This window comes from Hyposmocoma kahamanoa, unplaced genomic scaffold (assembly GCF_003589595.1).
Source record: "Hyposmocoma kahamanoa isolate Upper Pololo Valley unplaced genomic scaffold, ASM358959v1 180, whole genome shotgun sequence".
NCBI classification, from domain to species: Eukaryota; Metazoa; Arthropoda; class Insecta; order Lepidoptera; family Cosmopterigidae; genus Hyposmocoma; species Hyposmocoma kahamanoa.
The window spans coordinates 2,459,580-2,531,668 of NW_020653711.1; the positions used below are offsets into that span (position 1 = coordinate 2,459,580).

Here is a 72,089-nt window from a genome sequence, read left to right on the forward strand (position 1 = left end):
TGGCACTATTTGTAAATCCAAGATGGCGGGCACGATTTTTCAAATAATGGCAAGTTGGGTATCATTTTCGAGGTATTTGGGGGTGCTCATTACGAATATTGATTTTGTTTGAACTGTCGTGTTTGCCATCTTGGATTTAGAAATGAGTGCCATATTTGTATTGAACATTCCCAAACATCTCGAAAACGATACCCAACTTGCCATTATTCGAAAAATGGCGCCCGCCATCTTGGATTTAGAAATAAGTTCCATATTCGAAACCTAAAGCCGAAAATGCCATAAGCAAACATTAAAGAAAATAACTGTTAAAATAGATTAAAAAATCGCTTAAGAATGCTCCCCTTTTAAGAAAATAAAATATTTCAATACAAAATATTTCGCTTGAGTTACGAAAAGAAAGACATATAATAAGCTATCAAAGTTGTACTGGTGGTGCCAACACTATAGTAGAAACAAATATATACTGTAAATTTGTTGCAATATGTGCTCCTATTCAAATAAAATTAAAAGAAATAATTATTCAATAAAGCATGAACGCAGAGGCGTTAAAAGTATTATAAAATAATTAAGTGTCCCAATCACTTTCATCACAAGTTAACGAAAACATTTAATGTTTATTCAAGTAAATATTATTGTTCAAGATGCGCAAATAAATCGAAATTACAGGCACCACTAAAATTTACGTAATATAATTATTTTGAACCAGAATAGCAAAATGGGGAGAAAAAAATTCGTTACTTTGCAACACTTTCGTATCTTGTTGCCGCGAAATTATTTTTCTGTTTTAGTGAATATTTACATAAAAATATGAGTTGAAACGCATTACTTACTTGTGGAATGCGATGTTAGTGTCTATTTTATGTTTGTCTGTTGTATTTTTACACCCATTTACAGCACATTTCGTCATTTTTAGCAAAAAATTTTGGAGCTGTTCGCGGTGCAATATGACCTTGAGCACTAACAGCCCGCGCGCTCCTGGGAGCGCGTTTGGAAGCCTCTAACTTGCCTCACTTAGTGTGTGCGGGCTAGGTTTCTATGCGTTATTATTCTAAGGTCGCATCCATTTCCCGCCAGCAACCTGCGAAATGGTTAGCCTGGCCGGAGGGCGTCCTACACTACTTTTGGACGTGCCGAGTCGCGCTCTCCACTCTAGAACTCGTTTTCCCCATCAGTTATCGGTTCTTCGATACATATGGCCAGCCCACTGCCACTTCAGTTTGCTTATTGCAAGAGCTATGTCGGTGACTTTGGTTCTCTGTCGGATAACCTCATTACGAATTTTATCTTATTATTTATCAAGTTCTTACTCACTGATAGAAATAGAACGCATACTTCCCGATACGGTGGAAAAAAGATATTTATACCGTTGTACGCGGATAGATTCCAAAACAAAGAATCAAATATGAGAAGACCTAAATGTGGAAAATATGAAAGAGTGATCAACGGCCTGCAAAAACTATAATATATGGGGGGAATATTTGTGCACTTTTATGAGGTACACCCTTGTCAATTTCCGCCGGAAGTAAAAAATGATCGAAATTCAAATAAATAAGATGGCCGCCATACAAATTTCAGTCTCCTATCACGGAAACTATTAGAGATAGGTAGGAGGTGCTCGAAGGAATGTCATAGAGATTAATAGTGGTCAACTGCCTGGGTTAAAAAAAACAAGATGGCGAATTCAAAATGGCGGCCGAAGAAAAACTTACTTCGATCCGGCTGTAAATTGGGGTCTTTAGGAGTCCTTAACCATAATTTGGGGTCAAAAGTTTCTTTTCGCCATTTTTTAATATGGCTGTCATATAAGCGTTTTTTTCGTCAAAGTGGCTGCCGAAACGGACTTGCTCTTATTCGGCTGAAAATTGGCATGCGAAGGCCTCTAGATAGAGAGATAATAATTTGTGGTCAAAATTGGTTTATCGCCATTATCAGATATGGCCGCCACAGAAGCGTTCGTTGGCGGCAAAAAAAATATGCTCTGATCCCTTTGAAAATTGGTATGTGTGGGTCTCTAGGAATACTTGATAATAATTTGTGATCAAAAATGGTTTTACGCCATTTTTTAATATGGCCGCCATTCAACAACTAATAAAAATTAGCTCTAATTCAACTGAAAATCGATATGTGGGAATTTCTATAGGTGTTTGATAATAATTTGCGGTCGAAATTAATTTTTCGCCTTTTTTCAATATGGCTGCCATACAAACTTTTTTAGCGCCAGATAAAAATTTGCTCTAACTCGATTGAAAGTGGACATGTCGGGGTCTCTATGAGTGTAAAATAATAATTAACGGTCAAAATTTATTTTTCGCCATTTTTCAATATAGCTGCCATATAACTTTTTTGACGGTAGATAAAAATTTCTTCTAATTCGACTGAAAATGGCATGACTTCAATCACAATTTGGGGTAAAATTTTTGTTTCTGCCGTTTTTCGATATAGCCGTAATTTTTTATGTAAATGGCTATTGAAAAAACTTGCTTTGCTCGGACTGAAAATTGGCACGAAAAGATTTCTAAGATTGTTTGATAATAATTAGTGGTCAAATTATATTTTTGCAATTTTTAAATATGGCCGCCATTAAAGAGCTATTTAATTTTTTTTGAAACAAAGCCAAAAGTGCCGAGGCCGGAGGCCGAGGTCCGCGAAGGGTGAAGTCCGAATCGTCCGAACACCATCAAATGGAGATAATATACAAAGGCGCAATAGATTACGAGTACAAGATCTCACAATTGTAAAAATGTAAAGCATAGTTCCCGATGTAGTGGAAATGAGATACTTATTATAGCGTTGTTGTATCTCAACCGTCTCTATGTTACATTTCATTTTCTTGAAAGCTATGCCAAAGAGAAGTATTTAGGGGGATAAAATGCCAAACTACTGCCGAATTTCCTGTACTATGTAGGTGCTGTGAATACCAAATCAACGATAACCCAGAATACTCAGACCAAAACCAACTTAGAAATGTTCGTTTCTTAAATTAGCATAAATCGGGAATCGACCGCCTCATCAAGCGCCCATAGTACTAACTGCTGTGTCACCGAAGAGTACACCCCGTAAACTGAAACCGACCACGCGCCGCAGGCCGAGCCCGATCCCACGACCGTAGGTACAGGGCTCGTTTATTATATAGCCCGTTCCATAGCTCGCTGAGCGACTTTAAATTGGTGGACTAGACGTACCGTGAGTGTCCGCGTCTCGGCTCCGTAAATCATAACAAGCAGGGCGCACTGGTTGAAAACCTTTGTTTTCAGATTTTGTGGTATAGGCGACGAGAAGATTCGACGTAGCTTCCCAAACGCTGCCCATCCAAGCTGAATCCTCCTCCTGACTTCCTTCTCGAAATTGTTTCTACCTAACTGCAGAATCTGCCCGAGGTAAATGTATTCGGAAACAACTTCAAGAAGGTGGCCATTTACGACTATGGCCTCGGGTCAATGTGATCATTGATCATGACTTTGGTCTTGTCCAAGTTCATGCCGACGCCAATACGTCGCAAGGCGGACGCTAGGCCGTCCAGTATCTGATGTAGTTCCTCCCGCGACTCCGCCATTAGGACTATGTCATCTGCAAATCGCAGTGTGAGATGTACTCGCCGTTTATGTTAATGCCCATACTTTTCCATTCCCGCATCTTAAACATATCCTCCAATGCGGCTGTGAAGAGTTTCGGCGATATGACATCCCCCTATCTCACTCCCATGCGTAATTGGATGGGTTTAGACTGCTGGCCCTGTACTTGGACACTCATAGTGGTGGCGCAGTACAGACATCTCAGCACTTCAATGTAACGATAGTCCACTTGGCATCGCTGCAAGGATTCCAAGACAGCCCAGGTTTCAACGTAATCAAATCTCATAGTCCACAAAGGCTAGACACAAGGGCCGATTATGACTTCTGTATAATCTGCCTCACAGTATGTATGCGGTCTATGGTGCTGTATCCCCGTCGAAACCCGACCTACTCCGGTAGCTGAAAGTCGTCTAGTCTTCTGGCGAGATGATTCGTAATGACTTAAGACAACAGCGTATACACGTAGCTCAGGAGTGAGATGGATCTGTAATTTTTAAGTAAAGTTTGTCTCCTTTTTTGAAAAAAGAGAACTACTATACTCCTGGTCCACATTTTAGGAGTTCTCCTACATTGAATGACGGAGTTAAATAGGTTCTGTAGTTCCTTGATGACTGGAACTCCTCCGGACTTCAGAAGTTCTGAAGTAACTCCGTCTTCACCAGGGGCTTTTCCATTTTCGAGCTGTTTTATAACCAATACGATCTCGTCTTGGCTCATATCTGGCAGGTCGACGGTATAGTGGCGCATCAGGGCGGCTCTGGGATCATGGTTGTCGTGTATGGTACGAGGAACATGTGCAGCGTATAACCGGCCAAAGAAGTTTTCTATCTCGGTGAGCATCTCCGGCTTCGTCGTTATGGTTCAACCATCGTGTGTTGTAATTTTTTTCATGTGGCTCATTCCAGGCTGCTGAGTGAACACTTTGGACCCTCGGTTTCGGACTATTGCCTCCTCAATGAGGCGTGTACTAGAGGTAGGTCTCGCCGTACCATCTTCGCAATCTTCTTGTTGAGGTCTGACCGCTCTGACGAAGTGGCCCGAGTGTCTTTTCGTCGTTTAGTCATTAGCCGAAGAGTCTCATCCGAGAGTTTGCACTTCGTATCTGTACGCTGAAATCCGCAAAATTTGATGCCCTCTGTCGTCAAGGTTTCAACCACGTTTTGCAGGGCCTCGTCGACGTCATCAGTGGGTTCCAATTCAACGAATCTTTGCTCGAGAATATCGCGGATGCCATAGACACACACATAGATAACTACAAATTACACCCAAACTCATGAGAGAATTAAATATAAGCCATACAAATATTTCTCCCGGCCCGGGAATCGAACACGGGACCACTGTTCCGTTCGGCTACCGAGGCAGTTAAAAAAGTGCTACATGCGTTGGGCATTCAGATACTTAACTTTAAAATATAAAAAAGCATTGATGGTGCTGTCTGAATGATAACCGTTCGGCCACAGAGGCAGTTTTCTCTGTTTCTTACTGATCTTTTGTGTTTAGTTTTTTAGGCTTTCATCGGCGTAAGCGACACCTGTGAGAGATCTATAATGCTTTTCACTCAGCAAGTACCTTTATAGCTACCAGACTCTGAAGTTTCTTTTTTATTTCTCACCTTTTCTCAATGACTTGATTACTCGAACTATAATCTCATAAGGTGATAGAAGTCGTTATGCCATATCTTAGGATCAAAACGGTAACGTATAAAATAAATTACCGACTAGGTATTTTAAATTATTTTAATATTTCCTACTTATCTACTATACATATCTAAATGGAAGTTGCCTTCATCAATGCTACTTGCATTGATGAATGCAACTTGAAATGAAATTGAAATCTGAATAATTCGACGTATAACGAGATTGCCCTACATTATGACCTTTTGCACCACACCCAAGACCATTAGCTACTGAGTTATTTCGCTCAGTCCAACCAAATTATGACGAAACTTACCCAAAAGCTTTTTATTGAGGTTTAGCGTTTTTATTGCATCCATCAAACAACAATTTGCTATTGAAGATAGCAACGAAAAAATATTTATTGTTATTAAAATAGCATTTGTTTTTCAATAATATTTCTAACCATCTTCAAAAAGTAGGAGGTTCTCAATTCGAGTGTACTTTTTTGCATGTTCCGCAATTACTACGACATTTGTCAACCGATTTCGATGATTCTATTTTTGTTGGAAAGGGGGTTTCTCGATAGTGGTCCCATTCAAATTTGAAGAATATATTTCTTCTCTAAGGGTAGGAAATAGGGGATGAATCCGGTTTATCGGATTTCGCCCACTTCCCGTTATCTGATAAAACTTGACAAATTGATGTAGCGAACACAGTAAAAACGGATATTTACGCAAACATGAGAGGTCGGTTTTTTTAATAAAAAAGTTATAATTATTTATTATTAGTCTAATGTTACAAAGACTGACATAGATTATAAGCCAATAAAGTAATAGTAAATACTTTAACTGGAGTTAGATTGAAAAGGTGAAATTGGATCCTCGCCGCAAAATGCCCAAAATGCTGACCGCGTTCCCGCTTTGTGTGAGTTACGGTATAATGGTACAATACAAACAAAAAAGTGGAATGTAGTCCGAAATAAGCTTATAAATTGTTGATGAATACGTCTATAAGCATGTGATTCTGTGATGAATACGCAAGATTTTTTTTATACTTAAACACACGTATAAATGCTCGTAAGTTTTCGAAATAATCCTATTTGAATCAAAATTCTAACGTTGTCCTTTTAAGCGCATTTAATTAATTATTTACGATGTTTACTTACACTTATATATTATTTTACATTATGTATTCTAATTACGATTACATTTCCATTACGCAGTTATTAAAAAACACATTTTTTCTTCTTCGCTTGTACCGACCATAAGACACGAAAGTTTTTCATTATTTTTATCAAAGTTATTTGGTTTGCCAGTTATAAAAACATGCATGAGAAACAAAACTTAGGTTGTGTTTTATTTAAATATCGACATCCATAAATTTAACGTCTATATAGAAGAACATCACTACGATCTTTTCATTCACTCGCTTTTCAGCGAATGAACGGAAATGTTCTATGGTGACGAAGGTTTGATGCCATTTGAAGGTGATTCATCGGTTCATTCCACAAATTAGTTCATACATATAAAACTTATTGTCATTCATAATTTCGGCAGAAGTTGGTGGGACGTGTTTTGGGAGATAAAAATTGTAAGTAATTATTACTACCTACTTGAATGTTTTATCACCTTTTGATAATTCGATTGTATGTACAACGAGCACTTAGCCAGGTATCTTAACTACATTTATAAAAATAATCATTGTGAATGTGTAGATTAGATACCGCCCACTCACTTTTCATATATTCTATTTTGTTTATTAGGTCTCTTAGCCGTCTGTAAAGCTGAAAAGTTGGAGAAAAACGGACAAGCAGCTCTTCAAAGGTTGTTAATATCATTTCCTGTTTTTTATCGGATCTAGTGATTCCTAATATTGTGCAATTTGCGTCCTTCACTGCATGACATCATCCACCCGGCATTCTTTTTTACCTATCATTGTCATCCTATGTCCAATTGTTGTGAATAAAATATAAAAATGGTAGAAATAAAAATGAATCAAAATAGTTTTTCATAAACTGATTTAATAATTTAAATTTTAATATAATAATTTTTTCATAAATATTATCACGTACCTAATACAATTATATACATAAAGATAGAACGTTAACGGCATGCCCTTAATAGAGTTCCGTAGCCGTTAGCGTGATTTCTGGTAATTACATTTTGTTTCAACTGTATACGCAGCAAGATACACGTATACTGTAAGTTAAGAAAATTTTGTAAGATTTATTAAAATACTATAATTAGTATTACAAAGATCGAACACAAATGAAAGTTCCTTTGACCTGACGGCACGAACGTGCGTCTGTGCCAAACCAGGGTCATCGCTACTTATTTTATAACTGAACACCTACAACAGAGGCTTGTCGAGTTAGGAACCAGTCTCTTAAATTTTTTTTGTTCATTTCGTTTTATACCCACACTTATAAATTTTGTTTTGCTGTACTATTCACCTCAAATGGCTTTGGTTGATTCCGCATAACATTCAAAGTGTTGAATCAATCACTTTGGAAAAAATATATAGTAAAATTGAGGATAAACACTGAATATACGGCGTGAAAACACGATTCCTAAAAATTTTCACAATTTGTATTAATAATTATAACTAATATAGAATGTAACAAATGCTGAACATACTTTATCCGGTGATCGTTATACCTTCTTTATCCGGTGACTGATACCGATAATAACAAATACTTATATATACTTGATATACTTGAGCAAAAATATTAATTTTAATTCGAAGTACTGCCTTCTTTATATCGTAACGTACTGTAAACTTTTAGTAGCCATTTTTGTCGTAGACGGAATTTAGTTTTTTTTTTCAAATCACTTCGTGTGGGAAGCAGGCTTTGACAATGTTTTTTCAAAACGACAATCGCTGGACCTGATCGATATAACTTATTGCGTAGAACGTACTATGGAGTCTAGTCTAGATGCACTATAGGAGTCGTGGTCTCCATGGACAAGTGCTCTCCGAAAGTATCAGAGTCGGATTGATTACTCTAAAACAAATATTATCAAGAACCAAAAAAGTAGGGATAGATGAATAAATGAAACATTCTTTGTAAACAGAAAGAAATATCGATAAGAAATAGTTACGATGAGTTTTCCTTCTCCCTGTATTTGCTGTAGATTACGCAACTTGAGAAGTTTTATTTTACTCCTTACTTCGCCATTGATCGCAATAGAGAAGTCATCGCTGAACACGTCGTGTGAACTTGTGGTTAGATTTATCGATTACAATTATCCTATGTAGTTTGAAGGTTGTTGAGTTTTCCTTTTTGAACCTAAATAAGTACCTACATAAAATACATTATTGTTACAAGAGTATTGATTGTTAGTCTTTACATTTAGCCTTCGTAAAATCGTATCTATGTGATTAGATAGTTATCGAAGATTTGCTGTTTGTATGACATTTTAATGTAGAGTTTTATATATTATTACAATAGATACATAGCTATTTTTATGACGTACGTAGGAGGTATTTCGTTACAGTCGGGTTGAACAACGTACGGGTACAAATACGATATTTCTAATGTACGCTTTAAATAAGTGAAAGTACCTATATTTATAGATATTTTATCACATGGGACTTGTCAACTTATATCTCAGGGTGACGTGCGCAGTGGCAGTGCCCCTCAAATCTTTGCGAATTAAAGCTCTGAGTGGCACTGCAACTGTTATGGATAGGCGTGTAGCTTACCATCAGGCGCACGACTTGTTCTTTCCGCCACTCACACACACACTTGGTACTTGGTGTAACGGGCTAGTGTCCGCAACTCGACGTCAAGGCGCCTATTTTGCGTGTCACACACACACACAATAATATTAATTATTTAAAAAATACGTAATTGTTTTTTTGCATAATTTTCTTAAAATTTTATGAATATCTTCTTCAAAGCACGATTACTACATTAATCTATTTATTTTGTTTGGGCGAAACAGATGTTTCTAATAAATGTGATTTATTTCCTGCCTTGTATCATCTATCACTTCATAGCACATAGTTTCGGAACGTTTATTAATATTTTATTGTATAACATTAGCAATGCGCGTGTAAAAAATTGTCATGTCCCCCATCAGATCAATGCACATTATACATACGTATAGTTCACACTATGTAATAGTAAGAACTCTATCATATCATAGTATAATTTTTCATTCTTCCTTTCCAGCGCGCCAAAATGGCGCCACTATCACTAGAAGGAGATACGCTGGGATCAAAACATCGCAATCATAATAAACTTTTGGAAAAAGCAATTGCAGATGGAGTTAAACCGGAAAAACTTAATCCGGAAGATAGTGACTTAGAGAACTTGCTTAAAATTGATATAGCTAGTAGGCAAATGAATGTAGAATACATACTTGAAGTGCTGAAAAGCGAAGACATGCTGTATGTATCTCGAGCGATCAAGCAAAGCTTGTGGCTTGTGACTGAACAGCAGTTTGCAGACATAATTAATCCAGACTATCTGCACACGCAACTGTTTCCGCAGATGACTACCAAAGCAAGTCACAAACTGATGCTGCACATTAGACTCAATCTTAAAAACGCAGCTAGAATCGATGAATTCTACAAATATTACAAGAAAACAGATCTAAAAAAAGCTCAAAAATGGTTGTCGCAGTGCTCACCAGCCTTAATTGAAGAAGAGCTTAAGGCACGCACTCACGATATTGGAAATCACCAATTCAAAAGACTTAGTGAAAGGGGTTTTACTGTGTTCAAACAAGCTTTGGATGCTATCTCATACTGGAAAAAGGACAAAATAGAACGCGCTATGTTTTTATTAAAAACGGATACAGAATTGTTTTTAAATACGGTAGAAAATTTAGAAATACATCAAATGCCTAAATTTGGGCCTAAGGCGACACAAATAATTATGGCGAAATGTCCTCAAAAAATTCAAGATAAATTCGAAATATACGCACACAATATTCACTTGCCAACTTTTGTGAAACATATGAAGAAAGAGCAAATTAAAGGTTTTATGTTAAAGCATATGGAAAATGACAAATTACGATATTGGTTTAATTATGACAACGTCAAAATTTTCATCAAACATATGCCAAACGAAGGAAAATTTGAATTCGTCAAGGAATTCTTCATAGAAAGGCCATTCAAAGATCCACCTATTGCTATTCCTTATCATAAAGCAAGTGTTTTTGACAACAGTAACTGCAGCAGTAACATTTATAGATGGTATCGTTTTGCTCCATTCGATGTAGCATTTTCGGAAATTAAAAAACTCATTCGAATCGAATCTTCACCCGATGAGAGGAACTCCATGTTTTCCGTAGTTTTGTTTTGTGCTAAACGAAATCCACAGCACGTGCATGAACTACTGCAGTACTATCATGATAAACACATGAACGAACCATTCAAGTTCAAGCTCACATTTGTAAATAAAATTCTTTCAATGACCGACACTCACAATTACGATAAAAAAACATGGACACTGTTGAATACTATTTTTTACAGCATGGAAGTTTACAGTGAAAATAGTGATAACTTTGTCCAGCCATACATTGAAGCCATAATTGCTTATAATATTCTCCACGGCGAAGAAGTTCCGGAAATAGTTGCAAAGAAATTCAGTTTCAATTCGATGAATAAATTGCAAAGTAAATTGAAGGTAGAAGAAAAACCAAAGATTTTCAACTATTTATACAACATCCAAATGACAAAATTAAGAAACAAAACTGTGGCGAATGAGACCCACTTCAGTGAAGCCCGTGAACTGATTGAAAATATAATGTATGTCTTAATAGATTGGAAGCGAGACCTCGTAGAATTCCCAGAAATACTAGATAAAATTAGGGAGTTAATTAAAATCAAGCAAGAAAATGATTGGAAAATTTCGTTGTCATCGTTATATACTAAAAACAACAAGTGGCGCAAAGCAATGTTTGAAGAATCTCTTGCGCTGTATACATGTGAACAATCCCTAATCAATGCTATCAAACATGACCCAAAGCTGCTACTTCGCAACAAAGCTGAGGTTGACTCAGTACGGTACAATGATAACGCGACTCTAACACATCTACTCCGCAAGCTGCGAATATATTTCCCGCAATCCGTAACTAGCGAGTGGACAACTGATTATCTTGCAAAACTTAACGAAACAAATGGCCACAAAGCCTTGACACGAGCTATATGTACTCTGTTGCCCCAGAAGCCTTTAACGGAAATACTACAGAAATATGCTCCTACCGAAACTAAAATAAATTGGAGCGAAGACGATGAACTTCTTCTAAGTTTGCGTAAATATTTTGCCAAATACATGCACCTAGCCAGACCACTCGTGTCTCCAAACATAGTATTATGCTATGCACGAGGCGATTATTTACAATTTGCTCTACCCTCTTTAACTGCAGTCGCGTACAACATAAGTTCCCAACGCAGCCGCGAAATGCTCTCAAAGTTGTTAGAATCACCTGTATCCGTACAGAAGCATGGTCTCACTCTAGCTTTTAACAAACTGCAACCTAGAGAAATTAAACAAGTGTTTGCTGATCTATGGAAAAGAAATAATAACGCAAGTATACGTTCTGCACTATTCAAGCGCACTTTTGAACTTTTATGTAAACAAAAAGATGATAAAGAAGCAGAAAACATTTGGGATCTACTTAGCACGTTTATTGACAATCTCTCGTCTGAGGAAGACAAGACTATATACCTTATCTTGAGTAATAATAAACGCTCAGTAGATTTGGTGCCGTTTTGTGTTAGAGGAAAATTCTGTATGAAGAGCTACAAATGTTTGAGTTCTTTACCACCCAAAGCTGATTACGTGGGTCTTGTAGATAGTATAAAATCCTATTTCAAAAAAGTTATGGAATATTTGGATTACGATTTCATTACTGATGTGGTACAGAAGGATCTCGAAAATTTTACAAAAACATTATATGCTGGTGACATTCTGTCATCGTATATGCTCTGTGTGAAAGATGAAGAAGCACAGACACTAAGATATAACAAAGTTTTTCTTCCGTTGTTAGAACGTTGTTTGCCACTTTGGGAAGAACCGGACAAAGATGGCTGCTGTATTGTCAAAATAAACATGACCAATGTGTTAGAGGAACTTCGTAAAGGACTTTTCGTTTATGTTTTTATGGAAAAAATGGTACTTCCCATTAAATTGTTTGCCGATATAGCGAACAAACTTGAAGAAAAATTGCCGACTAAAACTACTTACGTTCTGTTACGTACTTGGAAATTGACAGCTACCTTGATGAAACTCCTGGATAGTCACAAAGACATATTAGATGCTATCGAGGTAAATAAAACACAACGAGACCATTACTACATGGCTGACAATGACAGTCAATGGAATCCGTTCTTCTTGAACGTGACTAAGGATTTTGCCCAAGCTTGCATAAATTATTTAAAAGCGGACCTTGAAGAATATTTTCCTTCCATCAACTTACTATTCGGCAACGCATTATTAGGTATTGGTTCAAATGTGCATGGTATGGTTTACTTTGACATTTTAAACAATATACTTGACAATTGTGATAAATGTCCAAAATGCTTCCTAATGGTTTTGAAAAGTTTTCCTTCATATTGGGGTTGCGAAGCTAACGACATAGTCAAGCAAATTCGCGATAAAATAGAATCCCACCCGTCACTGGAAGTGAAAATGCATTTTTATAGAGAGAAAGTTGCACAAAATTTTTAGAACGTTATTTTTAGAATATTAAGAAATATTTATGTTGTACACATCGGTTGAGTATGAGGTATGAACTATTAAATAAAAAATTAAGAGATATGAAATAAAAAATTAAAAGCTCTTTTATTTAAACTACCTAATAAAATTCAATTTAAGTTAAAATAAAACAGAAGGTTACTGTACTATCTATAGCTCCAATTAAGCGTCTAGGTAATAATTATGTTTTCTTTTATTTTTCTTTCTCCTTATAGAAAGAAAAACAAAACTTAAAAAAATAAACAATAAGCTTTTTTTGGTTATTTAAGTGGAGTAAAGTAATTAAAAGAAATTGTTTGCGGCAATAATGGCAGCCTCTAGTATGTCCTAACAAATGCAGTTATTTCATACATTCAATTCATGAATTGTTAGTAATATTCCTATTTGGTTTTAGTTACTGTTAATCTTCTGTTAACTATCATTAGTATTTTCGTGCCATCTCCATATTTCTGCCATCATCAGCAGTCGAGCTGTGATATAATATGCCGAGTTGGATTCGTTTCAGGTTATAATTTGTTAATCATTAATTTCTTTTCTATAATTATAATAAGCTAATGTGTTAATGTAATAAAATAGTTAATGTTTTTGAAATTGAATAAATTAAAAAAAAAAAAAAGCTGAATAAAATTGTTTCTTTCTTTTCTTTAAAAATAAAAATATGTGTAAAAAGAACAAATAAATGGGCTGAATGATGGCGAAACAGGAATTAGGCAATAAAAAGTATAATTTGGCGGGAATATTCTCTTACAGGGAGCGAGCAATTTGTTGAAGAACACTTTAAATTGATGTTTGATTACAATAACTATTATTCATTATGAACAAGTCGACTAAAAATTTTAAACAAGTGGATGAGCTCACACCATACAAAGTGGAAAGTGACGACCTGTTATCTGCTTACGTGACTCCAAAAGAGTCCGTCACGTTGGACGACGTCGCGCAAAAATCTTCAATTGAAATAGAACCTTTCTTCAAAAAGATTGAAAATAACATATGTGATTTAAGGACTGTTGTCGACAATTTGAATAAATTGAGAGGTAAGTTTTGAAATAGTACTAGAATAACTAACCTAACCTACCTAACATTTAAAATTAGAATTGCTGTACAATGGTTATATCCTCGATGGCCTCATATCAATTTAAATACTCGATGTGTACCACATACCGTACAGTTTATTATGCTATGTACAATATCGTTACCAAAATTCACTCGCATTCCGTTCCGCCGCAAAATAAGTTGAGCCTTTAAGTGGTGCCTTCTTTTATATTAAAATTTTTCAGAAGAAGCTGCAAAACTGGAGTTTGATTTGATGAGTTTAACAGACTGCTCGACCTGGCAAAACATCTCCGAATTTATCGGTATGTCTTCAACGAACATTATAGAAGAATGTATGAAAACTTTCGATGAAGACAATGACTCCGAGTGGAATTCTGTCATGTGAAATTAAATACTCTTATGGGATATAATATAATAAAACATAAAAATATGATGGCAACATCTTTATTGCCTATCTTAAATCTAGTCTTACGACTAAATCTGATAAAGTAGTCATATTGGCAGATACTTCATGAAACTTCAGAAAGATTGGTGGTGGTAGATTATAATTAAATGTATATACAGCGAAATTACAACCAAATATCATCTGTTACCGTTTTTAAATTATTTTAATATTTTACCCATGATGGAATTGAAATCGACATGAATGTTTATGATTCGAATGAACTTCATATCGAAATCGAGTTTTAATTTCGCTACGTATATACATTTCATAAGCAACAACAGCTATGCTTACGTGGTATGTTATTTTCGCGAGACCTACATGGTACATGTACTGGTTACGTAAAATCAATTTAAAATTAAAGATACGATAGCGTAAAAGTCGATCACACTGCGCAGTTACTAAATTTTAGGTATTGGGCCAAAACTACCATACTCATCTAATTTTTGGCCCAATTTTTAGGTTTTTATATTGTATTTTTTTGGCGTTGTGCTCCAATGTGACAACTGCTTAGAATGTCCGCTACATCATCAAGTGTAACTATAATATAATAAAGCGTTCACTCACATAATATAGAAAAACCACTTACATCGTCATTGAAAAATCCACTTATGAGCTCAGATAAGTTTAAGAAACTACTATGTAACTGGTTTTGACCATTTGAACAAAATCATATTTGAGGCATATTTAATGATGTCACACGACTCGGTGTAACTAGCAAATAAACTTCCTAGTCTGTGTTAGTCATCAATGTGAAACCATCAAATGTCTTACATTGTCCTGTTAAGATTTTTCATTATTCAAATTTCCTAAATATTATTTGGAGCAAAAGTCAAACAGACATTAATATAAAAGTGTAATGCATTCTAATAAGTGATAATGTAGAATAATTTTTTGTAATACAATTACATACTTATTTTTGTTGATTTTGTATGAACTGTTTCAAACATTTTCAACTTCCGAATTATGCCTTTTATACATTTAAATTTTAAGACTTACATTAACCTTATCGCTTATCGTACTTACAAAGTACTCGTACCCAGGTATCAAATACAAAGAAATTGATTCATTCAATCACTTTTTACAAGATTTCAACGAAAATTAGGAAATATACCTATACAAGAATGTTAAAACTAGTAAAAACCGAGACGTTACACACAACTTATCCATAACACAGAGCCTATTAACAATATGAAACTAAAATGTTCCGAACTTATAAAAAAAAATCACATAGTGGCCGTAGTTAGTGGAGGACCTGTAAACAAATTATTTATTAATAGTAAATTTGGAAACAAAGCAAATAACACAATAAAGAGGCAAATCTTCAAGACAAAAAAGAATTTGTCATAATATATAAAAGCGAGTCATCAGAGTTTGTGATATTGTTACAATATCTATTACGGCATTAAGACAGGAAAGTTTTTTTTATATATAATAATACCAAGAGACGGGACGATCAAGCCGTGCTCTTGGTGGTAAGCTACATGCCTATCTATAGCAGTTGCAGTACCACTCGAGCTTTAAATCGCAAAGATCTTATGGGCACTACTACTGCGCCCGTCACCCTGAGACATAAGTTGACAAGTCACATGTGCCTGTAATTTCACCAGTACCCTTACCCTTCTAAACCGGAACACAATAATGCTAACATTACTGCTACGCGAAATAGGTAGATAGGTGGCAGTTTATACTTCCCATAGACGAACTCTTTCACAAGGAGTTCTACTGCTACTAAAGATTAAGAGTAGCTTTTGCGAGCATGTTTATATAGACATTATATTAGTTATATAGTAAGTAATGAAATTTCAAATACTTGATGAATAATAATAATTACATAATAATTATAGCTTTTTTACAATCCTCAACAAGTTAGCACTACATTTTCAAAGCCTTCAATGGTATTCAAACCAGTGAACATACTGCTTGTTCTCTCTACCTTTAATACCAAAATACAGCAGTGCTCGATTGGGATCTGCATTTAATACCAAAATACAGCAGTGCTCGATTGGGATCTGCACTTACAGAACCTTGCGGCTTATTGACACACTTTAAAAATTGAAAAAAAAAACCTTATTCATCATTGTTGCCTTCATCTGGTGCCGGCGTATGCCACGTGAGTCGCTCCTCGTAGAACTGTATGACAACCTGCGGGCAACGCACGTTCGCCTGTTTCGCGGGCACCAAGTCCGCCTCATCAGTCCCTTGCCATTTCATGAGGAACATTAATTCCCCGCTGCTGTCAGTAGCACCTGTAACAGAGAAAAATCATTACAAATAATGTTTAATTACAAAAGGTGTTTTTCACATAGGGGATTGGCGAAATTAGTCTAATTACCTACTTAGCAATACGTACTACTTTCTCAATCTTGGCTGCAAGGTCTGCACAAGTAGTAAGCGATAAAGTAAAAGAATGATATTCAGTGAGTTTCCCAAGTTCAATGATTGAGCGACACTAACTTGCCACTTACTATTAACTTGTGTAATCTGTCCGTAAAGCAGTGTTTTAATACACATTAAATGAAATAGGTGGGTAATTTTCAGGTTAGTTTCCTCCACCTAATATCGGTGTACATTTTATTATTCAACTATTCTATATTACCATGAAGTTTTTTTATTATTTGAATGTAGTAACCTGAAATATTATTTAATATTTCAAGATAATATACTCGAATATTTCAATAAAATAATAAAAATTGCCAGTTATGTAGAGAAAATTAACCTGAAATTCACCCAGGTGTGTGTGTGTGACAAATATTACTACCATTGAAACCAGGAAAGCTATTAGTTTTTACCTACGTAGTCAGGTTTATGTCACCAATTACTTTTATTCAAACTCTATTCAAAATAAGTTCAAATGCAACACATGGTGACTATTTATTTACATGCTCGATGCCCCTGACAGAAAAGTGCAGACTACAATTTCATTATATTAGAACAACTAGTACTTCTAATCATCGATATAAGTACTTTTAATGACCGAGAACTTTTCTGTGAATAATGTCCATTATTGTGTAAAATTTGAACACTGGAACAGCTTGCAGTCGCCCAGTATCACAATACAAAACTTTTCGAAGTTCTTAATAGTTAAAAGTACTTATAATAAATTGTGTACATTATTACATTACGTATTTGTATGAAGAGTACGAGACGTTTTTGTTTTAAATAGATAGATAAGTAAATATTGGACAACCATCACATATGTTGCTCTGGGGCCTACCACAACCTCTTAAAACAATACTACTTTAACCTTACATTGACTTTTCGTACCATAACGCGCTTAAAGTGAGCTTATTATAATATTAAAACCACAGACATATTACCGCAGTACCACTACACCACAGAGGTCGTCAAAAGTTATTTACTTACCAATGATCTTTTCAGGTTCAAGACCACGGTCGAAACCTGACGCTTTTTTGTCATCGCTTTTCGACTTTTTGGCTCCTTTTAAATCAGGTGTTGCAGCGTTTGATTTGCGTTTCTTTGCATCCTTCTCTTTAGCACCTTTACCCTCTGAAAATTATATTTTACAAGTTATATACTAGCCACAATTTTTATATTTATGTAGTTTCTAATTTATATATATAAATGAAGAAGACATGTTACTTTTTGTTCAGAGGCATTTTATTTTGCAAGACCAGCGTTATTTTCGCCGATGGTAAAACACCGACACTTTGCGTTAGGAAATAATTATCATATTATTATTATTTATAGGATTTTATTTTAATATTACAAGGTTTTAGTTAAATAAAAAATCGTGTAAGAACATACAGAAACCAAATGTTAAGGTGTTAGTCACCTAATTAAAAATATTTAACATCTATTTAAGATCAATTAGTTATTTCGAAGAATGCTGTCGCTAATTGTACTTTAATTTACTCTAAATTTATATCTAATACTCTCATTTTGTGACAAGAGCGCACTATTTCATTCTATTACTAACAAGGGAAAATGGTACAATCTGCAGTATGTTCATCGGCGTCCCTACTCATTCCTCACCCTACGCGTTCAGTACATTAAATGGGGGACAAAAAAAACACATTTTACATCACTGTATTAATACTTACCCGCTTCTTTCTTTTTCCTTGCTTCTTCAAAGGCTTGGATTAAGTCAGGGCAGTCAAGATTCTCTTCTGGCTCCCAAGTGTTGTCCTCATCATCATAACCCTTCCATTTTAGGTAATATTCTACCTGCAATTTCATTATTGGCATTTATTAACCTAAGTCTCACCACTGGAAGGGTGTACCACACCTAATGCAAATTATGAACATCTCATATCCTAAAAAGCTTTGAAATCTTTCGGAAATGCGTTTTTCTTGGTGATATATTTATTTACCTACCAATCCTACGCATTGTTAAGGCCCATTTAGATGGGGAGAGTTTCTCGCACGCTTCGAGACGAAAACTCGTAGGCGATTCTCGTAAGCAATAATCGCCATAAGATTATCGTATCATAATGTTTACATTCAGGCAAGAACTAAAATCTCGCCTACGATTATGTCATACGAGACTCGTAAGCAACTTAATCGCCTCCTCGACTGTTTACACGGAGAAATATGTAGTAAGGAGATTCTTGCTTACGAGTTTTCGACTTGTCTAAACACGATCTCGTATGACATTTTTTCAAGTTCATACGATTATCGTACAAATCGGTTCGAACCGTTTTGAGTGCGAGAATTGCCATTCGAGTTCAGTGATTACTGCGGTATTGACTATGGATATATCGAAATGACGCAAAAATCATTCAAATTTGGAACTGCTGATAATATTAAGTTCATTGCAATGTATAGAAATATAATTAATTATAATTTTGATTTATCATTTTTTTTAAATTATATAACTACTGACACAAACAAAACTGACAATTATGATAAATTTATAGGGCGAGTGAGTGCGTGTGTGAGTGCGTGAGTGACTGAGTGAGTGAGTGAGTGCGTGCGTGCGTGCGTGCGCGCGAGCGTGCGTGCGTGCGTGAGTGAGTGGTGAGTGAGTGAGTGAGTGAGTGGTGAGTGAGTGAGTGAGTGAGTGAGTGAGTGATGAGTGAGTGAGTGAGGGGTGAGTGAGTCAGTGAGTGGTGAGTGAGTGAGTGGTGAGTGAGTGGCTGAGTGAGTGGTTAGTGAGTGAGTTGTGAGTGAGTGGGTGAGTGAGTGAGTGAGTGAGTGCGTGAGTGAGTGAGTGGTGAGTGAGTGAGTGAGTGGTGAGTGAGTGAGTGAGTGAATAGGGAGTGAGTAGGGAGTGAGTGGGGAGTTAGTGAGGAGTGTTTATTGAAAAGTACATTTACTTGAAAAGTCGTGTCGGCCATCTTGGATTTAGAAATAAATGCTATGTTCGTAATGAGCACCCCCAAATACCTCAAAAACGATACCCAACTTGCCATTATTTGAAAAGTGCGGGCACGACTTTTCATCCTGGATTTAGAAAGGAGTGCCATATTCGTTACGAGAGCACCCTAAATACTATATTGCCCACGCTATATTCGACCACAGAGGCACTCACTCACCGTTATTTGAAATTTTTTTTTCGCTCTTGTTCCATTAATTCTTGTCTTAGAAAAGCAGTGATAATGAAAAACTCCCTCGCGCGCTGCACTCGTGGTAGAAACGGCTGGCACAGAAACTCGAAATACGATTTTTGCTTTCGAGTTCTGTTTACACGGAGACGTTATATTGAAAGGCGAGGAGATTATCGCTCACGTGGACGGTCGATAATCGCAAATGTTTAGACGAGGAAAGTTTTTTTATATTCTTTCGATAATCGTATCTTCGAGACGAGAAACTCTCTCCATCTAAATGGGCCTTTATTGTAAATAATTTTTACAACCACAACTTTGAATGACAATTGTGGCACAAAAGTAAGCAAACCGCATAGTAAGCTATAATTTCATACAACTACTTCAATTTCTCATTGGTAATGTGTCCTGATTACCGCAACTCAACGTCGCAGCGCCGTAGTGCGTGAAGCGGGTATAGAGTGTTACTACTACTATCCAAGCTACCTAAATGGCAATGGACAATATCTATTTAGCATAAAACTGTTAACATTAAGAATTTTAGTTTTAAAAACAATAAATGACATATATAAGTTCTTGTCAAAATTAGGATATATTTTTTGAAATGCCAACTAGCCTGCTAACGTAAAACTGGTTTGTATAGTTAAAAATGCAGACCATTTTCTTAAACAAAGAAAAGATATTTGTGACAAAAATATATATTTCAAGTCTGATTTAATACAAAAAGCAATATCAGTAACAAAAAATGTCATTATATTCAAACTTTAAGGAAAGAACATAAAATATGCAAACTTTTTTTAATAAGTTGTAGACTCAAAAAAGAGTAAAATTGCTATCAGAAAATGTTGATCACAATATTTTTTGCATTTTCTAACAGCCAATGAAAAGCAATGTTCGGCTCAAATTTAAAAAGCAAACAACTTCGCTTCATAGCTAAAATACACTTAGTTGATGTTGTTTTTGTGCCACATACATACCTTTCCATTTCTTACACGTCGGTCAAGGACCTTCTCCACAGAGAATTCTTCTTCTCCTTCAGGTTCCTTCTTGTCAGCCATTATACTTCTGTAATAAAACACAAATCATGCAATATTAATGCTTAAGTATAGTCAAGAGCTAAATAATGTAAACACACCCATGCACACACTTTAAAGTACGTAATTCTTCTACTTTCTAAAAAATTGTATATAATTGATAACATTACATACAGATAATAAAAACAAAGTTTTTTTTATCAAACAACATTATTTGTTAATTGACAGATGTATTTCACTTCTTTTCTGGATTTTTTTTATTGTCAAAATTTTCCCAATAAGTCTAGCATATGGATTACACAAAATATGGAATACTAATATTGTATACGCAACAAAGCTTACCCCGATGCCCGGGGAGCGGATAGGCGAAGATCAAAGCGTATCACCACTTGGAGAGTGCTTGGCCTAATACCCTGGAAGTGAATGCATGTGGGACTTGTCGTTCCGTTTATGCATGTTACAAATCTTGAGTACTATGAGATGATTTGTATATACATCAAAGGTGGTGACAGTCTTTATGAAGCTCAAACACTGTAAGATGAAGAGCATCCATCACCTACCAATCCAAAGCTTAGTGAATCCAATGATTTCTCACCGATTTTTTTGTTGTGTAGCAAAATTGATTGCCATGTTTATTTCAATAAAACTCGTAAAGCGCGACAACTAAAAGCAAACATTACAAATGAATATGATGCTGTACTGCGGGCTCCATGTACAGCTCAATCAACAACATTATTAAACAGTTGCATGTACCCAGCGAATTGGTTTTTTTTTTGTTGTACACATAAAAGTTGATTGCAATTTCCTAAATGTATGTACCTGAATACATTAAACCCATTTTTAAGATAACAATTTCTTTGTTTTTGACAAAAAAATGTATACTTTGACAGTTTTAATACTGTGAAAGTATGCAGGAAAAAAAAATGTAATTCAACTTATTATAAATACATAAAAATTTTGGTATGGAATTTTAATTAAACTTACACAGTATTTACAAAGGCTAATGCCACAGCCGTGTCACATCACAGCTGTGTGGCCGCCACCGTGGTGCGGAGTCAAGTACATTCAGTATTTTTGGGAAAAGTTTTAAATATAATTATATACCATGGAAATCTGAGTACATTTCCATGGTTAAATTCTCAATATTACTCTACTGTTTAAGAGGTTCTTAGATAATAAAGTAATACTGAGAATTTAATTTTTTCATAAATATACAAATACTTAGATTAACAACTGTTTAGAATCAAATGGCTAGTTAATGTGATAGCAAATTTATATTTATCTGTCACACAGGTTAACACCTAGTATGGACTTCAGTCTCATAATCAGGTTTTTCTTTTCTTAGTAAAAATTCAAATTAGCTGTTTATAAGTTTATTTATGTAAGGACCTTGATAAGAGACAATATATATTATTATTATTTATATACCAAACAAAGTATACACATTTACATACACTTGACGACCTTTTCCCGTCGGGGTAGGCAGAGACCAGTCTTAAACTTGTTACTATCCTGACACACATCTTACTTTTATTGGGTATATTTAGGCGTTTCTGAATCTATGGCAACAATGAATTAATGCACTCATTGCATACATATGTATTTACTGAACAATGTGTACACATTTGCGAAATTATTGATGTAACTATATCCACGATAAGAACAAGAGAAATAGTAATTTTATTACATTGTTGTGGTATACACATATTCCAGCTCTTGACTGTACCTTCACAATTTACATTTGTGTATTTAACAGATATATTCATAAAGTTGTAGCTAAACATAATTCAAACGTTACATATTTTCTAGAACTTGGATAAAGATAGAACTCATGCAGAAAGACAAACGTTCACAAATATTTAAAACAACTTGTGGTTATAACCTAAAACTTATTGTGAAAGAAATGCACATTTATTTCAACGAGATCTATGATTAACATTCTGATTTCATATCAAGCCATGTACCACGGACGAAATACACTCACTTGAGATAGTCGAAAGAGAATCACGAATTGCAATCAATTCATTCCTATATCCCGCCATTTTGATTGTAACAACGCCAAGCCATTGTTTTTACGAATTATTACTTTCGCTCATAACACAAAGTCAATTTACTCGTAAATGTTTTTTTAAATATATTTTATCACACTAATTTCTAACATTAATTACAATCTCACCTGTGTTTTTATCCACAATTATTCAGAAAAATTACAAAACCGGCGTCACCACAGACGTCACTTTATTTTTTTATTTATTGACGTGAGTGCTGCACCACGCTTATGACTTTTTGAATGAGAATGAATGAAAATATTAAAAAAGTAACTTAGCAGTAGGGCTAGCACGATAAAGGAGTATCCACGTACATCAGGGACGTGCCCGGGACGTGGACGGGGCGTGCTAGTTTGTATGAACAGCGGGCCCGTCCCGGCGCCGGCCCGGACACGGACATGTGTGAACGAGTTCATACAAAATATATGTAACGATATTTTTTTGAGCCCCTGACGGAGCACGGCCGGTCCACAACCCAGGCACAGCCCGTCCACGTCCCAGGCATGGCCCGGAAACGTGTGGATAGACCTTAAGGCGTTACTTACACGAGAGCGACATAAACCACGAGATTCCTATGCCAGAAGAGCAGTATCTCGCGCTTTATGTCGCTCTCGCACTAGTCGCGCCCTATCGTGCTAGCCCTACGAGTTATCACATTAGTCTATCAATTATTATGCAGTGTAGAACATATTTATAACTTAAAATCATTAATTTAAGTTATTGTAAATACTTGCAGCTGAAGTTCCAATACAATAAGCTAAGCTACATTTTTTTCATGGTAGACCATAACTTAATCGATTATGAAAATCAATAACAACAATTTTTATAAAATTGCAACAAAATTAAAAACAAAACAGGATCTTACTAATCTCGTTAGAGGGCGCTCTGCGTTCTGAAAGTTGAAGTTGTCTGTTCCTGTGTATGGGAAAGTTGTAAATAATTTTCGTTAGATTTTCGACAAAACGCATAAATTACAAGCCCAGGATAAATAAAAAATGATCCAATGGTTATAAAGTGAAATGTGAGTGTAATGGGCAACCACAATCGACGTGCCTTATGAAACAAAAAACTATCATTGCGCACGATACCCCAACGCCATTTTGAGGCGAAATTTTGTATTGTAAGTGCCAAGTATTTTGCAATATTTCCGATTTTTGCCCTCGTCAAAGGGTTGATAGAGTTAATTAAGTGTGGCAGTGGATGTGAAAAGCGTTGCCGGAAGCATTGGATGCAAATGGAACGCAGTGCGAGTGTTGAAGAGCTGGATGGATGCACCGTGGAGGGCGAGTGCGGTGTTGTGCTGGTGTTCACACTAATTAGATTACAGTGATATTTAGGGGTTTACACTCGCAGAGCTGTGACCAAGGGCTAGATAGACACGGGAAAGTATTGTTGTGGCGCAGTACGCACCGTGGGAGCGAATGTGATGCGGCGTGGCTGGTTATCGGTTATTTCCGACTGTTGCAGATATCGGGAGCGGAGGATGGCCCGGGGAGGGAGCGCTCTAGTTAACTGACGGACGTCGCCGGCTCACAGCTGGCGCAAGCAGTACGTACCTTTTGTTAACTTTATTAAACAGTAAACTAATCCCCTCAATGTGACTATGTCACACTCTAAATAGTGCTGAGATTTGAAGATCTAATTGATTGCAGTTAGATACTTCAAATTACATCTAAGCAATAGTTTAGTTGCATTAATATTAGCTTTTCGATTATGGCATATTGAATAAAACTTTATCCTGTAGTGTTATTAATTACTAAAAATAATTAATGACACTGCAATCTAAGACTCATCATATCAGCATTGAAATAGTCATAGAAAAACAGCAAATAATTATTTTGTATGTATGTCTGTAAAGACATGGTTATCTAATATTCCTGTAATTTTTCATGTAAGAAAAAATCCTGTAACACACTTTTCATATCATCTTTTATAGAATATGCCTATTTCTTGTATGGAAAGGGCTTACCAGAGACTGTAAGAAATTTTATTAAAAACAAAGAATTGCAATTGGATTTGAAATCAATATATATCTACTACAAAACTCAAGTATGACTATACTACAATACTTGTCTTGTTACAATGAATAAGTTTCTTGATTAACCATTGAGTGGTGAATTTTTTTAATAAGTGATATAATTGTATAACAGCTGATACAAACTTAAAGTTGAAAAAAATAATGTGATAGGGAAAAAAATTTTGTTTATGAATATAACTTCAAATGTTTATGTTGTTTACAAATATAAAATACAAAATGAACAACAAAAAAAATTGTGTCAAAAAGAATTTTCAACTTGTTTGCGTTGATAAATAGACTGCTTACATTTTAATTTGTGTATTAAAAAATTTATATATTGATTTTCAGTGCTCTTATGATAAATATCAAAATTTTCATAATTTAATATAGCAACAAGATCTCATTTGGGTCAGAGTTTCCTACTCTAGCAGAGAATGTCTAGAAAGTTACACAGGAGTACATTTCTCTATAAAAGTTTCATTCTAAGCACCCTGCTAAAATTGAGAAAAAAAATCCACAATTGCATATTTGTAGTTAAGTATCTATGATATTGTGTAACATCCTGCTGGTATCCGCTACTTGATGTGCAGGTGCCTATTTTGCGCATTTACTATAGAAATAAAATAATTTCACCATTTATAATTCATGTGTGTCAAAAATATGGTCAGTGATAATCATTTGTTGACTATAAACAACAGTTTGATTTACAAAACCAAAACATGACCAGTCAAGCATGCAAGCATTAGAGTGTGTAAGGGTATGTATCATAGATACAAACACAAAGTCGAAGGTTAAGATTGTACACACCCATAATCTGTGGAGCACAACAATCCATCAATACCTAATCAAATCTCAAGATTGTCATCATTAAATGCAGGAAAACACTGTCATTGTTTTAGATCACATGTCCTATCAGGCATTATGATCAATTACAGCATATAATTGATAAGCAATGCAAGGTCAGTGACAAATAAAGTCACTATTGTTAGATTATAAGTATGACCAGTGTAAAATAGGCTCTGCGTTACAAATCCATGAATTAAATTGTATCATCAACATTATCTGTTATGTATTATGAAGAAGATGTCTTGTGATATTGGAATGCAATTTGTAATCAGTTTATTATAGCATTTTTTGTAAACCTTAGCACCACACACTAAAAATATAAACATTTTATAAGTCTCTTAGCTGTAGCATGCAAAGATTCTCAATAGTACTTGCTGCATTTACCACTTAAAGCATAACATTATATTAGAGAAATTAGATCTGGCAATCAGTGGGCTCAATGGTCCACCTCACTTCCATCATCTGACAAAATTATAGTTGTCATTGCCAGCATAGTGTATTTCTGCAATACATGCAACATGTCGTGTATTGGTATTGGGAAACATATTTAGATAGTCATTCAATAGATTTACAATATGTAAAAGTGTTGGGCGCTACAATTGTAGTATATGTGTAATGCACTTAATGGTGCTAATAATAATAATAATAATAATACAAACACTCAAAATATCCCTGTACTAGGGAAACCCTGTGTCGCTGATGCCATGTACACACCCATAGACAGCTACAAGTTACACCCAATCTCACAAGAGAAATAAATGTAGGCCATTAAATATTTATCCCGGCCCGGGAATTGAACCTGGGACCCCTCTGCATGGTAACCGTTGGGCCACAGAGGCAGTTTAAAGTAGCAAGAGAGTTATTATCAACTGCAAATAAATAGTCAATAATTTGTCACTCAATCTGTTGGTTTAAGGAAAAAATATTTTTTAATTTAGGGAATGTTGTGAGGAAAATACAGTTTTCCTGCATTCTGTAATACAACAATGTTTTTAAACATTTGTATGTATGTATATTGTATTAACTTTTGTAAGCTTTCTTTTCTTTAGTTAATTGAACAATTTGTGTTATGGGATTTAAGTACTAGTCACAATGGATTTTATTTCACATGACTGTACTCATCTGCAAAGGGAAATACACTGCCGTCCTTATAAGCAATGTAATTGACATTTTTAACGAAATTGAGTTATAAATGTATCTCGTATCAGCGAAATTACATCTACAACCCTCTCTAATCGAGTTTTTAATTTTTATTTAGTTTCAGCTTTATTGTTAAGCAAAATTGGCATAATTGATATTTTTCAAACTAGAAAAAAAAAACTAGGTGCCAATATCTCGATAGATACCAAAATGCAAATGCGTTGTTTATGACAAAGAGGGTAATGTAAGATTCGGAATATACTGGAGCATTCACAATGAATTATCAATTTTGAAGACAATATCTTAAAACCGTTAAAGTGAAATGTATCTGTTTTCGTGCTTAATTCTCAGTATGATTGTTTGTCACGTACCTGTAGATAGATAAATAAAGCTATAAGGAAAGTATAAGAAATTCATTCCAATTTAACTGCCTTCGTGGCCGAAACGGTTACCGTGCCGGACTGCCACATAGATGTCCTAGGTTCGATTCCCGGGCCGGGAGAAGTATTTTATGGCCTACATTTATTTCTCTCGTGAGTTTGGGTGTAATTTGTGGTTGTCTAATTGTGTGTGCATGGCACCCGCGACATGGGGTTTCCCTAGTGCTGGGCTATGTTGAATGTGTGCGTTATTATTATTATTAATCAGTCAAAAATATTTTCGTATGTAGTAGGTAGTACAATTTACAAAATTCTTGTTTTAAACCGAAAATTGAGGTGTGGACTGAAAATGAGTCCAGCTATCACTACAATCCTAAACATTTTAATGACAAAAACTAAATGTTTTTTTAATTCTTGATTATTAGTCACGAATATAGCTGGTTACTGCTTTCTTATAAAAACACCGGAAGAAGAGTAAAAACGTCATAAAAAACCTGGTCTGGTGATAATTTACTTTACTAACCTAATTACAATGAGCAACATACATTAAATTTACAACAAACAAATTACGTACTAAAATTTCTACGCGTTTGTAATAAGTTAAATTGCAATTTTCCGTTTATTCTTTCATGGACTACAGACATGTTTTAGAAGAAATTGTTATTTCAAAAAAGGCACCAATAAAGGTACAAATTTTATAAATATATATATATATATTTAATAATGGGAAAATAGACATGAATATGCTATAGGCGAAAAACATGACTCGTCGCGACGTTTCGACTCTGCGCCAGATTGAGTTTAGCCATACAAAATTGTTCATGATAAAAACTAGAATTATATTTCAGAAAAAAATGCCCCGCCCTGGGAGTCTAAAAGACCCAGATATAGCGGAACTTTTCTCCAAACATGACCCTGAGAAGATCTTCGAAGACCTTCGCGAAATTGGCCATGGCTCCTTCGGCGCAGTGTACTACGCGAGATGTAATCTTACCAAGGAGATTGTCGCCATCAAGAAGATGTCGTACCTTGGGAAACAGAGTGAAGAAAAGTGGCAGGATATCTTGAAGGAAATCAAGTAAGTTATTCATTATAAAGATACGATTTATAAATTGTAATGTATGTTGTATGTAATAAATATATTAATGCGCCATAAAATCCACTACAGTTGAAAATAAATCACTGTTCTAAAATCTTAGTATTTAAAATATAAAAATCGTAACATGTCTGTCACACTATTTTCGAGATCTTAAAAAAGAGAAAATATATTATACAAAAAGTGAACTTAAGGTATAAAAGCATCCGAATATCCGACCACTAATCATAAAGGTGCCTAAAGATTTGCTCCATTTTTTGACGTCATCTGTGTTCAGACAAAATTAAATAAATCTGTAATAACAGACGATCGTTATCGAATTTTTTTTTTGTGAATCGACAAAAAACGTGTTGATCGACAAAAAATTTATCAAATCTTCAGGCACCTTAACACAAGTCGAACGCTGCACATACATTCTTATTATTAGTGTTGTTTACCCACTTGCCAATTAGAAACCAAATATCATCCTATTGATATCATAGAAAGTAGGTGGGCAGCATCTCCGTGATTAATGTGCTCACAATGGCGATAACGACAAATCTTGCTTCTTTTGGAGAGGTCTATGCGTAGTGACGACATGCGGTCACTGCCTACCCTATTAGGAGACACGATAATGTAGTATGTAGATTTCTATAGTAGGCAAAACAGATAAACAATTGTGAGCTCACTCACAAATACCTATATAAAAAATAACGACGTCAAATAACTTCATATTATACTAAAGAATTAAAAATAAAATTTACATTGTAAGTCTTGGAGCCGGTCCACATGATAAGTGTTAGTCGCACGTTTTACTAAAGCGCGCTTACAACTACTTTTCACGTGAACCGGCTCTAGATGAATTACACAAGTATAATCTCGGTGTTCAAATAGTGAGGACGGCATATTATTGAAAAAAAGTTCATTTATCGACTTCTTAGGTTTTCGCGATTGTTACACATAGGAAATGAAACTAATTTCTTAATTTATTCTAATTTTCATTATGAATTAATAATAAATTTAACTTAATAAAAATTCATATACTTGAAATAAAATAATTTGTAAAACATAATGTACCGTAAATTGGAATGTTTCTTTGTAAAATTAAAAATAAGATATTTAATTAATAACTTTCATGACTATAGTAAAAAAAATAGGGAGGTTTGCATTAATATTAGACATAACTGGTTGATGACTGTACCTCCTCAGTCAACCGTAACCATGGGATCTGTACAGGGCCCGGAACGTGTTTTTTTTTTTGAAAAACAAATATACGCGATTTAAACACGGAAAACTTCATTTGTTTAACATTTTCTTCTTTAAAAAATATACCACATTTATACCTATGTTCAGCATTGTACTAATCCAGTCTGATATAATAATTGCTTACTACTCGTACGCATAACCTAACCCGGTCGACAGGAAAAATGGTTTTCAATATCCGTATGTGTTATGCAGGTTCCTGAAACAGCTGGATCACCCGAACACAATAGAGTACAAGGGATGCTACAAGCGTGAACACACAGCGTGGCTCGTGATGGAATATTGCGTTGGCTCTGCCTCTGATATTATCGAGGTAAGTCACCTTAGATTTATGATTCACTTATGTGGCCACGATAGGACGTATGCACACCGCACTCGATCGGTATCCGTTCTGAATCCGAAAAAATACAGATCTAGAAACTTGGACCAGCTGAACTGCGTTCTATTCGAATCCTAGAAAATACGGATATCGCTAGTACACATGAACATTCCCAATTCTAGGCACTATGGTGCTCTGTTGCATGCAGCGTTAAAGTCGTTCGTTAACTATGTGTCCTTTGCTAACAAGCTACACATTGACGTATCTTATTCCGTTGCAATGGAGGCGATTTTCGAACAAAAATGTCTAGCCGTTGTCCGTACATACAAAGGCATAGAAGAAATAAAGAGCTGTGGGTGCACCCACAGTTCTTTATTTCTCCTTCTCCTGATGAAGCTATCTTTCAGGGAAATGTTTTATAAGAATCACGATGAGCTAAGGCAAGGTAGCATGAAATTTTGTAGTTATTACTTAAGGGCGCATTGCTACTATGTTGTGACGACAGAATGTCGTGCAGTTTACAGTGTCCTGGCTTGTATATTTAAATGAAGTTGTTCACATATAACACGACACGATTAACTGTCGTTCACGATTTTTTATCGTTACAACGACAAACTGTCGTCACAGTGGGAACAACAGAAAGACAGTCGTCGAACGATAAAAAAATTCACGATAAAAACGTGACGACAGATTGTCGCAGCTCCTATTGTCATCACGTTTTATTTATCGCTGTCTGCACGTATTCTGCTCCCTGCCCTCCCCTCTTGTACCCCGCGCCGTCTGCTCGCTTTGCAGTAGCGTTGGGTCGTAGCCAGAGATGGGTAAGGAGACTGTCGTGAAACGATAAATTGTCGTCACGACCTAGTGGGAACAGGCTAGACACGACAGTCGTCCAACGATAATAAAACGTGACGACATAGTGGGAACGCGCCCTAATTCTAGTTGGATTTAATTTTATATCCTCCGCGCCGCTACCGCCGCAGATTCGAACTGAGAAAGGTCGCAGTGTGCAGCCATTAATACAAATAATATTGTTATTACTTCGACCCGCGAACATAATGATCTGAATTGAAGGTTTAACTGCCTCTGTGGCCGAACGGTTACCATGCCGGACTGCCACGCAGAGGCCCCAGGTTCGATTCCCGGGCCGAGAGAAATAGTTGTATGGCCTACAATTATTTCTCTCGTGAGTTTGGGTGTAATTTGTGGTTGTCTATGTGTGTGTCCATGGCACCCGCGACACAGGGTTTCCCTAGTGCGGGGCTATGTTGAGTGTGTGCGTTATTTATTTATTTATTTATTTATTTCTCTCGTGAGTTTGGGTGTAATTTGTCGTTGTCTATGTGTGTGTCCATGGCACCTGCGACACAGGGTTTCTCTAGTGCGGGGCTATGTTGAGTGTGTGCGTTATTATTATTATATTACAGGTATTCTCGACTTCAGAAAAGTCGGATTTAGTGCACAAACCCTCAATTTTTATCTTAAATTGTACCACGATTACTTCGGACCGCCATTTCTCGGATTTGAAACTGCGTTCTCCGTCCGAGAGCCATTCGAAACAATTACTCTCAAATAAGTAATACTCGACCAAATTTAAAAAGACGCATGATGCGGATCAGGCTCCCATACTTGATATTATCTTTTAATTTGATCGACTACTATTTATTTTAGAGAGTAGACCCCCTGACACGGATCGAACGCAGTGCGCAAAAGTCCCATCTTTACCGCAACTCTACGTGATGAACTTTTATAATAAAATAAATGTCACCACAACCGTCATCGTGTGGCACCGTACTAATTCTGCTGTGTAAAATAAAAGACATTGCGGCTACATCAGGGTTGGTTTCACGAACACGAGAACCAAAAATTGTATTAAAAATTAACAGTTATGAACAAAGCAAGGATTGAATCTAAAGTTTGTTGAACTTAGTCCATCATCACGACACCAGTATTGTGCCAAAACAAAAAGCGCAAGTTTGTAAATTTTCAATATTTAATACTTCAATCTGTAATAAATAAATACTTAAATCTTTGAAGTATACGATCGTCACATGCGGGCTTTCTCGTCGGTTTGTTACAGCAGAATGCTATTATATTATCATATATCGAGTAATTATTAATTTTTATGATGTCTTTATCAAGATAGACGATGTTGTTAATTATTATTCATTCGTTTTATATTATTCAACGTAACTTTGCGTAATTGTCAGCGAAATTTGAGCTAAATGAAATAAACAAAACCTGTTTAATAGATAAAAGTTGTTTGTAGCAACTATGGTACTGCTCTAAGTATTAGATGAAAGTAAGAGTATTAGTAATAATAATACCTTCCACTGAAATCACAGGATTATTGTATTTATTTTGTTCTACATTTATAGTATGACTAAGAATTACTTTACTGCGGTCGTGTATTTAGAAGAAAAAAGTTTTGTAATTATATGTAAACATATATGACTAATAGTAGAGCTCCTTGTGAAAGAATTTGTCCAGGGAAGTACTGCCATTTTCCCTATTTCTGCCGCCAAGCAGTAATATGAGCATTACTGCGTTCCGATTTTGAAGTCTATGTATGTACTGACGAAACTACAGGCACATACATGGGATTTGTCAATTTGTCTCAGGTTGCTTTGTGATTTAAAGCTCTTAAGTGGCACAGCAATTGCTACGGACAGGCGTGTCGCTTACCACCAGGCGCACGACTTTTTTGTTCCGTCATTTGATATTATAACAAAAAGAAAAACTAACGGTATAAACATTTTCACTGCGGTCACAATAAACCGGTAATTACACTAGTTCGGCACATTCGCCATTTTGCTTTTTCCACTTTTCATGACGTTATTAAATTTGTGAAAATGGAAAGATTACAATGATTTTCCTATATATCTGTCTATTTTAGAAACATTACAAAATTGTTGACACAAAAGCGCATTTGGACGAGAAACAGCATATATATTCTGTATGTCGTTTTTATAGTTCATTTCACATAGCATGGGTACGGTGACGTTTGAGATTTGAAGTTTATAGAGATGTAGTGATGTAAAATCGAATGAAGAAAAATCGATTTAAATACTATCTTATCGAGATAATTTAGAAACAACAATTTATGCGAGATACATAACAGTCAATTCGATGTGTCGATTGTATGGTGTAAATCTCTAAGGATAAATATTTCATTTTGTTTCTACTTAAAATACTGTAATCAGCAACTATTTTTTTTTTGCTTAAGTTTGTTTTTTGTAACATAGCTGCTATTTCTTTTTGTAACCTGGCTGAAAGATTAAGTCAAAAATAGCATGCGTGCAGCATAAAAATTGGTAATCTCACAGCACCCATCCTATGTGAAATGGACTATAGTTGAAACCTGTTGAAAACGGTAAATTCAAACCGACCGATTCACGTAATGTTTATTAATAATAGTATGATGACTACCTAAGTCGCCAATGACCAGATAAGAGCGACACATTTCCGGTGAACACAATTCAAAAACTGAAAGAACAACCACGACAAACATCCTGTCTTCTGGATGGAGAGTGGCAGTAATACTCTTAGCCAATAATTGTCATAAATAATGTACAAAATTTGGCCGCCATTCATATGGATCTAGAGAAATTCTATTCTATTCTAGTCTTGTAATGCTCATGCTTGCAGTTGTTGAGGTGGTTCATAGTGACATCATTTTCTAGAGAAAATTGACAGTTCGGAGAAGAGATAAGTTTTGTCTGTGGGCTAAGCATTCAAGTTCCTATTTAATTAAATCGGCTTAAAAAAAATTAAGAATAATTACAGGAATTGAAACTATGTTTGTTTTTGTCAATCAGCCGCGATCATGTGACCTGTAAAGGGTCCGAAATGTTGGTTTGTTTAAAACAAAAAACAAATACGCGAATTACATATGAAAAAAAAACATAGTTTTATTTCGTATGTGTAGCAATCACGAACACACTCAACCAAGCACAAAATATTCACAAATATGATACTAAATGACTAACTAAACACACATAGAATGAAATACACTTCCACTCAAAAGGAAGAGTAGTATTAATAATTTACACAAATTTCGAATACACAATTCATATTATCATTAGGTATTCAAATTTCATTGAAATCGGCTGCAATCAAAATTGACGTCAAGAAGGTGACGTGTTGAATCATCGTTAGAGATCGTATTAGTCGGAATTTATTTACCTAAACTTCAAGGAGATAATATACCCATGCACTAGATAATACCTTCCACTGAAATCACAGGATTATTGTATTTATTTTGTTCTACATTTCTAGTATGACTAAGACTTACTTTCCTGCGGTTGTGTATTTAGAAGAGAAAAGTTTTGTAATTATTTGTAAACATATACATATGACTAGGTATTTCTATTATTTCGGGATTTTTGAATTAGGTCTTATCCACTCTATGTGCATTACTTGAAGTTTAGTTAAAAATACTATGCCAATTTCGAACTCTGAATATGTTTAATCTTGATTGTTGCAATATTTATGAAACTTGTGCCTTGTTAAAAAATGTGTTCAAAATTATAAACTTGCTCAGTAACGATCAGTAAAAAAAACATTCGAAGAATAAAGTAAAATATTATCATATCATATATGTGGGGTAATGGCCATGAAAAGCCTCCTCTTTTGAATCGAACCCAATGACGTGACGAAATTTTTGACTTATCAATGTTTATCCACGCAATTTATATCATTCAAGTCTATCGGCCAATACCTACCACTTATCGATGTACTCGATATTTTCAGACTGTTGATCTTCTTTGGAACATTGTGTGCTCTGGAAATGAATGAACATAAGTGAAGATTTGAAACTTAATGGCAGGGTCGACTGCCACCTTCGGCTGACTACTACACGTTATCGAAAGAGGCTCAGTCGACATGCTGTTTACACAGAGTCGAGTGCCGCTTCTTCGGCAAGCGAATTCAAATGACGAAGGCGGCATTGTCGACGCGCTGTTTACACCGAACTGCCGCCGTCGCTGAAATCATCACGTCTTTATAAATACAAGTTTAGACACAACAAATTAATCAGTTATGTAGTTATTCTCCGGCCCACTTCACGCGCAACGTTGTGGAGAACGGCCACCGACACGTTCAAACTTGTTTGATCGACCATCGCTTGCCGAAGGCGACCGAATCGCCTAAAAGTAACTTCGGCAACTAGACATGGGGAATAGCGTTACATTTCTATCGCCGTGACCGTCGTTCCGGTTCCAAAAAAATCACAGTGATAAATTGTCGTGATTTTGTCACGACTGTTACTTCCGTGACCTTGTCACGCCTATAACTTACATCACGATATACGGTTTTAGCCAGCGGCTTCTTTCTAATACTTCTAGCCATTTTTTATACAATGATTTAAGTTTTTACTCCCTTTTAAGTTTAAATTCCATTCAAAAAGTTAATTTTGTATTTAATGTAATTTTGTTTGTTACTTATTTAATGCGAATCTTAGGATTATTAAAAATAGCAATAAAGTGTAATGTAATTATATTTCTAGTAGAATACACAAAATAGATTATACGTAAATATAAAATACCAGCTCTTCCTATAATAAAACAAATATTCAAAAATATTTTACTTTGTTCATAAATAGGTTTATAATAACTGCTGCAGATTTTTTTCATCCGCCCTTTCTAGTAGTAATAAGCACCAACGAACCTTGTGAGTGAGCAAAGAAAGTCATCCTATTTCATTCACTCCCATCGCCGAAATGGCTCGATTTGAAGAGAACTACAACGAGTGGCGCGCTCAGTCACCACGGAACGGAGATCGCGCATTGTATCAAATACGTATGTCGTGATGTGAGTGACGGGGATAGCTATTGGAACGGAGGAACACCTATGTGACTTTGGAACGTCGTTCTTTCGGAACGAGTCACGGTGATACTATTTGACGGCGGATCATCGTGATTTTTTCATCGTGACGTTATTTATCACCCACCTCTAGTATTTACACCGTCGTCGTCCTCAATGGATAAGCGTAGGTGACCGATCGACCTAGTGTAAACAAACCATTACACATACAGCATTATCTCTTATGCTAAGTCCTTTAACACTACTGCTATAATTTTGAAGACAATTCTAAATCGATTGCCATCACATGGCATATTTTATCTACATTGGTTGTTGGTCGAATGTCTTTTTTTAACACGTCCTAAACACGCAGTGTACACGTGAGATGTTCAATTGAACAGCTTTAATATTTACAGTAATATTTTTGTCCACACCGTAGGAAATGTGAGAGGAATTTTTTGAGTACCATATGGTTTAAAAATCAAAATATCCTACCGCAAATTAGACGACACGTGGTAAGCATCGTTGCATTATAAATGGACTTCGACAAAGGCTAGCACGTGATGAATTAAAAGGAAATAACAAGGTGAAAGTATGTGTTTCCCATATGAAGTTTTATATATGAAACATAACAAAGATGTAAGAAGTAGTTCCCACGAGCTCTCTCCAAGTAATTCATTCATGAGTTGCCACCGCACGCTCTAGATGCAAATTAATATGATCTAGCCTCTTGATTTAGCTTCTTGTTTTTCAAGTTTACATAACTAATAAAAAGTTATATTTGAGGCTATCGGCGCAAAATTGGTGTAACCCACATATTATTTCTATATTTTGCGAATTTTGGAAGTGGGTTATGACCCTATATATGCGTCTAGGACAGTGCAGAAAACTACTGTTGATTATATGAGAAATCATTGCAATATACCATTACGTCAATAAACCAAAATAAACCTAATTTTAAACCATACGTAAACACCGTTTCACTGCTCGATTATTCCGGTTATTTGGTACAAAGATAAATCTTATAAAAATATCGTATATTTTTAAGTAAAAGAAGTGTGGTGGATGTAAAGTCTCCTTGAAAGCAACTAAATCAGAAACAAAGCATATTTTTTATCGTCAGGAAAGTAGGAGGTTCTCAGTTGAACTGTATATTTTTTTCATGTTTATGGTACGCAATTAATCCGACATTTTGTGAATCGATTTCGAAGTTTCTTTTTTTGTTGGAAAAGAGGTGGTACCTCAGTAGTGGTCCCATTTAAATTTGAAGAAAATATTCCATCTCTAACAGCGGAAATATAGATGAATCCGGTTTATTGGATTACACCCCCTTGCCGTTAACCGATTTCAATAAAATTTACCAAATAGACCACAAACTATGGAGGTCGTTTTATTTTTTTATAAAAAAGTTGTAATTATTTTTCTCAGGTCCATAAACGCCCTTTACGAGAAGAAGAAATAGCAGCAATATGCGAAGGCGTAGTCTGCGGACTATCATACCTTCACAGCCTGGGGCGAATCCATAGAGACATAAAAGCGGGGAATATTCTTCTCACGGAGAACGGCACGGTAAAACTCGCGGATTTCGGCAGTGCAAGCATAAAGTGCCCGGCTAACAGTTTTGTTGGTACGCCGTATTGGATGGCTCCTGAAGTTATACTGGCTATGGACGAAGGACAATACGACGGAAAGGTTCGTATTATTAATTTTTAACTAGCACGACAGACAACGTATCTATGCTAATAATACGGTAATATACCGAATAAGGGAATATACCGTTACGACAAAATATCTCTTAGGACATTTCAAATTTCCACCGTATAATATATAACCCTTATATCGTTACCTGCAATTATTAAATTTCTTCTAATAATTTCGTCGATGCATCGAATTTTGAAAAGTCGTAGGCGACATTTTGTAGTGAGGAACATTTTCCATTACGACAAAATATTCCTTACGACATTTGAAATTTCGCGCTTAGAGGAAACAGATTACCGGAAATGTCTAAACGGAACAGAATGAATTTTCGAACTCGTTGTTTAATCAACTAATATTCAATTTATTCCCTTATGAGAGGCGAAAGCATCAAATTTATTGCTATATTGTAGTAAATAATGAATTAAAATTATATGTATGATGATTACATTACTTCAGGTGGACGTGTGGTCTCTGGGTATAACGTGTGTTGAGCTGGCGGAGCGAAAGCCTCCTTATTTTAACATGAACGCCATGTCCGCTTTGTACCACATTGCGCAGAACGAATCGCCTACGTTACAAGTAAGTTAAACCTTTGTTAACACGTTTACAGTACCCCATATAAACCGGAATATGTGTGAAATAGTGTTAGTTTTGTCTTTTCTGCCGTTCTCTAACTAAACGGCTAAGTGGCAAAATAATTTTTCGAGACATCATTGAAAACCATAACCCAGTTTTAGAATATTGAAATTGTTTAATGATATTTCAGCTATGCATTGTTAGGGTAAGGTCCGATAAATCGAACACGTTAACTAATTTTAACTGTTTTTAAAAGGGAATATTGTGCTCTATCTTTTGCTATTTAAAACGGATATTTGACCATTTTTCACTTGGCTGTGTTTTAGTTAGTGGACGGCAGTCTTACTCTCATATTATATATTTATATAATCTCATATTATTATTCATATATTTTGTTATTTTTGAAAAATTATACCTATAAAAGACTACCCAGTTCACAAGTTTAGGAAAATCAGGACTGATCTACAAGTCCAATCAACATATTTGACATTGAAGTAGTGTGTTCTTGCGACTCCATAGGTATGCGTGGACTTTGAAGTCAGTTTGCAACTCCAGGTAAAGTCATGTACTGTGAACGTGTTAAGTTATTCTGTTACTGGGACTTCTGAGCTTTGCCTTGCAGAAGTTCTGTAACAAGACTTGCATTGATCCTCCTGGAAATTTTACCGTTATCGAAACTCAATGAATATTATAATTTCACTTGGATTAAAATTGATTACTGATTTATATAATTCTTTTTTTTTTCAATCTGATTTGTTTACCGAGTTCAGTTTGGAATTTGAAACTATCAATAGACGCGAATGAACGTCGCGAAGAAGCGAATCTCGAACAAGATTCCAGAGCATATATTGTCATTTCCTAAGGTTAAAACTTACCTTCATCGTATATTGAAAAGTTATATTACAAAATTGAAATCTACGTGTTGGATAAAGATACATGAAAAGACGTCATGGCTCTAGATTCCACGCAAATTTGATTCAAAGTGTATTCCGTTTAAGTTAATAAATATATAATAAAGTATAATAAAGCTTAAGTTTATTTAAAAAGAGCAACCCCTAAAATTTCTGGCTCGTTCTTCTCAGGGAAGTTAGCATAGTGAATGAGCAGTAGGTTAATGACATTTTCAATTGTAAATTTATTTTATTTCGTTTAATTTGTTGACTTTGATTTGAAAGTCATTATAGATTAGCTCAGGTTTTACATCAATGTGTATTTCTCTCTACAGGCGCCAGAATGGTCGGCCGTATTTCGTTATTTCGTAGAAGCGTGTCTCCAAAAAAACCCTTCAGACCGCCCAACGTCGACAAAGCTCCTATCACACCCTTTCATCACGAACCAGCGCTCGTCCACCGTGCTAGTCGATCTCATTCAGAGGACAAAAGCAGCAGTACGGGATCTCGATAACTTGAATTATAGGAAGATGAAGAAGATACTTATGGTCGACGGTGATAATGAAAGTGCTATTGGTGAGTTTTATAACTATAATAATATAAATAGGTTTTAAGTCAAATACACTTCTGCTGCACTTTTGAAAATATTAACATATATGAGTAACACCCATGCTTCTTCAAAAGCGGTGATGTATGTTTGACCGATTTTGGGTAATTTTCAGTTAAGTTTTCTTTATCTAATTTTGGTAGCAATATTGATTAATTAAGTATTCCAGTGTATATTATCGTGAAATATTAAATAATATTTTAAGATAATACCACTCAAATATAATAATAGTGCGACGAAACCTATCTCTTATTACTTATATATTCCGTCTAATGCGCGGAGCCTCTTATAATAATCTCCTTATTACCAATTATAGGTTTCTACGTTCCGCGGTCATGCGCGGTGTGATCGTACTTACACAACGGTTATTTGCCCTGCTCGCCTTGCTACTTTGCCTAATTATAGGTTTCTACGTTCCGCGGTCATGCGCGGTGTGATCGTACTTACACAACGGTTATTTGCCCTGCTCGCCTTGCTACTTTGCCTATTACTCGGTGTAAATCCAGTAGGTCGGCTCCCTTGCCTTGGGCGAAACTAATTAATCAGTTGCTTATCTTCGACTCCTCGATAAATCTATACAATTGTTCAGAGTCTAAATTTATATTCTCCTTGGACTCTACCTCTAATCATTGACCAGACCAAGCAGTGTCTAAGTTCAGCTTTACTATAATTTTAATTTTTAATCAGACATTTTATTACGTTTTACTTGATGACATTTTACTTTATTAATTTTTGTGTTCCCTATAACCTTAGCGTGAATTTTTGTTACTAATTATGAATAATGTATTATTGCATGTACTATAACTTTACTATATTTATTTTATGTAATTCGACTTCAGCAACTATTGCGCCTAGATATATTCTGAAATAAATTAATTATAATAACGCACACACTCCACTAGGGAAACGTTGTATCGGGGGTGCCATGGACACACACACATAAACAATCACAAATTACACCCAAACTCACGAGAGAAATAAATCTAGGCCATACAAATTTACTCCCGGTCCAGGAATCCAACCTCGGACCACTGTGTGGTATACCAGTATGGTGACCGTTCGGCCACAGAGCAGCTAATATTAAATAATACTTCATGATAATATTCTGTAATATTTAAATAAAAAACATGTTATAATTAGGTACTTTCGTTATCACGTTTCAGTTAAATATTTAGTCGTATTATATGTTGTGCAGGAGACAGCGAAGAAACAGCGGAGGAGCGGTCGGGTGGCGATAGTAGTAAGTCGAACTCTGCCACGTCCGAGCACAGCGCCGCCGGTGCCTCCAGCCAAAGCTCTTCCTCCGGCAGTCTGCGAAGACGACCGAGGCCTGTGAGTACACTTCGTACCTTTGGTATAATAATGCCACATGTGATCATATACGTCGTATGTACTTTTATCACATAAAAGTCTTAATAATAACACTCACTACATGAAACAAATCGACACCAGCAATGAACACTATGCTGAATTGAATTTTGACAATTTTTTTCGTTTTTAATGACAAATTATTCAACTAATTTCAAATTAAGAAAAAACAAAAAGTAATAATCATATATTTTATAATCTATGATGAAAAACTTGTAGTAAAAGAATCCATGTTTGAAAATTAAATAGTTATCATTAGTTTACCTTTTATAGGCTCTGATGAAAAAATTGCAATATTTACGTTCGCATAGTGTTAATTGTTGATATCGAAATTATCTATATCGACTGTGAACTGGCAACCGGTGTTATCTCAATTTTCTAAAGATTTCACTTTTTAATTATTTATTTATACATAATTGAACTAACATTACAGGTAAAACCTAGTTCGTTAGACAGGCACATAAATAAAATAGTTTAAGAAACATAATATGTTATTATATGTTATGTTTCTTAATATATAATAACATAATATATAATAACATATTAATACCATATTATACTATTTCATACTCCGCAGCGTTGCAAGAAATTCCATCTCAGATACATTTAATTTTGGCCCCAGAATCAACTTCATTCAACTTGTCCTCATTTTTAACCAGATGCTGTATAAATGACGCAAACAATTATTTTCTTCATCCTGTAAAATTTTCAAAATTGAGATATTACTGGTTGCCAGTTCACAGTCGATATGTGAAATTTTATAACTCCCCTATATAAACGTATAAAGTAAGCGACTAATTTCGTTCGTAGAACCCTTAAATCTCTCTTGAAAAGTTGTAATTCTGCAGAGGTAGCCTTATTTGTAAACCAGCGTACATTTAGTAGCAGTAGAGCTCCTTGTGAAAGAATTCTTCCAGGGAAGTACTGCCATCTTACCTATTTCTGCTGCCAAGCAGTGATGTGAGCATTATTGCGTTCCGGTTTGAAATGGCGCAGTGGCAGTACCCCTAAGATCATTGCGATTAAAACTGTCATGGATAGGCGTGTCGCTTACCACCAGGCAACACCAAACAAACAACAAACAAGTCGTGCTTGTTCGTACCGTCATTTGGTATTTAAAAAAAAAACATTAACGAAATTAAACACCATATTGATTTATATCGCAGGTGAACGCCAACCACCACGTGCCACACCCAGTGCAGCAGCCCTATGCTCATCTCAATCATCAACACTCGCCACACCCTCCCAGGTTTGTTAATCATTACCACATTGCTTGCTTACATTTGGTTTAGGAATTATTCATACATTCCGCAAGAAAATAGTAGAATAAAACGATATAATTTGGTGTTGGTTTGCATGAAAAAACGGTAGTGTTATTGTGGTGGCTATAAGGTTCAGATTCATTTATAAATAATGATCTTGTTAGTTGGTAGTCAAGTCATAACACTTAATAAATGTTCACAATATGTATTACGTTGTGTACTCATTGTCTGGTATATGCGTGGCCAATGTCCACATACTATATGAATATCACCAGTGTATGTGAGTAATAGCTGACAATTAAGTTTTGAGCCCTAAATTCGTGATATCGTCAGTGGTCGAAATTAGTTTTACTGAATCCAACAGCATGACGAGAATCCAAATCACAATTGGCAGCTGGTAGGTAAGGTATTGTAGTTTTGATCAGAATCATTATTATAGAGAATTCGTAATGAGAAAATCAGCAATATCTAGTAATTACAACTTGATTATGCAAAAGTAGATTATAGTGTATTAGTCAACTAAGTAATGAGTATTATAATGCTTTATAGTATAGTAGTAGTAGTAGTAGAGCTCCTTCTGAAAGACCATTGTGTTCGCCCATGGAAGTACTAACTGCCACCTTAACTATTTCTGCCGCCAAGCAGTAATGTGAACATTACTGCATTCCGGTTCGAAAGGGTCTGGTGCTGGTGAAATTACAAGCACCTGAGACCTTGTGAACTTATGTCTCAGGTTAATGGGCACAGTGGCAGTGCCCCTAAGATCTTTGCGATTAAAATCTCTGAGTGGCACTGCAACTGTTCTAGATGGCGTGTCGCTTGCCACCAGGCGCACGACTTCTTTGTCCCGTCACTTGGTTAATATGAGCTTTGAGTAATCTGTACGTCATACCCTTAGTATAATAAAGCCATGTGTGATCATGTGTCAAAAGTGTTTTTATCACATGAAAGTCATGAAAATATCACGAAATACATGAAACCAGTTACGTTTATATGAAATTGTAAAAGTCTCCTATTTAAACAAAAAATTTGCGAACTAATTTCGTTCGTAGAATCTTGAAACTTGTCCAAACAAACTTTAAACTCCTAAAAAGGTGTAATTTTGAAGATAAGGGTATTTTTACTCCGCACTCAAAAAAGGGCGGGTCATATGTAATTAAACTAGAAACTACCTTTAATTGTAGTAGTACTTTTTGACCATTATGTGCATGATGTATACAATGCATTCGTATCACAATTATTTCACAGTGTATATGTTTTATGTACAGTGTATATGCTTTATGTAAATAGTAGCTTTGCACGTGGCACTAGTGGTAGATTTGTCGCACCTTTCAGACGCAAGTGGCTTTACTCATGTTGCTGTTTCGTACGCAGAGAGAGCGAGAGCCCTATTCCCGCTCCGCACGACGACTACGTCAATCGCGACGCATTGAGAGAGTACGCCAATAGAGATTCCCTCGGCGACGACTACGGTGACGACTACGCGAATAGAGAGGCGATTAGGGAGGCACAACTGGAAAGAGAAAGAGATAGGGAAAGAGTGGCGAATGAATACAGAGAGTACGTTAATGCGCCCTCGACGTGGCAGCAGGATAGTGGAGATGATAATAGGAATACGCAACGGCGGCCAAATAGAGAACGTGAGTGTTTTTTGTTCGGTTAAATACTCCTCATACTTTAGCCAATACTCTCACCTCTTAATATTACCGGAGGTTTTCTACCGCCATCCCATCTTGCCTATTATTACTCCAAACAGGATATTATGTATTTATTTTATTGCAATATTTTTTTACGATCTTTTAACTACCACGATGTAACCCAAATACTTAAATGAAACCAAAATACTGTCGGGACTCAAATTATTATTAGTATTATTGAGAATTGATATGAAAATTAAAAAAAAATACTCAATGCAACCAATATAAATGATGATTAAGTATTATGTATAAATAAAAATCATTGACATTATTCTATTTATTACTATATTTTGTTTTTATTTTTCAAATTGTGTTTTCTCAATTCCACAATTTTGAGTTACTACAATATATGGTTTCATATGCGTTATGTTATTATTGGTAAGAGGTAAGAGCGGTGGTAACGGTAACAGACGCTGACTCGATTCCAGTCAGTTCGATGGAATTTTTCTTTTCGTTTGTTCGATTTTTATATCAGTAACGACTATGGTGTTTTTGATAGTCATTTTAGTTTTGTGGTGTATAATCGCCAGGCCACTAGAAACTCGATTAACTCAAGATAATATTTTGTTAGTATTATTTAAATGGTCTTCTAGTACTTAGAGGGTAACGTAGAAAATTCCTTTGAATACCATTTATTGTATCCTTTGTATATGTAGACATAAGCAACAACGTGTCTGCGGCGCTGTCACTGGTGTCGGAACATGGTGCAAACAACTTCGCCACCATCCGCACCACCAGCATCGTCACCAAACAGCAGAAGGAGCACAACCAGGCTAGTTACATTTTCATTATCTTTGGGAACTTTAGCTTGTTTGTCCTAAATTCAAAACCTCCTAAAGATGAACAAAAACCGGAAGTGAATGCTCTCGTGTTACCCTTAAATACATTGTAATATCAACGTGAAAGTAAACTTGCACGTCAACAACAATTGGACGTAATTAAGCAAAAAGGATCCCACCCACAAATTATCAAAAAGTTAGTTGCATGCACCAAACGGTTCCTAAAGTCTAACCTCTTAGATCAACAAAAAAAATGCAACATACATATAAACATAAATAAATTTCTCTGGAGTTACATGACATTACAAGTTTTGAAAGTGAAACAAGGTGAGAGACACTTTTAAACTTCAAACTGCCATATCTCGAAAGTGACTGGATGTGCATTGGATCCTTTTTGTGTAACTACGTCCAATTAACAAAAACAAAAATGAACCTTCAAGACAAGAAATTTCAAGATCAACATGTTGCCCTACAATGTAATGTAAAAAGACCCTTGCTACTATTCATAATACATTTAGTTGTGAAAACACGGATTATATAGGAGCTGACATGTACAAAGAAATATAGTTTCACTGAGAACGGAATTTCTCGCGCATTCCGCGGAAGATTTTGGGCTCGTATCTAGTTTGTACTGTACACGATTGACCATATAGCTCATTATGCTATGTTACATATGTGTAAAAACTCGCTTCCACGCCGTTCCGCCGCAATGTAAATTGAGCTTTAGGGATTTATTATTTAACAATTCGAACACTGTATAGTATATTTTATTAGTCAATAACTTGTTTAATTATTTTTAAATAGCATAACGTACTCAGACCTTAGTAAAATCGATAAATTATTTCAAATTACTGTAACTAATATATGAACCATTCACAGGAGATGCACGAACAAATGTCAGGCTACAAACGAATGCGGCGCGAGCACCAAGCAGCATTACTGAAACTGGAAGAACGTTGTAAAGCCGACGTAGACGCGCACAAAGCACAGCTCGACCGCGAGTACGATGCACTACTGCAACAGCTTAGCAGAGATCTAGAACGGCTGCAGGTATTTATATTCATATATGGGTATTTCTCCGTTTACTTTATAATAATAATAATGTTCCAGCACAAATACAGAAGGCGGTCCTGCTCGATGCGGCACGTATTGTTCGCCGGTTTTTGAGTCCTGACCCCGGTCGCCTATTCCATTATAGTATACAATACAAAATGCATTGCCGGGAAATACCGCCTCTCTCATTTAAAAATACAAAATTAATCTTAATAAGAGAGGCGAGATTCTAAAATAAATTGTTAGATAATAATAATGTGCCAATCATTGACTTACAAATAAATGGACGACGGGTCTAATACAAAAACCACGAAAAATATGTCCCAAGTCAACCTATTCGAAATTTAAATTGTTATGTCATCGCAGTATCGCACTGTCCGTAGAACAAATGAAGACTAAAGCGGAGTGTCGCGCTCTGTATACGATTTTAGCGCCTTACAAGTGCGGACACTTTTTAGCGCGGACCCGACGTCCATATAATTGTAAGTCAATGGTGCCAATCAACCACACCAATTACCAGGTCTCAAATTAAGGAATTCCCTGTACCAAAGCAATGGTATTCACTCTGGGGCACTACTCAGAACACCCAGACCAGAACCAATTTATGAAAATTCGTTTCCCAAATTTGCTCTACCGGGACCTCCACAACTAACGCCCACGGCGCAAATCATTGAGACACCGAGATCATCAAATGTACAACAAAACGTTTGAAAAAATCACGCTTCAGTTGCAACGATCCATTCTAGTTGCACGTGATAATTAAATTGGACACAAAGTCGGGTATAAAATTGTTATTTTGTGAAATTAAGTTTTTTGTATCATTTCAAACTTTTTTTTTTATCGAAAAATATCGCCCCAGCTTTTATGGATAGTGAATATAAAAAGAACTTAACAGATGGGTGAATGTTTCAAGCATTTTTATATTGAATTACAGACGAAACACGCGCAAGAGTTGGAACGCAAACAAAAACAGAACGCAGCGGCAGAAAAGAAGCTGATAAAGGATATAACAGCTCGGCAGGAGCAGGAGAGGAAGGCGTTCGACACGCAACGCAAGCGCGAGTACAAGGCTAACAAAGAACGCTGGAAAAAGGAGCTCAGTATGGATGACGCCACGCCTAAGAGACAGAGAGACGCTACGCTACAGTAAGTCATGTTTCTTTTCATCGAAATTGGCAATAATTACCCTTTGTCGACCAATTTCATTAGTTTCTTTAAATAAATGAAATCAAGGTAAATTTTCGCGTGTTGACATAAATGAATTCGATCTTTGTATTAATAATTATAACAAAGTAGTGGAATAATTTCACAAAAAATAATTGAATATCAATTCAACAAAAATTTAACATATGAATATAATTTTATATTTTTATACAATTTAATAATCATAATAAATACGATTTCAGATTAATGATTCATAATAGTAACTGCATAAGAATTAATAGTTGTTAAATGTTGAAGTCAAATAGAATTCTTTTTACGGATTAAATAGTTAAACTTGTTTAATACTTTTAGTATGTATAATCATTAATAACCATTTGCTTTAATTAAGTTTGAGCTCTCTGATGATTGGTTGTTAGCTTTGTTTTGTCATATCGCCCACTCAATCCTAATGCTTGTAGGTCGCAAAAGGATAACCTAAAGCAGGCCGAGGCGGCGGAAGAGGTGCGGCTATTACGCACACAGCGCGAGTACCTCGAACTAGAGCTGCGCCGCTTCCGCCGGCGCCGCATGCTCGCTATGCACCACAAGGAACAGGAGTTACTCAGAGAGGTAAGAGTGACCACAATGACTACATGAAGATAAGATAAATTATTTCAATATAACTTAGTCTAATACAATATACAAGCAAAACAAATATCGTCACCTTACTTTTTCAAACTCGTATCTTAAAAGCACAAGTTACTGAAATGCAAAAAAAAGAATTGTATATACAACTTTTGCAGGCTGATGTCTTCTTAAAGTAATGCATCCAAATTAACACCCTTGATAAAAAATTTAAAATAAGTAAAAAGTTTTGCCATCTCCTGAACAATCATTCTTTTATTTTTATTTATTTATTTATTGATACACCATCAACTTAACACAAAACAATATTTTTTTTAAAATACACACAAGTTCACTATACAAGGTGCCAAGTCACTACAGGTGTATACATCACTAAAAATCTAATGTTAACCAATGAGGTACTAAAGAAAATATATAATTAGAAATATAAAATTACAGTAATAATTAGTTATCTATAATAGATATTTACAGCTTTCATAAGTTCAAACAAATTGCTTGCACATACGAAGAAACTGCTTAGTATTTTTTATATTAAAGATATCTATGTCGCCGTCTCCAGTCGTAAGTAAGTCATTGTATGACTGCATGAGTCTGTTCAAGGGGGCATACTTTCCAAGATTAGTCCTGCCACTAGACAAAACAAATGTTCTGACTATGGGGTACCTAGGCACTTTACGGGGAACGTTAAAATTAGTGAGGGCAAGAGCCTCTGGCGACGACATACCTCCATGCACTATCTTATGCAAAACTCCAATATCGATGATTCTGCGTCTGGTCTCAAGAGACAGCATTTTGAAATTGTGTAGGCGAGTATTATATTCAGCACGATGGGGACTTCAGTCGGGGTCTTTATATGCCAGAAAACGAGTAAAGTTACGTTGTATCCTTTCAATTCGTTCACAATGAATTCTATAATGTGGATTCCAAATTGGGGATGCATATTTCTAGGCACTACGTATCAAAGTGTTATATAAAGCGAAGCGAGTATGGCAGCCGGACTCCTGAAGTCCCTGCAAGAGCGTTTCACGAAACCCACCAGCTTCCAAGCCTTTAATATGATACTATTAATATGGTCCGTGAAATTTAACTTGCTGTCAAACATGACCCCTTTATAAAGATGCGAGTTCGTGAAGTAAGGCATCGATATGTAAATAAAGCTATTATAGTACTAAAATAAGCATAAAGAAGGGAACCTAAATTATACAATCGTCATAGTAAAGCTATGCATTTTAATATTAGAACCATATGTGTAATTGCGATGCCTAAACAAAGTAAATGTGTACCTGTATTTTAGGTATCTTTTTGGGGCAAATTTCTTTATGACACAGATTAAACATTCGAGGGATACCGCACATTAGTGCCTTTGCTGGGTATAATAATAATAATAATGTGTCAGGCAACCACACCAGGACTCCGATTCAGAACGATATCTTAACCGAATATTTCGATTGGATATCAGTCTAGAATCGAAGGGCGTTTTTCGACCTATTCAGAACATTCGATTCGGATTCGGATACGATATCGTTATCCAACAACGTTTATGGAGATAGTCGGCGAATAAAGAGTACAAGAAAAATCAAATCCTTTTATATACATTTTGAAGACTTCAACTTTAAAGGCTTCAAATATAGGAATGCACTAGTCTCGCATTAAAATAAGTTAATAAAAATTGAACAAAATCCAGATTTAATTTAAAATAATAAAGTATTTTTGTACTCTACATTCTTGCTATGTGAACAATAGGACGATCGGTAACCTTCATTCAATAACTGTGTTTTGAATAACGTTTGTAGCCTTTGCCGGTCGAGAAGTACGAGTAATCGTACGGGTAAGACGTCCTTTCGGTTCGGTTTCGAATACGACAGTTTGACGTTCGATTCGGTTATTGTGAATAAAAATTAAAAGAAATCGTACGATATCTAATCGAATCGATTGACAACAGAGTTATCGTAAGGTTCTGAATCGACATGCTGGTCATTGTAATCCGTTGAAACTTTACATTTACACTTTATAACTTTTTAAAGAAGAGGGTACAAATATATGTACATACTAATTATGTGGTTAACATTTCAGGAGCTCAACAAGCGACAATTGCAGCTGGAGCAAGCGCACACGATGTTACTAAGACACCACGAAAAGACGCAAGAGCTTGAGTACCGACAGCAGAAAGGCGTGCACGCACTTAGGTATTATTTTGTTTTTAATTGTTTGAATAAGTGTAACGCCAGACTAGTTTGGGTTATACTTTAACACTATAGATTCCTTAGAGTCGAAACACAAAACTGCAGAAATCTAAAAGCTCGCTCGGCGCATTGCAAGAATTTGCGAATTGCTCTGCATCGCGCATTCCTGCCACGTGGGCATTTTCAAGGAGAGAGTGAATTAGACATTGTGTAGGTGTCTATGCTCTAACTTTCCGATAGGTAACATATGATCAAATGGGCATTTGTTATTTAACAAAAATGTAAATTAACTTGTTTCTTTACATCTAAAGTGTATTAAACTGTCATTTGAAAATATAAAATACTTTATATCAAAATATTATGGCCAACAACTAACAAACGCCGCCATTTTCCTTTAGAGCTTTACTGTATTCTACTAGCGTCGTCTCAAATTAAATAAGTTTAAGAAACAACTAACGCGATGTGGTAATTGCAGAGAAGAGCAGTTAGCTCAGCAGCACGCAACGGAGCTTGCCAACCAACGCGAGTACATGCAGCGGGCGGAACATGAGCTGCGCAAAAAGCACGCGCTGCAACTCAAGCAGCAGCCCAAGAGCCTCAAGGTATACCAGTATATAGCTTACACTCTACACGTAACGGTGTATAAAACTGGATAAGGCCCGTCTGCATGATCTAGTTTTACTGTGATTGAACTTTCCGATTTTGTGCTTTTGCAGTATGGTTAAATGCACGGAAGAATAAAAACAATGGAAGTGCCTTATATTTCGATTATATTATATTTATGCACACATTCTTAATTTGAAACATTACAAAAACTTGATATTGATTGGTCGTAGTTTCAAATTTAAAACAATGACAAATTCTGGATTGTTAATATAATTTAAACTTTACCCTGTTGGCATATCGTTGAAAGTTCAATATCATCAATACCTATTATTGCAAGTTACGACGTATTGATATTATATTGAAATTTCAATCAATGTGCTGCCGTCTAGCGCTTAATTGCTGAACTACGAATTGAGTTATTAATTTAGTCCTCCAAAAAAGAAGCGATAAGTATAAGTATAAGCCTTACTTTCGCTTCTTGTAACATAAAAATTATTTCGATAAACAGGAAATTGAAAATTTATTAAAATAAGACGGCTATCATTTTTGCACTCCAAAACAGCACAATAATACATTTTTCTAGCGTTTTAGAGCATTTGCGCGAAAGAATGACACAACCATACCATACAAATCGAAAATGGCGGATTGAGCTCACATAGATCTCGATAGTTGGCGCGCATCAGACGCTAACTAACCATTTCTACTGTATTTATTGTTCTGTGGTTAAATGCACGCGTCTTACAGTTTATCCGCGACCGTATACACCACACTAAACTTATTCTTAGTGCTAGGTCACGTAACTTGACTACAATCTCTATTATCAGTGCCCATGTCATTTGCAGTATGTGTCATGTGTGCCAGACAAACATACCAAATATCTGGTCTCAAAGTAGATAATTCCCTGTACTATGAATACCAGAGCAACGGAATTCGGCCAGAATCAGTTTAGAAATGTGCATTTCCCACATCGGTTTTACCTCCAATCGAACCTGGGATCTCTACAGCTAGCACCCCACTGTACGAACCATTCGACCACTGAAAAATATAAAGATTATGAGGTAATTATGTGTTTTTGTGAACAGCAAAAGGAAATGCAGATCCGGAAGCAGTTCCGAGAGACGTGCAAAATCCAAACGCGTCAGTACAAGGCACTCAAAGCGCATATACTTGCCACCACAGCAAAGGTACGTACGCATTCTTGTTTACTTACACGTTTTACGTATTCATTCAAGAGAAAACTTCAAAAAACTATGCAACTGTATTTTGACTTTTATAAGTGAAAAAAATTTTTTTGACTTCATTTTTTAACTTGGTAGGAGCAACAAAAGGAAGTGATAAAAACGCTAAAGGATGAGAAGCGGCGCAAGCTGGTGCTACTGGGCGAGCAGTACGACCAGAGCATCACTGAAATGCTGCAGAAGCAGACAGTACGCCTTGATGAAAGCCAAATGGTAAACAACACACGATCATTTGTTTATAATATTAGATGTAAAATGACAGAAGATATAATGAGGAAACCTGCACTTCAAGGATCGAATAGGATGTCTCCGACTCCTGATAACCTCATACTTCCATAGACGAGTTGGTACTTATTTTGGTAGCAGTAGAGCTCTTTGTGAGAGTTCGTCCAGGGAAGTACTGTCACCATACCTATATCTGCCGCCAAGCAGTAATGTGAACATTACTGTGTTCCGGTTTTGAAGGGAAAGGGTGCTAGTGAAATTCCCGGCACATGGGACTTATCAACTTATATCTCAGGGTGACAGGCGCAGTGGCAGCGTCCATAAGATCTTTGTGATTTAAATCTCTGAATGGTACTGCATCTGGATGGACGGAGATGTAGCTTACCATCAGGCGCACGATAGTTCGTCCCGTCACTTGATATTATTAAAAAAATCAGCTTTATAATTAAGCTTCTCAAAAAAACCATTTAATACATATTACTATAATAAAAAGTGAAAATTTGTTCATTCTCACAGATGGAGTGCCAGCAACTGAAGATGCAACTGGAGCACGAGTTAGATATGCTGACGGCGTACCAGAGCAAGAGCAAAATGCAGGCTGAGGCACAGCGCAACCGCGAGCGCCGTGAACTCGAAGACCGCGTGGCTGTCAGGAGGGCGTTGCTCGAACAAAAGGTACCTGATTTATCTAGAAAAGTTAACACTTGGGAGGAAGAAATCCAAGTCACTCAGATATTGCACCAGACTGCTCTACCTTGTCAAACCAAAACACTGCAAGTCCCAGTACAGTGTTCAGTAATTTCCTTACATCAAGAATCTGCCTGTTGTTATCATGCAAAACCAATTTATTAGTTTCCAAAAGATGTAGCTTATTTTGCAAAGTACAATTTATGGTAGCTAAATAGAATTCTTTAATATCTTATGTCCAAAGTAAGTTAAATGTATATTTTTTCGTTATTAACCCAAAAATTACACAATACCGAAAAATTATTGTACCAGCCTTTTCTCAAAATACCGTTGTTTGATATTACAGTGTATTGCCTGGAGTACTGATGGTTTGATACGGTAGTCCAGTGCACATAGGTTGGCAATATATAAAACGTTGTGTCGTTGCAGATGGACACGGAGTGCGGACAGTTCGTGGCGGAGCGCGCTGAACGCACGCGTATGCTGCACGAGAGGCACGAGCGCGAGCTCGACCGCTTCGACAGCGAGAGCACGCGTCTCGGTTTCAGGTAAATTACAATAAACCCATTGAACTAAAGTGTGTTCTATGAACGTTGAACTGAACTGCAATTAAGGTCGGGGGACACAGACGCGGTACAGCTGAAAAAGCAGTCCGGGGCTAACCAGAGTTTGCAGCGGGAAAGCGGCGCGAAGGCGGTCGGCGTGATACCAAAAGGAGCCACGTTTCATTCTCTACACAGATTTTCATTAGCAACAAAAATTTCTTTTATCAAATTCATATCGGACCTTAATAAAAACCTCAAGAGTTGTAAAAAAATACAACATGCAATCCCGGCAAAGCCCCGCTCCGGGGACCGCGGTTACATAGAACTCAATGGTATATACCTTGGCGTCCGCACTCGCCCCGCGTTCACTCCAGACTCGGCCTGCGCCTGTTTGTCATAGCTTTGTATTGCCTCTATGTGGCCAAAGCATTACACACATTAGAAGTTAATGTAAGCCAAAAATTCCCAAACTTTGTCCTGTAGACCACGTGCCAATTTTTTTCTGTTTTGCGTTCTTTCTAATACGGATTTTTTTTACAAATTCATCAAAGTTTTTGACAGCTGACAAGTGTCACTTAATAAGTTCCATAGAAAGTGACAAACTTTATGAAAACACGTGTTAAGTTTATACAGTTATTTAAGTGAATATTTTAATTGTGAAAATATGTTTACTTCATAGGTTAATTATAATATGTCTATTATATGATAGTATTATATATATACTTTGGTACGATCTGGTATATTTCCATAGATTACTCCATTTATTGAAAGAAAAAAATTTAATCTCGTCCTGCCTAAATGAGCTCCACTATCATGGACCCTAATTATATTCTCATGCACCTGCTTTTTTTTTCGCTTTTTCTTCTGGGCGTCAATATAGACAGATATAAGGCACCATTTTGGGAACCATTGGTGAAAGCACAAAAGAATAATGTTGATATGAATACACACGTACATCTTGCCTTGAGGCAGATATGGAGACAGTGCCGTAATACACGTGATGCTGTATAAACCATGTATTGAATTCATAACTTAAATGTTTGTTTTCTAGCGCAATGGCGATCGCAGAGGGTGGTCGAGAAGGCTTTGGTGACGAAGAGCAATCTCTCTCCGGGTCAATGCTATCCCTCGCGCACTCTAACTCGTCCGCTTCGTTCCCCGCCGGTAGCCTTTAATGCCGACCACACCACACCCTCCCCTCCCCGTCTTGTGCCTACACCAGCACCAGTAAGTAATGCTGTTGCCATGAGTTCATCATTATCCTTGTATGCTTTGATTAGACGTGAAGTCTTGAACAGACATAAGGTACCATATTCATTAATTGTTGATGGGTGACAATAGGATCTGTTTGGATGTGAAGTGTGGTATGCATTTTGTTTTAGTATTAATACCTAAATAAAGTCATGCAACACTTCAGATATGCTATGTGGCTATTTCCACCTTTTGATGGATATTATACGGGCTTCTTAAATTGGGATCACTGCCCAATATAATTGAAGGTACAAGGAGACATTTTTATAAATACAATTATAAAACAACGTGGAAGTAAAAGAAACGTTTAGTCTCCAATGTATAAAAATAATTGTTAAGTATTGCAAGCTTTGCTGTGATAATTGACTGCTTGCTTGTAAAAATTTATTAAAATATTATAAAACTATTGTATGGGGAAATAAATGTATTTATTAAAACTTAATTCTACCTCACTAGAAAAGGCTCACAAGGGTTGGCTTTTATTGAATGGAAGTCAATAAATATACAGTAATATTGTCATATTGCTGTTGATATTACAACTCTGTTGCTTTTAGTATTTGTATTAAAATACTCGATAGTAATAAATTGCTGTACCTTTATAATATAGTATCTTGCACGATCGCACTAAACAAAAAATAATCACGATCTTAATTGGTATTATAGATCGCGTAAAACCAGTGGGACACCTCCATGTCACATTTTCTTTTGGATCGACATGTACTTTTTTACATCGCTTCTCTTGGCAACAGCATTTAATCCGTAACCTTATGAATAAATACAGAGACTGTACCGCCCTCCCTCGGAATGTTATAGGCATTGGAAAATTCTTGAGAGTGTTGTAACGTAGCGGAACGTTGGCATTGCCAACTTAGATTTTAATTTTGTGTGTGAAAAGTTTTGTTCTGATATGCTTTGCGAATTTTTCGCTTTTCGTACAAATCATTGGAAGTTTTGTCCAAGTTTGTATGGGCAGTCAAAATAAATGTAAATCTATTCAAAACTTATAAGAACAAAAGGTTTTTGTGTTTATTTAGTCTCTCAAGCTTAATTGAATTTAGTTCCTGCTATTGATCAAATTTTCCGAAAATTCGATTAGGCAATGGAATTTTGAATTTATCGGAACAAAACTAAATGTATATGTGATCAAAATTTCATGACAGAACTTCATCTGACGTGTCTTTCATTTACTTGGAAAATGAGAGAGAAAGAGATAAGTTTCTTTTTCATGATATTTTTGTTGACGTTTTAGTATTGATGTAACGTCTTCCAAATGCGATGCAGTATTGGTAGCGGACTCGGGAGGGCATTTCCTATACACTATTAAGTTTAATGCACTCCATATTTAATTATTCTAATGCCACGCGGCAGAGTGTTTGGGGTCACACCGTTTATATGTACCGGTCATTGTATGAGACCATTGGTGGCATCTTGTATTTATTTGTACATAGTTTTGTGAATTGATTATTTATTAATTTAATAATTTTTTTTTTAATTCTCTTTGTAACTTAAATATTCATTTAACATTAACGCTGGCAAATTACATTTGTACTCTCGCCATGTTGCGGATTTTTTAAGAAATATTTTATTTTGCTGACAACGGGGAGATTTTAGTCAACAGTCAACACTAGCGCCAACATTTCAGGGTTCAAAACTAACTGACAGCCTCATTGAACTTTAATATTCTATTGTTTTCGAAAATTTAGCTCAACATCATTTAGACTATTGACTCATAATTATTTTAATGCAAATTGTATACAAGAAGACGAAAAGAGGATCATAAAATCTGGTGCCTGAACGCAAGTTATTCCCACACCACTTACACTTTGTCGCGCGTTAGCCTTTCCTAAGGGTTGTTTGAGACTGCGTGCCGTATGTTGTTTAAATGCAGCGATGTGCAAATGATACGCTTTCTTATTAGAGGTTTTAACTCAATCGCTCGTCTCCGTTGTTTATGAGGAGGCTTTACACGAACATATTTATCGCCCAAATGGGTTATAGATGTATATTGAAACGTGATAGGCACAAAACTGTCTCTTTCCCTCATTCTGTTAGCTTATGTACCTCTGTTGATTAGGGTTGGACTTGGCAATACGCATAAGCATCGCTTGTCAAAGTTGTCTTTTATTGGAATTTTGTCAGCCCGCCTCGGCTTGAAGCATACTGACGACTCTCCATATAAAACACACGTTTATTACCAAAGTGATGCTGCCATATGAGAATCAATCTTAATTACCGAATTACCTTTTCTATCACAAACAATAACTGTTTAAAAAAATTCTAAAGCTTAAAAGCACTTGTAAAATATTCATTTTTATTTATATTACGATCTCTTAGACTTAAGGAACTATTCCGACTACAATATTTAGTAATAAAAAAATATATAAGATCTAAGCATATTAGGCCGTCCCATCTAAAATTCATTACACGTAATTACATAAACAATGGAGTCGAGTGAATAGTGCATGATTGGAACTAGCATCTTGATCTATACTTGTATAATATGTAGTCTACGATAAGTTTCTATAGTGGTTCTAGCTCATTTTTCCTCTTGGTAACTCTATTGGAAGCTGTTCAAGACGGAAACTACCATTAACAGGTGAAATGATATTTTAAGGTAAACTTTGTAGTGTAACCAAGGAATGTTGATCCTCAAAGTGTACGCTTAATCTTGATGAAGGCATTACTTAGAGGGAGTAGACGCGACGCCCCGCCCCGCACTCGTCAGTTATTGTTTTACATTAGATAGTCAAAATTCTAATATTCATATCATTAGGTTTTACTTTAGGGGCAATTTTTTCAAGTATAATAAGTTTATTTCGTAGCGCGGATTGATCGCATTTGTTCATTGGCATACTATTGAGTTTATGGAAATGTTTAAATGGTCTCGTACCAATGCAACACGTATGCTTACGTTAGATGACTTTTAGATTTTAAATGTATAACATGCTTTACTAAATGATAACAAAAATGCAGGTGCTGTGTATGGATATCGTATAACCAACTGCCAATTATGTTTTGTAAATATTATAAAGTATATATAATTTATTAGCGAGCACACGATTTGCCTTAATCCGTGTAGCGGCGCGGGGCTCGGCGCTTGTACATAAAGAACAATAATATATAATTATTATACATAGTTTGTTACTTTTGTAAGGTGCGAGTGCGATATTTTGTGTACATTGGAAGTGAAGCGAGGGTCGGCTCCGTCTCGCGCGGCGGCGCGACCCTCTGTTACGTGCTATTTTCTTTATTTAGTGTCCTAATACACTATTGTATTGTCTACTAAGCTTACCAGTCATGTATGTATAGACGATTACATAATTATTTAATTTAACGCCGATTTTAGTCATAAATATCCAAATTTAGTTAATGCTATTTTTAAATTTAATTTTTATTTTATTATTATTCTCTTCCTATATCACATTGTTTGTAAGCATCACACGATGTGATCGTTTTGTATTATTTGAGTCCGTTAGCGGTCTTTAGGGTTTCTACTTCAACCTTTCAGCGAAAATGGAAGTTTTAATCTTATAAGGCAATGTTCTAAATTATAGCTGTTTTTAAATAGTCGAATCACAGTAACACTTAAGAAAATATATAATATTTAGCATCCTTAAACACGTTCTTTATAGACATCTAAATCTCTGGGCAAGGCATAGACAACTAAAACAATTTGAACACTGCGTGATGCTGTGATTCGGTGTGTAACTAAAATAAAGTATTGTAGCCTCCCCTTATCCTCTTACTGACCAAGTAAAGACAATAATCTCTAGACAGCCTGACTCGCCGCGTCATCTTCCTGTACATAATGTTTAGGCCAGTAATGTGGAGCTAACTGAAAGTTGCATAAAGTTGAGCATGACTTTGGTAATCATTTTATTTTAAGAATGAGTTCAAAGTATTTATCCTCATGAGGTATATATATTACACAAACAGTAGCCCTCAAGTGATCTTAAGCGGAAAGTAAAATTTTAACCTGGTCACTTTCACATGTTCACATCATTATTTATTGTGTCATTTATCAACAGTAAAGGAGTCACCACATTATATAGTGAATCGCATTAAGCCGGTCAGAAATCTTTATGTCCATGTAATAAGAGCGAAAAAGACATTGTGCGTTTCGCGTCGAGCGGAAGCGAAAAACGCAACGTCTTTTTCGCTCTCATCGCTCATGGTCATAAAGGTTTTTCTGACTGGCTAAAGCCCATTCTCGTAGTAGCTAAATCGAAAAATTAACCTCAAGTTTATGCAATTTCATAGTTTTAATCAAACTTCACTTTTCCAATGTCCAGTGGTGGTTTTACATATTTGGCATTGTCATTCATAATCAACGCCATATTAGAATTCTGGAAAATGTCTCTCTGGTGAAACTTTAAATAAGATCTACTAGTTTATAGAAATTTAAAGACTTCACTTTTGCACTGCTAATTTAAAGAAATCTGGACTGCCACTGGTTTCTATACTTTGTAAAAAAGACAGAATGTAAGCACTAAGGAATTGAACTGTAAGCTGTAACTTCGCTTGCGTGCAATAGATTCTGTATTAATGTTTGTCGCGTAGTGTTACGCTCGCTGATAATTCTCTGGCTCAAACGCTGTTCTAGGGTTTCTTATTTATCATCACATGTAGTAGAAGTTTAATACTGTTACAGTGTGTAGGATGGTCCCTTGCTAACTAATAACACTCTGCTAAGAATGGTCAATAGAAAAGTTGTAAGCGACTTGAGTGGAAAATGTTAAAATTTTGACATTTAATTTTGGAGACTCGTGTCCAAACATCAGTGTTTTCTACTAAAATGTGAATACACAATAGTACGATGAATTGTAGGCTCAAGTCCAATGTATGACGTGTAAAACTATTGTACCTTAATGCAATTCGCTCAAGCATTACTTTGCATTGTCTTTTTTACAAGGTATCTCTTAGTTTGCTCATACATTAGTATTTTAGGAGAAAACACTAACTCGTAAACACGAATGTGCGAAAACAGCACCATTATAAACCAACCGATTTGTAGTTGATATTCCTCATTAATTTATCAACCACAAGCAACTCTCAGTATGAGCAAAAAACATTACGAGCTGACGAGTTATGATAGCCATTTGGAGCATCAGTCGAGGGACCGAGCATATAGATAGTGCGCGTCTCTTTCCTCCCACCATTTAGCTGTTCTAGAGTTAGTTCATCTTAACACCTCTACCGGCAAGTTATAACGATATAGAAGTACCAAACTCGTAGTTAGCGATCACGTATTATTATATGTACATTGGAACTAAATAATTTTTATATTTTACCATTGTATAGTCGTTTATCACCGATAGGTAGTTAGCAATATTTTGACAGAGGTATGACAAGGTATGCGCGGCGCTTTATTTAGTTTGGGATTGTTTGCGGCGCTAGCGCATTACCGTTGTTGTTTTCTTTTTATTTTTTGTTATATATTTAAATAACACAATCGACTTGTAGTTTTAATAATTATTATCATTAATTATTATATTGTAATATAATCTTATTAATGAAAAAATCAAACTGAAAATAAATAGAAAGGAAATAAATGTTTGTGTATTTCTCGACATGTGTCCCCCAAAAATATGATTAAAACAAGTGTTAAACTGCTTAAAAAAACTACTTTATTGTAAAATTCATAAAAGTAAAAAATATCGAGCAGAAAAGAAACAAGATAAAAAATTTTCTTGAAAAGACCTTATGCACTAGATATTTGATTTTATAATACATACTTTTTCCTTAACATTAGTATAAGATTTCATTTTAAATGCTATAAAAAATGTAAAGAATCAGTTTATGCATAACAAAACAACCGCATACTTTATTATTGTTTTCCAGTACTTTAAATTTAATGCAAAGTAGAATACACAAGATGCGGGATAAAATTGTGCTTTTATAACGAATTTAAGCTATTGCTACAATTCTCTAAGCTATATGACTTCATTTTGAATTCTTGCCATTAAATCGTACATAATTGAACCTTAATTGATACACTCGGAAGAACCAAATTATTTCCAAGAGCGCCTTCAAATTGGACGCTTATAGAAGCTATATAATAAAATTTTATACAATATCTGTAAGCGCGGTCGCAGCACCACTCTCGTGACACGCGCTCGCCACGTTTGCAGTAGCAAGTAGAAGTGCCCCCGCCCACTGAGCCACTAGTGACAGCTACTAAACGTGACAGCGGGGAAAAGCCGGCGACTGGCCGAGTGTGCATGGCAGGCGAACGACACACCCAACCAGCGAGCGCGGGCTACTTGTGGCAACTCGAACGCTCAGTTTGAGCCGATGTGATACCGCATAAAATGTATGAAAAATATCGTCGGTAACTTGTGGTCGCGTTTGATGACCGCCACTAGTGGCCCAATGAGTGGGCGCCCTAAGAGCGGTTTCAAACGGCGACTTTTAACTTTTAGTTCGTCAAACGCGCGATTGCCCTACACTTGCTATTTACAAACGATTGCATCGGTGCAAACGCGCGACTGCATCGATACAGTTGCTTATGTTGAATAATTATGTACGTAAAGTCTGTATAGCTTTATGCACAATATTTTGTTTTGTTAATTGTGTAGTTACTTAATTTAAAACGTTCGCGTCTGAATCGCATTTGCATCGCTGCTTAAAGTCGCGCGCGTGTGTAACCGCTCTTATGACGTAACGTGCGACTACCGCGCCACTGCAGCGCTTCCGTAAGAGTTTAATTTGAAAGCGCCCAGACGCGCGCCCGTTTATTTAACATGAAACAATTGCATTGATCAATCTGTTTCATTACGCTACAGTTCAAATTACCATCATGATCTTCGTATCTTGTCAATTTTAAATTGGCAAGCATTGTGAATTCATTATCAAGTTGAATCGCGTGTATTTCGAAAACTAAAAAGTGATCTAGATTGCTCAACGCTATCGTTTTATCATAGTCTCAAAGTCGTTTCTTTTCATATCATTTTATAATTTCCACAAAAATAGATATCTTTTCCATACTAGATCGCATAAGAATTTTTGAAAGTAAATAAAACATTAACTCTGCGACGTAGGCACTGGGAATAATATTATGACTAGTCTAGGTGCCTATTCATTGACACACATGTTGACCAGCAAAGAACCACAAGAAAAGTATAGTTAGAATGAATTTGAAAATATAAACAATGCTCTTCACATCCAGAGATCTATTTTACCAACTACTCAAAATTGAGATATTTTTTTTTTATCTAAAGTGCATTTCTTTTTATTTCCCATTTCACTTTTCATTCACGACTAGACACTACCCAGAACACTCAGATCAGAAACAATTTAATTGTGAAATGATAATATACATACATTTACCGACAATACAAGATTGTCTAGACTGGGATTTGTCCTCCGAGTCGTCACGAAAGAGTATTTTATATGGAAATCTTTTATAAATATGCAGAACTATACCTTTCTCAATCTATTCGCTATCTTTCACTTTATTAGTCGTCGACATGTTGGGTAGGTTTAGGGCCTATTTAGGAGATTTGTTTTCCCATTTCCTCGTTTTAATCTTCCTTCACGCAAGGTCTGTTCTTCCTATGCGATCTCGTAAAGCAATCAACATAAGCGTGGGCAGTTCTACTGAGTGGGCGAGAACTCAGTAGGCTCGAGGATACGGCAGTGCATTTCTCTGATGAGTGGTACGGTGTACGCGACGCATTCGTCCCAGCCGGGGTTGCGCCATGTGCTCTCGCGAGTTTCGCGACGCGCTTGGAGGTCTTTGTAACCTGGACAATACATATATAATGTTAACTTTCTATTGTAAGTAGCCATGAGTACAATAATCATACTTGTTAAAGAAAGTTGTGGAAGGAAAAACCACCTAGCACAACTTTAATGGGTGTAGATGAATGAGACAGTAATTAACATTTCAATATTAACAATTGTAGTACATTGAATTAAAAAACTGACCGAAACGGAGACACTGGTAATATATTGGAATAGATTTGCATTTTTAAATGTGAGAAATAAACCACCAGCCAATTTCATTGTATCAATCGACCTTGAATCTATATATGTGTATTGCATGATATGAAATAAAGATTTTTCTTTAAAGCAGTCATTTTACAGAGTTACTTTCTAAAAATAAATGGTGATAAGCAAAGACCACAACCAGGCAGAGTATATTTATCTTAACTTGAAGTTATAGACATAGAATGGTTACTTCCCGCCACAATTATTAAAAATAAATGGCAATACATCAACACAAAACAGTTGTATTATTACTTACAAAACTTTTCTTATAAATACACCACTGTAGTAATTGCTAGTTACTCATCAAAAATATAGAAGAAAACAAAATACAATAATCCAGGATTTCAGAGAGAGGTATTGTCCACTCTATGCGTTTTTTTCCTTGAAGTTTAGGTAAATATATTTCACCCAAACTATTCCTGATTCAGAAGTTCACAAGGCATCATTTATAAGGCTATAACTTACACCAGATGTGATGTACGTTGTAAAGACGTCCGATCTGCGAGAAAAAGCCAGCGAAGGCCTCGTTCTGCGACCTACGGAATTGCAGTCCGCGCGCCCAGTTGTTACCCCACTCGATCATTGTGCCCGGCTTAAGGCTGCAGCAAACATGTTCTTAAATTGCATAAGTATGTATGATCTAAACAACATATTACAACTAGTAAGTTGTACTATGCCAATCTGTGGGGGATAATTTCATATAACATCAAAACAATAAGCGCCTTGGGTCTGTATTCAATATTCCTTTATTTTTTTCCATCCTGGAAGTTCAATACGGGACATAAAATGACACTAATATAAATAAAAAATATTTGAAATATGAATGTACAATTTTGGTCATTAACAACACTGATGGCCATTTCTCTCTCTTCCAAATTATTTCATGAGCACTTTTTAAATTTAACAAAAATTTTATTATGTGATTATTATTATTTAATGATTTTGTTGTGTATGGGTTAATTCATGCCTGAAATAGATGTCTATTATTATTATACTTCAAATTTTCATTGCCTTTTATCTGTACAGTGTGCAAGAGACATTTTCAAAGGAGCTCATCATGTTAACATAGGTATGCAAGACAATATAATTTGGAATGAATGTATGCAGGATCACAATGACAAATAATTTGTGTCATTTATATAGCAATTTCCCTTTGTTCCTTACCCAGTTTGTAGCAGTTAAACCTTACCTATAAGAACGAATTTCGTATATATTACTCTCAGGGCGCGGCTCGGCATTGGGCCAAAAGCTGAATTTTAGCAAGTACTGCAAATGCCTAGATCGTACGAAGTTGCCGCGCTCCTTCTCCAGTGCACGATATTCCTAAAAAAATACTATAATTTAAATAAAAAACGAATAATTATTCGTACTTCAATTATGGGAAAGAAATAAAAGAGACAACCTTTTGTAATTAGCACTTTCTTTAACTAGTAGGGTGCCAAACGACTGATTGCAATCGAATTGAGACCTGATTGTATGCAATCGTCGCCACGTAATCTAGATGCCCACTATCTACCAAAATCGATGTCGACAATAAACCACACACTCCGGCGCGCGGCGTTATCTTAAGCAAAGCAAAAACGTACTGCGTGCGTGTAATAAATATTAGCTTTACATCTAAACTATTAACATTTAATTGATTAGTTAAGTTTGGTTACAATGTTTTGATTCCAACTTGTTTTCAAGAAAAAACATCCAACAATTGTAAACTATGAAAGTAAGCTTAGATGAGCAATAACAGTACAGTTTAAGATATTTATTATTTATTTAACTATTTTATAACGTTTTAAACTATAAAGTATCCGGTCAATAATAGACTATGTGGCGACTAAACAAGTCTTCAGCCCACTGCATTTGACTGCCTACAGTTGAAGTCACAACTGCACGCAGTGGAACATATCGAATGCCCGCATAACCTTTCTGATGGTAGCTTTAAGAAACATGTAAGGAAACCAGCTTGCCTATGTACTCTGGTTTACAAACATCTTTCTTCAAGATATTTAATGTCCTCAACTGTTAATAATCCCTATTTTTCTCATCTTAAAGCATAGTTAGGCTTTTACCTCACTTTCCCTAAACAGGATCTTAGCTTTGTCAATCTTCTCGAACCCGCCGATATAACGCCACAGGTGTAGAGCCTGATCCATATCTCCCACAGATACTGTCCATGATCCCACCAGTTCACAGCCTAACTCGGATTTCTTTGAATGCACAAATTCTACTGATGTTTTGCTGCAATGTAGAACAAGGTATCATATTAATTCAAATAAAGTATGTTTAGAGTATGTATATTTGTTTACTACTGACATTGGCAATAAATTGTTAAGCTAAATGACTGTAGGCAGGATCAAAAAAAAAAGTAAACAAAAATGTACTTAACTATTATTGTTACAAAGATCACACAAACACAAAAAAAAATATCTAGACCCTACTGTTCCAGTGGAGTTGATTTTTTCTATGTGTTAATTCAATTATTGTATCAATAATAATAACAAACTAGTGAAATGTTTTTGTAAAAAATTAAAATTAATATCATGGTAGTAAAAACATCATTTAATAATAATTTAATATACTTTTTTTTTAATTAAATTTTTATTGAATTGTTATTCAATTATTTTTTGTGAAATTACTCCACTAGTTTGTTATAATTATTAATACAAAGATCGAACACTCAGAAAAAATTCCTTCGATCCGGTCGGATTCGAACCGACGTCTTCTTGCATACCGTGCCAGACGCTATACCAACTAAGCAACGGAACGAACCAACGGACCTCACGAATTTTTCTATGTGTTTGCGTCGTGTCTTTGTACTTGGTCTTTCAACGACTTTTTTGTCGTAGCGCCATCTATGAGAAATCTATGACAGATTTATCACCCAGTTAGTACCTTTACAGCCACCAGTCCTGGCGAGAGATGTCGCTATTCACTCTATTAATTAAATTTTTATTGAATTGATAGTCAATTATTTTTTGTGAAATTACTCCACTAGTTTTTTATAATTATTAATACAAAGATCGAACACTCAGAAAAAACACTCAGAAAAAATTCCTTCGATCCGGTCCGATTCGAACCGACGTCTTCTTGCATACCGTGTCAGACGCTGTACCAACTGAGCAACGGAACGAACCAACAGACCTCACGAATTTTTCTGTGTTTGTGTCATGTCATTGTACTTGGTCTTTCAACGACTTTTTAGTCGTAGCGCCATCTATGAGAAATCTATGACAGATTTATCACCCAGTTAGTACCTTTACAGCCACCAGTCCTGGCGAGAGATGTCGCTATTCACTCTATTAATTAAATTTCTATTGAATTGATATGCAATTATTTTTTGTGTTGTGTGCTTAGTTGGTATAGCGTCTGGCACGGTATGCAAGAAGACGTCGGTTCGAATCCGACCGGATCGAAGGAATTTTTTCTGAGTGTTTTTTCTGAGTGTTCGATCTTTGTATTAATAATTATAACAAACTACGGGAGTAATTTCACAAAAAATAATTGAATATCAATTCAATAAAAATTTAACTAATAGAATGAATAGCGACATCTCTCGCCAGGACTGGTGGCTGTAAAGGTACTAACTGGGTGATAAATCTGTCATAGATTTCTGATAGATGGCGCTACGACTAAAAAGTCGTTGAAAGACCAAGTACAAAGACACGACGCAAACACATAGAAAAATTCGTGAGGTCCATTGGTTCGTTCCGTTGCTTAGTTGGTATAGCGTCTGGCACAGTATGCAAGAAGACGTCGGTTCGTATCCGACCGGATTGAAGGAATTTTTTCTGAGTGTTCAATCTTTGTATTAATAATTATATATTTTTTTATTATTTTTATCCTTGACTGCTAATAGTGGTGACCTTTGCACTTGCATTATTATCATTTCTTTTTTTTTAACAAATTGTATTCTACAAGTTACTAAGTTTAATTAAATCTTATGACAGTCTTTTCTATAGGTAATAATTTTTAACAGAATTTGTTTCCTATTACAACACCAAAAATTAATTAATCCACTACTAAAGTTATAAATATTTTATTTCAAATTTATTTTTATAAAACTCCAAAATTCAGATTGTCACTATTTATATGTGATTTAGTTTCATTTTAAGGGGTCAAGGTCCTCTGATAACGAAGTGGTAAGTAAACATTTCCCCGCACGCTCTACGCCTATCGATGTCCCCATACTTTAAAGCCAGTTGCATAACACCCAATAACAACTATTGTCAGCCACCAACATGAAACACCTTTTACATACTATACATAATCCACTTTACATACTAGTTTTGTAGGTATTTGTCGACGGAGTCCGGCCTTATATTGTGGGTGTGAAGAGCGTATATAATCTCCTTGTCACTCAGCATGCGACTGTGGGACTCCTTTGTAGGCTCGATCTTTCGCACCAAAAGCTTCGATAACCACCCATCTTCTTTACTGTTCAAGCTAGCACTCGTTGAGATCAACCTACGAAAATAACTTTTACTTTACCATGTTCCAAAATTAAACCCGGACACAGCAAAACAACTGGTGGAAAACATACCTTGCGTTTTTCGGTATCGCAGCACCCAAACATAGAACTCTGTTTAGAGAACTCATGTCGGTTGATTGTAGTAATCGTTTATGATCTAATAAAGAAACACCAGATTGTAACTCAGATACTTGTTATCAATTAAATCGACAAAAACACTTGAAGGTTATCTAATAATTTCAGGCGTACGGCGCCATCTGTTGTTGATTGATCGCAAATCAAGGAACCGGAAACACTCGTACGTAAAATTGAGCGTGTATTGAATTGAAATGAAAGAAATATTATCACGTTTGGAGAAATCTCATTCTTCATACTAGTGTAATATTAGAAAGTTATTTGATGCTGATAGATTTCATGAAAATTAATTTCAATAAAAATAAAATAAATTATTTTAGAAAATTTGAAACCTATACAACTTCTGAGTAAATGCTTATAACGAAATGAAGATACGATAAACAACCTAACAGCTGATTAGTAAGAATGACAATGTTGTGTTCAAACTATTTCAACTGTGCTGCTCTGCAATAAAGTTCAAAATTATATTTCTTTTTATAACTTCAAAAGCTAACTTTTGGGAAATTGTATGTTTTGAGCGGTTTCTAATAAACTAGATGGCGTTTATAACAAGAAAAAACTGTCACGAAATCTTATTAATAGTTAGTTGTTATTTCTAATGAAAACAAAATTATTATTTCATTGCGAGTTGTTCAGTTAGCGTCTTTGCCTCATTTTCTTATATTTGTTTTTAATAAATTTTCACCTATTTATTAGGGTAGAGAGAGGTTCTACCATACAGTCTATTGTAAACTTAGAACATTTAAATTTTCAATGACATTGACATTTTGGTCTTGAGAAAATTTAAAAATGGAGTGACTGTATTGCGCTTTTTAAAAACGATTAATGCACAAAACAGTTATTAAAGAGAAGTAAAATCTCGTATCTTTGTATAGCGCTATATCTGTTTGTATTTACACTTTAATCAGAAATCACACTTCATGAGCACGTAAACGGGGATTGGATTGTCACTTTTTCCAATTATTTACTTCTTACTGATATTTCTTTTTTATTTTAATAAAAAGTGCTGAAGGCTTTAACGGGGATTAGCAGCAACAAAACCTCGTCATGGGTGAGTAATTACGATCACAACTAGGACTGTATTTTGTGTATGAGTTTATTGTTTAGTGGGCGGTGCGTATTCTAGTTGCCTACGAGTTTCTATTGATGTTTGTGCTCACTTTGTAATTATGTCGGAATGCGCAGCATCGAGCGAGGTGTCGAAGCTCCAGCAGCACTTGGCCCTTCTGAAGGAGGAGTATGGAAAACTGCAGAGTCATTGTGCCGAGGTGGAACGGAAGTATACGCTGGCCGCGGCGTCTGCCGGCGACTTGAGCGAGACCAGTTTTGTAGCGCGACTCCTCATGACGGTTGCTCAGTTATACGGTAGGGAGACCTACTCTGATATCAAGATCAAGCTGCAAAGCAAGTCTATGCCAGGACATAAGTTTGTGCTTAATGCTCGTTCTGATGATTGGAATGAAGAAGCTTTGAAAAATCTGGAGGAGTTAGGTAAGTTTAGTTTAGGTTCTGTTTACATAAAACAGTTTTTATTTAATAAAATATTATTATATTAAAATAAAATAATTTGTAAAACTTATTTTTGCCAACATGCAATTGGTCTTATATGAGACCATAAGCAGTTAATTTTCGTTATATTTTGGCATGTCAGGCATACCCTTCCAATGTTGGGTTGCCTTTATGTGAAAACTGTGCAGCTCAGCTGAATCCCAAAAGCATTTACGCTTCAATCTTCTTATCCGTGGTGGCACACGCAATGCTATAGACAATTAGTTAGTATGAGGTGCTATTCTTTTTTTTAGGATTTAGTTAGCCTAGTTATTTCCCTTGCTTTGCTTACAATAATTGTAAGCATTTCAATGTATTCATGGATCTCATATATTTTAGTGAACTGTGAAGCATTTGTAATTGACTTAAGAATACTGTTTTGGTATACTTGCAGAATTTCAATGTTTGACTGACTAGCAGTTGCCCAAAGCTCAATTTAAAAAACTAAGCAAAGAGTCTTTAGAACCCATGCAAAACCTTTCAATAACCTTTCTATTTGTCTCATCATAGCACTTAATAATTGCAAGAACTTCTCAAAAACTCTCAATTTGTCGCAACATAGCACTGAGTCTTCCACCCCTGACACCAAGGCATTATCGTGTAAACTGATGGAGGACCGATATCCACACAAAACGTGACTTGATTTTGCAAGTACATTTTGTGCCAGGCAGTGACTATATTTTAGTACGAAGGTCTACATTCTTGTGAAATAACAAACTTTCTTTACATTTATGAAAAAAAAAACTTTTAACGAGTCTATCAATATATCTATATATTTATATTTTACAATTAGACTGATTGTAATATTTTTACAAATAAGTTAAAAATACAATGGATCAAGTTGCATACTAAGTGTATAATAAGATATTGTACTGATAATGTGACTTCAATGACTGGTTTTAATTGCACCATTTGTATGGAGCTATTGTATAGGTGGAGTAACTAGCATATTAACAAAATACAAATATATCAGTTGCCTTGTTGGTATATTTTTTTATATAAATGCAAAATATTACTTATGATGATGTAGGATCCGTGAAATTTCGATTTATGTCCCTTAATTCCCATTATTAAAATCCAATTACATAATAATTACTAGTTACAAATTTTATTTATTTATTTTACATATAAAGAGATTTTAGGTTTACGAGATTGCTACTCATTGAAACTGTAATTATTACATCGGACCCTGTTCGAAAAATTTATGTATCATCATCATAGAGTGAATAAGGACAGGAAGAAGAGGAAAGGAGTGAATGGGTCTGATGCAATTTCTATGTAATTTCTGAGGATAAAAATGTGGTGTAAAATATAGTAACCACAATAATGTTTGTTAACAATTTATGCTATATTACGTTAACTATATTATTTAACAAAAATCACACTAAAAATGGCAACTGAGGGGTTTTCGCTGTAAGGCAATGCTATATCAAGATCATTATCCAATTTAGATCTGAAAGAATAGTTTTAATTCCATTATTCAGAATAATAATTGGATTATTTTTTTAATTTAATTAAGTGTTTGAATATTCATTCCTTAGGATTCCTTAGGATATTTCCTCCTCTTCATCTGTTTTGGTACATTAGGAGTTATTTTTCTTCCAATTATCTACAATAATGTATGTTACATTATTCTATCTATCTGATTTTATAACAATTCAGGATTCCCCATGTCAGAAATTCCATGAAATATGAAGTACTTGGAGAGATAATACTATCAGTATATTAGAGAATGGACAATGGCTTTCATAATACCTAGTGGATATCAACTTAGGTTCTGATAAGTTCTAATAACTGTAGTCTTTGTGTGGACTCATGAACAATATATTAATATATTCTTTTAATTTTTATGTTTTCACTCATGATGACCGAAACCCAATTCCAGTTGCTGTTTAATAAATTACATAGGTTTTTACACAAAATGTATAAAATTCAAGCAACTTCACAAATTGTATAAAATTTTCAAATAAATTAGTTTTATGAACTTGGGTTGTTAGAGTAAACATACAATAACAACATAGACGACATCACATATGTGACTCTGATGCCAAAGTAAGTAACTAAAGTATTTGTGTTATGGGAATTGTAAACAGCGACGGTTCCACGAACACCCAGACCCGAGACTATACGGGAAAGTTCATTTTTCTACATTGACCCAGCCGGAGATCGAACCCTGGGCTTCAGAGATGGCGACACCATGAAATAGGTTTACGTCATGTGTTCATCCATATTCTCCGGCTTTTAGAGTTACAGGTGAAACTTATTTGTTTAGTTAATTTATGCAATGAAGGATTGTTATAAAATTCGAACTTTTCAGATTGGACAACACTCCCTGATGATGTAGGCGCAGCCCTACTCAAATGGTTGTACACGGATGTAGTGGATTTGTCGCGAGGAGACACCTTCGCTCTGCAGCTCATGAAATCTGCAGCCTCCTTTAAGCTGCACGGTCTTGTAAACAAGTGTGAACAGGCGCTCATTACTTCTGTTGGAGTCAGGTTAGTATTGGACACATATACCAACAATCTAAAGGATATGATTAGCCATAACCATAAGAAGACAATATGAAGAAAGTAAGCAGTAGGAATAGGGGCAATCACCAATTTAGACTACAGAGGTACAGTATTAGAGTTTAAGTTGTTCTGGTCAATGTTTGCTTTTGGAACAATGTATACAGTGACAGAGAGTTCTATAAAAAAAATTAAGTCAGATTCTTAACAAGCTGTTTTTATTGCCTCTGTTGCTGAATATCATATTTACAAAATATCATGTTCACAAAACATCAATATGTGTAAAAAAATGTCTATCTATACTGATTAATGTTACATAACCTGCTTGTTTTCATGGCCTAATGCACAAATACATGAAACCCCTATTGCTTCTTATTTGAAGTCAGTTACATTTGTAACACTTGCATAATTATTAGCTAATGAACATACAAGTACTAATTATAAAACCAACTGTAGTGTTTCACAGCGTACTGTTTGGATAAAATAAAACAATTATTATGAATTTTATTCTGTTTACAGTGCTAATAGGAAATTGAAATAGATTTTTCTTTAATTATTTAATAATTCATAAGTTCTATTTTTAACACATACAATCTCGTGTTGAAATAACCTAAGTTGAAATGACAAAAATTTAATTCGCGTTTTCAAATCGCGCGTCTAGGTATTCATACATATTACGTATGTACATTTGTTCATATTATGTACGCGTGGTGCCATCGCATTCTGCGGAAATACTTGTTCAAATGACCGCGCTTTATCTTTCACTGCTTGCACATTTGCATTGCACAGTACTTGCCCGCACCGCGCATTGCCTCTCGTAATCTGTACGTTTCTTAAGCGCGTCGTAATCTGAACGTTCCAACACGCGTCGTAATCTGAACGTTCCAACGCGCGTCGATACGCTGCAGTGCGTCCATCTGAACCTAGTTATAGACTGCACAGTGTACCTACTATATAACCTAAAATACGTACCACAATTTGGCCTTGGATTCCTATTAAAGATAGTGTTTAGGACATAGACCACAATGCTGACCCAAAGCAGATTGGAGACCTCACACATCTTTGAAATGTTTTGTGAACAGTCACCATCTTATAGTTTAATAAAATATATTTTCCTCCATCACTAAAGTTAATGATAATTAGAACACGAAACGGACACAATTCG

At 35.6% G+C, this 72,089-nt stretch overlaps 5 protein-coding genes across 11 annotated transcripts in view; 3 read left to right on the forward strand and 2 right to left on the reverse strand.

The window, feature by feature from the left end:
• Positions 1 to 6,746: 6,746 nt before the first annotated feature.
• On the forward strand, positions 6,747 to 12,929 carry LOC113226006. Of its 2 annotated transcripts, XM_026458509.1 has the most exons (3): positions 6,747 to 6,778; positions 6,951 to 7,011; positions 9,366 to 12,929. In XM_026458509.1, the coding sequence occupies exon 3, from the start codon at positions 9,375 to 9,377 to the stop codon at positions 12,870 to 12,872; it is 3,498 nt and encodes a 1,165-aa protein (XP_026314294.1). In that variant the 5' UTR covers positions 6,747 to 6,778; positions 6,951 to 7,011; positions 9,366 to 9,374; the 3' UTR covers positions 12,873 to 12,929. The 2 variants fall into 2 exon arrangements, with proteins under 2 accessions (XP_026314294.1, XP_026314295.1); XM_026458510.1 differs by lacking the exon at positions 6,747 to 6,778 and having other exon boundaries at positions 6,938 to 7,011.
• Positions 12,930 to 15,403: 2,474 nt separating this feature from the next.
• Positions 15,404 to 23,179, reverse strand: LOC113225942 (chromobox protein homolog 1-like). Of its 3 annotated transcripts, none has more exons than XM_026458420.1 (6): positions 23,112 to 23,179; positions 20,879 to 20,966; positions 18,459 to 18,582; positions 17,761 to 17,904; positions 16,464 to 16,643; positions 15,404 to 15,649 (listed from the first exon to the last, which is right to left on the reverse strand). In XM_026458420.1, exons 2-5 carry the CDS (start codon positions 20,957 to 20,959, stop codon positions 16,465 to 16,467), a joined length of 528 nt encoding a protein of 175 aa, XP_026314205.1. In that variant the 5' UTR covers positions 20,960 to 20,966; positions 23,112 to 23,179; the 3' UTR covers positions 15,404 to 15,649; position 16,464. The 3 variants fall into 3 exon arrangements, with proteins under 3 accessions (XP_026314205.1, XP_026314207.1, XP_026314204.1); XM_026458422.1 differs by lacking the exon at positions 23,112 to 23,179 and adding an exon at positions 21,920 to 21,959; XM_026458419.1 differs by lacking the exon at positions 23,112 to 23,179 and adding an exon at positions 21,278 to 21,653.
• An 809-nt stretch (positions 23,180 to 23,988) lies between these two features.
• Positions 23,989 to 57,161, forward strand: LOC113225891 (serine/threonine-protein kinase Tao). 4 transcript variants are annotated; one of them, XM_026458355.1, is made up of 21 exons: positions 23,989 to 24,103; positions 24,451 to 24,531; positions 28,215 to 28,444; positions 29,900 to 30,017; positions 37,253 to 37,516; positions 37,979 to 38,101; positions 39,324 to 39,564; positions 40,791 to 40,927; positions 42,130 to 42,212; positions 43,561 to 43,865; positions 44,579 to 44,694; positions 45,581 to 45,751; positions 46,689 to 46,900; positions 47,377 to 47,527; positions 49,616 to 49,728; positions 50,201 to 50,327; positions 51,414 to 51,515; positions 51,648 to 51,782; positions 52,311 to 52,469; positions 52,911 to 53,029; positions 54,078 to 57,161. In XM_026458355.1, exons 3-21 carry the CDS (start codon positions 28,221 to 28,223, stop codon positions 54,199 to 54,201), a joined length of 3,024 nt encoding a protein of 1,007 aa, XP_026314140.1. In that variant the 5' UTR covers positions 23,989 to 24,103; positions 24,451 to 24,531; positions 28,215 to 28,220; the 3' UTR covers positions 54,202 to 57,161. The 4 variants fall into 4 exon arrangements, with proteins under 4 accessions (XP_026314140.1, XP_026314141.1, XP_026314142.1 ...); XM_026458356.1 differs by having other exon boundaries at positions 40,794 to 40,927; XM_026458357.1 differs by having other exon boundaries at positions 23,995 to 24,103; positions 43,600 to 43,865.
• A 4,485-nt stretch (positions 57,162 to 61,646) lies between these two features.
• LOC113225946 (protein NipSnap) lies at positions 61,647 to 66,980 on the reverse strand. Its single transcript, XM_026458429.1, has 6 exons — positions 66,804 to 66,980; positions 66,545 to 66,727; positions 64,333 to 64,501; positions 63,459 to 63,592; positions 62,735 to 62,868; positions 61,647 to 62,022 (listed from the first exon to the last, which is right to left on the reverse strand). Exons 1-6 carry the CDS (start codon positions 66,857 to 66,859, stop codon positions 61,874 to 61,876), a joined length of 825 nt encoding a protein of 274 aa, XP_026314214.1. The 5' UTR covers positions 66,860 to 66,980; the 3' UTR covers positions 61,647 to 61,873.
• Positions 66,981 to 68,035: 1,055 nt separating this feature from the next.
• LOC113225910 (rabankyrin-5) overlaps positions 68,036 to 72,089 on the forward strand; it is a 104,974-nt gene continuing 100,920 nt past the window's right edge. Inside the window, exons 1-2 of the mRNA XM_026458377.1 lie at positions 68,036 to 68,357; positions 70,732 to 70,912. Coding sequence (XP_026314162.1) covers positions 68,036 to 68,357; positions 70,732 to 70,912 — 503 coding nt within the window. The remainder of the gene's footprint in view (positions 68,358 to 70,731; positions 70,913 to 72,089) is intronic.

Coding starts and splice junctions, on each gene's coding strand:
- LOC113225946 (XM_026458429.1), bottom strand. CDS start 66,859: ATGAGTTCTCTAAACAGAGTTCTATGTTTGGGTGCTGCGATACCGAAA. Junction 66,728..66,803: donor GCGATACCGAAAAACGCAAG/GTATGTTTTCCA, acceptor TTATTTTCGTAG/GTTGATCTCAACGAGTGCTA. Junction 62,869..63,458: donor TACGAAATTCGTTCTTATAG/GTAAGGTTTAAC, acceptor TGTTTGCTGCAG/CCTTAAGCCGGGCACAATGA.
- LOC113225891 (XM_026458355.1), top strand. CDS start 28,221: ATGCCCCGCCCTGGGAGTCTAAAAGACCCAGATATAGCGGAACTTTTC. Junction 47,528..49,615: donor AACAGGAGTTACTCAGAGAG/GTAAGAGTGACC, acceptor TTAACATTTCAG/GAGCTCAACAAGCGACAATT. Junction 49,729..50,200: donor AAAGGCGTGCACGCACTTAG/GTATTATTTTGT, acceptor TGGTAATTGCAG/AGAAGAGCAGTTAGCTCAGC.
- LOC113226006 (XM_026458509.1), top strand. CDS start 9,375: ATGGCGCCACTATCACTAGAAGGAGATACGCTGGGATCAAAACATCGC.
- LOC113225942 (XM_026458420.1), bottom strand. CDS start 20,959: ATGGCTGACAAGAAGGAACCTGAAGGAGAAGAAGAATTCTCTGTGGAG. Junction 17,905..18,458: donor AAGGAAAAAGAAAGAAGCGG/GTAAGTATTAAT, acceptor TATAATTTTCAG/AGGGTAAAGGTGCTAAAGAG. Junction 16,644..17,760: donor TGAACCTGAAAAGATCATTG/GTAAGTAAATAA, acceptor TCTCTGTTACAG/GTGCTACTGACAGCAGCGGG.